A 55,188-nucleotide genomic window follows, 5' to 3' on the forward strand; every position below is an offset into this window, starting at 1 on the left:
ATTTCCCTTTCCATAATTGTATATCGGCTTGTTTGAGTGAATTATGACCATGTGGTTTTGTATTATAACTTTGAGTTCGCTTGGTACTGATTTATTTCTTTCTTTCAATCAAATCAAAGTTGTTAGAATTTGTTTCATTTATAAATGCGGTTAACTGGACGAAACAAATCGTATCACAAATATCTCCAAAATTCAGATATTTGATCCGTGTCCACCTCTATATAGGGCACAACTTAGCTGAGTCTGATGATTTAAGTGCTATGATCCATAATAACAAACATCGACCTAATAAGCTGGTTTTGTAAGTTTTTTTTTTGGTAAGTTACACTTTTATATTTGGTGCCATTGAATTTTTTTTAATCAACCAGTAGGTGAAAAGCAGTAGTAATTGTCAGGTTTCTTAAGCAGTTCATAATCATATCATGTTTCAAACCAAAAACAACGCTTCAACCTTTGATTATTCGTATTCTCATCAAACTTGCAGTATTATTAATCAAACACGTACTGGCATTAGTACATTACGCAAAAAGAGTGTATAGAGATATTACTTTTGGAATAATTTATTTGGCATATCCCATACGCGCATGTGAACGGAGCATGGTGGCTTTATGCTACGTTTCGACCGATGTTTAACATAATATTGCTATTATTTTTTCTCTGTTGGGGATAAATTAATCAGTATTATGCGTACTTTAAGTTAATATTAATATATACGAATTAATATGTATTTAATAAGAAGCGATTATTTATGTGGTTTATCACATCAATTCACCTGTATATAAATCCATTTATTTATTTTCAGTGAGGAGAAAGCCATTTTTATTTTCTCTAAAACGTATCTGTTTCTTTACGTGTCTTATTTTATCCATGTCTGATATTATGATATAATAGTGTAAATGTACGTATCTCAGTACGTACGTATGATGTGTAAAGATACGCCTCTTGTTCAAACTCACTTTTTCTCACCGTATCAGTTTTGTAGTACATGTTAATATATAAAATATATAAAGGATACCTAAAGGTTTTAGCTTTCCTATCGCTTTTGAACATTAAGAATTGTTTGATTAATTATGACAAATCTATATTTTTTGTAAACCAGTAAATCATGAATTGTCTACGTTCTGACAATTTTTTATCTACCTTGACGACCTTCACTTTTTGTTACCTTATTTCAATTAACCAAAATGCATCTATTAGGAATATATTTGTTATCACCGCCGGTGTAACTAATGTACACCTTTTTGGTTAATATCTGTTCATTAGTGGTCGATTGTATATCGGGATTAATATAAAATACTAAATGACGTACTATTTGACTAAAATTGTTGCTGAATAAAGGTGCATTCGATTAAAAAGTTTAGATATGTTGATTCTGTTAGAGGGACATATAAGCAGACAAGTCGCTATCAACTTAATTGTCAAGAGAAAGTGTACATATGCATGTATTATGCGGTACTCACCTCTTAAATATTAGTTAAATCATTTATTTTAAAATCACTTATTTTTGTTTGTTGTTGTTAGGTTTTGGTATATTTTTTGCTTTTGTTTTTGTTTACGAAAATTAAATGGATCTCCAAATACTTTTAATCCTGTTACTAAGTCGACCCTTTATTTAAAAAATCCCATGTCCTTTTTTTTATAACTTTGTTATCATGTTACTAAGCGTCGATCTTGACTGTTATTGATAAAACTAGTAACAACTAAACCATATACATGTTGTACATCTGGACGACGCACGATGAAACAAACTTGGAAATCAAATATTTAGAAGGGACATATATAAGTTACGCAAGTGTCGCTAGATGCAAAGATTGAATGTTCCGTTGCCTAATTACATTAGGATTAAAATATATGAATTATAACAATTGTATGCTTATTTAATTTCCTTATCTTTGTTCTTGTTAACCCACCAAAACACTATTAATTTAATGCAGTAGTATGGGTCGCCACGAAAGGAAGAAGGAAATTTCGTTATATCGCAGTTGACTGAAAAAATCATCGTATTCTACTTTTAATATTGATAAACATTGATAAAACTGAAAAATTCAACAAGTAGTATTCAATTTACCCAATAAAATTTCACGTATACAATTACATGATCACTTAATTAATACAGTGAAGTTAGAAATTCTACTTACATAATACTCCAGGAAATGGATCAAGTCAAACTCATATGGTAAAAAATCCCCTATATATTATCCCCTATATATTAATTGAGGAACATTTGAAAAGATATAACCTCAATTTTGTAATACTGTAATTAAAAAAAATTTATCGCTTATATGTCAATCAATTAGGTAGTTAATTAGTCTTACGTGTCAGTCTCACATTGAAATTGAAAAACATGTTTGTCCAATTCGATTTTTATATCTCACTAGAAACATTTAATACCAACTATATGATATTAACTAAAGCAAGGTGGTTATTTATTATATATTATTTTCTTAAATAAAACCTACGAAATTATCTAATGTGATTATGATATATATAGTAAGTAATTAATGATTTTAAGTAATTAATGATTTTAAATAGGAATTACCTAATGTGATTATGATTTATATACTTTCTATCATTTTTGTTTAATTCTTTACTATTAAAATAAATTACACAATTACATTAATCATATATTAAAAATTTAGTTTTTTTTGTATATGTTGTATTTTGAATTTTTCAAAACGAGTATAAATTACTAAAACTGTTATAAAAGTCTCACATAAACTTTTGTCATCAATGTTTAATTTTTTCTATAATAAGATACAATGATAATAAAATCATATAAATAAATAATTTTATTTTAATAGGTGTTTATGTTAATATATATACACTTCATATCGTTTAAATTTAATTATATATCATATACGATAGATAAGATTGATTGTTTTAATTTATTTATTCTAAAATGATTGCGAATAAACAAGAGCGGTCATTTGATTTATATGTGCAAGCTAATTTATTACATAATAGTAACTAATTTTTTAGTTATTTAATATATAAATATTATTTTATTATTTCATAATATGCAGAAAAATATAAAATAAGTATTTATTCTGCGTAAGGCGCAGATCTTAACCTAAGTATGTATCTCTTTAATAATTTTAAATCTTAAACATTTTCTAAATCTCATGCCAAAATAAAAGAAAGAAATGAGAATAAACTCAAAAATCAATATTTATATCGATAAATAACCAAAATGACACAAAAAGGAAAAAAATATCAAAGATAGATAGGATTGGCACGTGAACGTAAACTTCTCATAACCATAATTAACTTTTAAATTGCTAAATCATGATATAAAACCGAGTTGACATAGTTTCATTGTAACCAAATAGTAGGCATGAGATTCTTCGGCTTAAACGTTAGGTTTTTATGCGATAAATAATTTTTTGACCTAAAATATTTTTAAAAATGAGATCAGTTCATTAGTAAAAAAATTATGTAATTAACGAAAAAAGTTTTGCAAAATTGTTTAAGAGCTAAATATATTAATTCGATCAATAATATAATTTTTTTTCCACACGATATTTCTTAAATAATTTTCATATAAATTTACTCTGCGCTAAGCGCAGGTCTTATCCTAGTTGGACTCAGTAATAGTCATACAAGTATATACTACTACTACTCCATCCATTTTATTTTAATTGTTTCTTTAGATTTGTGTATACATATTATAAAACATTTAATTCTATATATTTCTAAATAAAATCGTCATTATTTATACACCTAACCATATTTTAACCAATATAAAAATAGAATGTTATATAAAATTAATAAATTTTGTATTAAAATTATAAAGTGATATTTATTTTGCAACGAATTTTTTTTTATTTTACAACGATAATTAAATTGAAACGAAATGAAGTACTATTTATTATTGGGTTACCAATTTTCCATGGAATTTAAAGAAAAAATTCAAAAAACATTATAAAGGTCATGACTTAACATTATTATTATTATTTTATAAGATAAAAAATTTATCTGTAAAATGATTAAAGTAAAATTAGCTGTGTTCCAAAAAAAGAAGAAGTAAAACTAGCTACTCGCAAGTAGATCTGTGAGGTCATATACATACTCCTAAAAAAATAGAAGTTACTTTACATTAGTCTCTAAGATAGAATTGTTAGTTAATTAATAATAATATTTGATAACCTTTAAATATTTTTTTAGGTTTTGGATGATGAAAATTGAGTAATAAAGTAAAATCTGAGCTGAACCTTTGACCTAGTATGAATATTCTGACAAACACGTGGTTGGAAATATCGCCGCTTCTCTTTCTCTCTCTAAATCTCTCTCTATCTCTCTCCTGTCCTGTCGCTCTGGAGTTATTTATCTTTATGTTATGTATATAAACTCCAGCTCTGAAGAGTTTGTAACTTGCGAATTGTGAGCTTCATCTTCTTCCCCCTCACTCCAAGAAACAAAAACAAGAACAAAGAAACCTCACCAATCATCGTCTCAAGAACCTAACAGATTCAAAAAAAGATTCAAGAAGAAGTAACAGAAAATTTCAAGATTCCTTAACCGAGCTTTTTCAAGTGCCGACCGTGTATTCGAGGTACTTAATCTTCATGACCACAACCACGTCTTCTCTATCTTGTCCTTCTTCAACTTCTCAGTGGGCTGCTCTGTCTTCTAGATCCGAGAAATTCTGTTTTTCCCCCCCGTTAAACTCTGTTCTTTGGGATCTCTGTTTGCGCTTGGCTCTCTGTTTATAACCTATTCACATGCTTGTCTGTGTCTCTATATATATACAAACATTCTGTGAGTAAAACATAACAGATTCTTGATGTTTCACTTCCAGGTCAGAACCTCTGTTATCGTCAGGATCTCTTGAATGGGTGTATTATTCTCCTGTCCCTTCGCCGAGCAAGAAGACGTGGAGTCTGCTCTAGACTCCATCACAGTCAAGTCCATAACCTTAGGCGAAGACAACGAGTGCAAAACTCCAAAGAGATCTGTCAACTTCAATAACAAAACTCTAGAGCCCACAATCTTGAAAGGATCTGGTGGTAAGATGGTCGTTGAAAAGTCCGTTAGCTTCAAAGGGATGCAGCTGGAGAGAATGATCTCGCTCAACAGGTCTCTCTTCAAAGAAGATCACACCAAAGAGAATGGCTTACATGAGTTGGACAATGGCATCTCAGTTCTTGATCCGAGTAACCCTAAACACGAAGCTGCTATTAAGTTACAGAAAGTTTACAAGAGCTTCCGTACTAGGCGAAAGCTCGCGGACTGCGCAGTGCTTGTGGAGCAAAGCTGGTTAGTGTTTTTGATCTCAAGAGCTTCTTGGGTGTTATTTTGATCTAATGTTGTGTGTTTCTGTTTCCATCACAGGTGGAAGCTTTTGGATTTTGCTGAGCTTAAGAGAAGTTCTATATCATTCTTTGAGATTGAGAAGCACGAAACCGCGGTTTCTAGGTGGTCTAGAGCTAGGACTAAAGCAGCTAAGGTTGGTAAAGGTTTGTCAAAGAATGAAAAGGCACAGAAGCTTGCTTTACAACACTGGCTTGAAGCGGTAAGTTATTATAGAGAGACTAATCACAGTTTTGCTTTTCTTTTAGTACCACTTTTTGGATTGTAACTTAATCTGATCTTGGTTTTATGCAATAGATTGATCCGAGACATCGGTATGGACACAACCTGCACTTTTACTACAACAAGTGGCTTCACTGTCAGAGTAGAGAACCTTTCTTCTACTGGTAGTTACTTCTCACCCACTCCTTTTCCATTTTGGTCAAAAGGTTTTTAGCTGAATCAAGAACACTAAACTTAGATATGTGTGTTTTGATTGGAATGTTGTAGGCTTGATATTGGCGAGGGGAAAGAAGTTAATCTTGTGGAGAAGTGTACTCGATTAAAACTTCACCAACAATGCATCAAGTACCTTGGTCCGGTTAGTATCTATTTATTTTACTTGCTCAACAAGTAACCTTACCGATAAAATTAGAAACTTATTTTTTGTTGTTTTGTGTAGATGGAAAGGAAAGCCTATGAGGTTGTTGTGGAAGAAGGCAAGTTCTTCTACAAGAACAGTGGAGAAATGCTTCAAACTTCTTCAATGGAAGAGGGTGATTCAAAGTGGATTTTCGTGCTCAGCACGTCGAAAGTGTTGTACATTGGGAAGAAGAAGAAGGGTGTGTTTCAACATTCAAGCTTCTTAGCCGGAGGAGCTACTGTTGCTGCAGGGAGATTAGTTGTTGAGAATGGTGTTCTCAAGGCTGTTTGGCCACATAGTGGACATTATCAACCTACTGAAGAGAATTTCTTGGACTTTCTGTCTTTCCTTGGAGAGAACAATGTTGATATCACTGATGTAAAGGTAAGAGAAAGAGATTTGATTTTGATTGTTTAGGTCTTGAGTGTGTGATGTGTTTCTTATATAAGTTTTTTCTTTTGTGTGTTTCAGATGAGTCCTACAGATGAAGATGAGTTCTCTATTTACAATAAGAGAAGCACTCATATGAGAAACCATTCTTTGGAAGAGGATTTGGAGGCTGAGAAGACTGTGATGGCTGATCCAAGAGAGGAAGAATCAACAACGGTGATGGCTGTTGTAGAAACACCAAAGAAGATGGAATCTCTTAGTACATTTGACTTAGAACAAGAATCAAAGCCTTCAGAGGAGAGCTTACCCAGAGGAGGAGGAGAAGAAGAAGCCAAGGAGAGTGAAGTAGTCAAGATTCCAGAAGAATCAATCCTAAAAAGGATAAACTCAAAAAAGGAAACTAGATCTTTCCAACTTGGGAAACAACTATCATGCAAATGGACAACAGGTGCAGGACCAAGGATTGGTTGTGTGAGAGATTACCCATCAGAGCTTCAGCTTCAAGCACTGGAACAAGTCAACCTGTCCCCGAGAAGTGCTTCTGTTTCAAGACTCTACTTCTCCTTTTCCTCTCAAAGGCAAATGCCTCGGATGTCACCGTTATGGCGTGGAATGTCATTACCTGCAGATATCACACAATTATAACTGATGGAAAGTTATTGAGATCTGATCTATTCTTTTTGTGTGAATAGAGAAGATAATGACTTAGAATTCTTTTGTATTCTTTTTTTCTCACCTTATAATGTAACAGAGCAGCATTTCATTCGTTCATTTGGTTTCTTGTTTAACAAGAAATCACAGGTTAAAATAAGTTTTTTTTTTACTAAAAGGTTAAAATAAATTTAGATTCTTTTTCTACGCTTTTTTGGTTTTGACAAAAGCCTGTAATACACACAAGTGATTCAAGTTTCAACATGTTTTTCAAACAGTTCTTCATTTTTTACCTTTCCAGCTTGACTTTCAAGAAAACTCAGTGGAGATTCAACCCTACGCTGCACAAGTTATGCCAGAGAGAGATAATTTTCCTTACATTGACCCTCTCTGCCTCTTTGTTGGTACCATGACCCTCTCTGCCTCTTTGTTGGTACCATCTTTGGGCTTTAAAGGCCCATTAGAATGTTAGATTGAGTGGCATAACAAGAACCATGCCCAGTCCCATGCTTCTCCAGTCTCCACCTACCAAGTGAAAATAAGTTTACTCATCAAAAGTAAACTGTTTTTTTGTTCTTGTTTACGTCACAACTCACAAGATGATATTTGGTTCTTCCTTTTTTTTTTCTAAGGGCTACATGACAACAGATATAATCATTCGTTCCTGAACAAGTGGCAATATGACATTTTTCACACATATTTAAAAAGTTGCTGAAATATATGTAATTTGTTATTAATTACACATATATGACCAATAGTATTTGATATAAATAAAATTATTTATAAAATCAATGCAGTTTGCAATTAATTTTTGACTGAAAATAAGTATAATTTGTATTGAAATTGTAAACTGACACTTTTTTGTGTAACAAGAAAAAAACGTTAGAATGAGACTTATTATGAAACAGAGCGACTCATTTGTTATTATATTAGGGGCTGACTTTGTTATACTACCTCTAATAAATTGAAAAAATATATTAAAATATAAGTAGATCTTACATGTGACGTCCATATATTTGACACTAGATTTTACAATTATCATGAATCACGATTAACAACGTACTAACTAAAACTATTAAACGTATGTATGTATGACTTTTTGGATTCTTAAATATTTTATTCATTACTAAATTTAGTAACTCACCAACCAAGCCAATCCAACAAATCAATACATGACAACTTTTGAAACTTCCTCACTGAGTCATGAATAACACTACTTACATAGTTAATTTTACCACAAGAATCTGCATTTTTGTAAAAAAAAGTGCGAACACAAATATAATCATGGAGTAGACGTATAGTATTTGATAAATACATAATCAAAATAAATCTCGAATATTGTTTTAAAAAAATGACGAGTTATTATCTTTATCTGTCAACATTAATGTTCTGTATACTTGAAAGTTTGTTAAAGTAATTCGCTAGGAGCCTATATTTAACAGAAACATGTCTTTTTCTTAAGCTGGCCATATCCAAATATACTGACTTAATTTTTGAAATATTAGTAATTTAATTTAGTCAAAAAATATTACTACTTTAATACAAACAAATGGAAAATTTTAAAATAAATGTAATAAAGCGGGAAGAGGTAAAACGGCAGAACAAGCATGGTGAGAGCCATATAGGTTCGCTCATTTGTCATTATGTTAAATACTTTCTCCTCTCTTCAACTAATCTTCACAACATAATCTAAATCCTAAACAAGAAACAAATAAAGCTTTCAAACTTCAACCCAAATGGCTCCAACACTCTCTACCGTACAGTTCGCAGATCCAGCTGAAGTAACCGAGTTCGTGGTCAACAAAGGAAACGGCGTAAAGGGTTTATCAGAAACAGGAATCAAAGCTCTTCCCGACCAATACATTCAACCATTCGAAGAACGTCTCATTAACAAGTTCGTCAACGAAACAGACGAGGCCATTCCTGTCATCGACATGTCCAACCCCGAAGAGGACAAAGTCGCTGAAGCTGTCTGTGACGCTGCTGAGAGATGGGGTTTCTTTCAAGTGATCAACCATGGAGTTCCTCTTGAAGTTCTTGACAACGTGAAGGCTGCCACTCACAGGTTCTTTAATCTCCCTGTTGAGGAGAAGAGTAGGTTCACAAGGGAGAATTCATTGTCGACGAATGTAAGGTTTGGAACGAGTTTTAGTCCTCGTGCAGAGAAAGCTCTTGAGTGGAAAGATTATCTCAGTCTCTTCTTTGTCTCTGAAACCGAAGCTGAACAGTACTGGCCTGATGCTTGCAAGTGAGTTCAAAAGTCACTCTTCCTCTGTTTTAGTTACTAATTCATATAGGTATGTGTGTTCAGAACCAGTTCAGGTTTGAATCATGTTTTCTGATTTTCGAACTCAACTTTCTAGATCGATTCGAGTTTTATATATGTTGGATGGGGTTAAGTTAATATACGTCAGGTTCTGATATATTTTATAACTATCTCTAAAACCCATTTTCAATCCAACTTATTTCGAGTTCGGTTAATAATACTTCGGATTAATCTGGTTTTAGATATCATATCAAAATGAACATATATCATATCAAAATGAACATAGAATTTAGTATTTAAGATACTTATTTAGGTTTTGAATATTTATTTTTTTAAATATCATATCAAAATAATTATGTAATTAAGTATTTGAGATACTTAATATTTCTACGATTTTCATGCCTAGTTTGTTTTATTTATTCAGACTTTTAAGTTTTTTGGGGGTTTTTTTTCATTCGATTAATAATATTTCTAAGTACAGGTATATTTTATACCATCTGATATGATTAATTCGAATACTTTTACGACTTGAGTCATATATGAATTCGAGTCTTTCCATTCGGATTCGGTTCAGATCTCGTGGTTCGGGTTCGGGTTTTTGCTTAGACCTAAATTCACATATACAGTTATTGATTTTGATTTGTGTTCAAAATTTTTTTTATTGATTTGATTATAGGAACGAAGCTCTAGAGTACATGAACAAGTCCAAGACAATGGTGAGGAAGCTTTTAGAGTATTTAGGGAAGAATCTCAACGTGAAGGAGCTAGACAAGACCAAAGAATCACTCTTCATGGGTTCAATTCGAATCAACCTCAACTACTATCCCATCTGTCCTAATCCCGACCTAACCGTTGGCGTTGGTCGTCACTCAGACGTCTCTTCCCTCACCATTCTCTTACAAGACCAGATCGGTGGTCTCCACGTGCGTTCTCTATCCTCAGGGAACTGGGTTCACGTGCCACCGGTTCCCGGATCTTTCGTGATCAACATCGGAGACGCCATGCAGATCTTGAGCAATGGTCGTTACAAGAGCGTGGAGCATCGTGTCTTAGCCAACGGTAGCAACAACAGAATCTCCGTTCCTATCTTCGTGAATCCAAAACCAGAGTCTGTGATTGGTCCTCTTCCTGAGGTGGTCGCAAATGGAGAGGAACCCGTTTATAGAGACGTTGTGTACTCTGATTACGTCAGATACTTTTTCAAGAAGGCACACGACGGAAAGAAAACCATCGATTTCGCCAAGATTTGATTACAATCAGACCTAAAAGGAGTTTGATGTCTTGTTTTGTTTCCTGTTTTGTGTTTGTGTAAGCGAATAAAGAAGAAAGAAGACAGACATATGATGTCTTCTTGAAACTTTGTTCAGTATTGTTTTGTATAACGTGTCACAGAAGCAAGAAGTAACCTTTAGAATTAGTGGTTACAAAGACAGATGAGATTGACTTCAATGTTCAGACCACAACACACACATTGTTTGTAGACATGTCTACAGAGGATACATAAAGTTCTGATCTTTTTTTTTTTTGTCTCGTTCGATTATAAATACATTTTTATAAAAACCGTGATGAAAGACCTTTGCCACCTAGTTTAAATGGTAAAGGAGTTCCGCGTACCCAGATCCAAATCTTTGTGGGATTAGTCTTTTAGACTAGAAACTCTTTGGGATCTCCACAGTTATCATAAAGAAACTGTGATAATACAAATGTGATCTCTAACAATAAAAAAATATGATAGGATATCATGTTAATTTCACATTATTCAACTATACTTTCATAATCAATTACAAAAAAGTTAGAAGAAATCAATGAGAAAGATAAATGTGATCTCTAACAATAAAAAATATGATAGGATATCATGTTAATTTCACATTATTCAACTATGCTTTCATAATCAATTACAAAAAAACTTAGAAGAAATCAATGAGAAAGTGATATATTGTGTTTTTGGCACATTATATATATGTCTTATTAATAGTTTTCAAGGTTTTATCGAGTCTTTTTAGTTTTTTTCGAGTCATAACAGGTCTAGAGTTGCATTGGATGGGAAATGGACTAGCTAGAGGAAAAGAAGAGAAAAAAGGTATGATTTGGAGTCTTTCGCGCAGAGTCAACCGGAGCAGCCTGAGTGTCTGCTCCAGCGGCAGAGATAAAAAAAGGAAGTTTTCAAATATTTCGGGATTTGCCCTAGATTTCCTATTTCTTTCCTATAGCCGCATGTGGCTCCTATATATACAGTCTCCTATTTATTACTTTAGACCTACCTTAGTTTTTACGCAAGAAAGACCTAGAGAGCTTGTGATTTGCGATTTGCTACTTGTAAGGGAGACGGCTCCATCTATCTCCTAGAGAAGATTATCTTGAACCCTCTGATTTCTATTATCTAATATATGCAGTATTATTCAGAAATCATACTTCTCTGTTCTTGTGTTATGTTTGAGTAGTCACCGAGTTAGTTTAGGGTTCTAGGGTATTGGATTCGTGAGCTGGAGCATAAATAAGTCATCTTAAGATTGTCTACATTCACATCTGTTCTTATTGCTTGCATTGAACCGATCACTTAGTGCATGAATTAGGGTTAATCAATATAGCTAGCCGTTAATTGATAACTTGATATGATTTGAATGAGCTTTGCATCCCTAGTCAGCTAGAGTAGATATTAGGGTGTATTGTGAACATATCGGACTTGATCTCTAAAGCTTGCTAGCGCATCTCGATCCAAACGAGAGTTTAGTCATCAAGACCGACTTGCAAAGGAATCAATACCACGAGAGTGGGTTGATTCATCCTGAGTTATCCGAGTTTAGACTTGTTATAAACTGAACTTGAATAATTGTTTGGCTTGCGATTTCCATACCTGAAGAAGACACCCTAGACTAGCGCCTTTAAATCAATTCAAAACAACATCATCTTGTTACTTGTTATTTACGTTATTGACTTCATTAAAAAACCCCACTTGTTTTAGCTTAATTCTGATCCCATAAAGATAAAGTGTGAACTGATCCTCTGGAATTGAATCTAAATATATTACAACTACACTGTTAACTTGACAGCAGACAAAGATCCAATTTTAGTGTATGAAAGATAAACAAAACATAATGTGAACGACAAACCAAATCTGTCAAAAACATGACAAGATACCATGTTTGATTAGTTTCACATCATGCAATTATGCTTTCATAATAAATCCTACAAAACCTTAGTGAAAAAAGTTTCAAATCAAAAGCGTTTAGAAAGAAAAAAAAACTAGAACACATTCGAAGATAAATTAGGTAAATGAAACATAATGCAAAGACAAACCAAACATGATATTTCTGACAATTTAAAACATGACAAAATACCATGTTTGATTAATTTCTCGCTATGCGATTATGCTTTCATAATCAATCCTAGGAAAAAAAAACTATATAAATCAAAAGCTTTTAGAAGAAAAAAAAATTGGAAAAATATTCGAAGATCAATTATAAAGGTAAACAAACAAAACATAATATGAATATAAACTAAATATGATATCTTTAACAATTAAAAATACAACATGATACCATGTTTGATTAATTTCACATTATGCAATTATGCTTTCGCAATCAATCATACAAGAACTTAGGTAAAAAGTAAAAAAATTTCAAATCAAAAGCTTTTAGAAGGAAAAATTTGGAACAATTCAAAGATCAATAAGAAAGCAAAATAAACATAATGTGAAAAGAAAACAAGTATGATATCTCTAACAATCAAAAATCGACAGGATATCATATTAGAAAAGTTTCACATTATGAAATTATGCTTCCTTAATTAATCATGCAATTTTTTTTCAAATGTAATAAATCAAAAGATTTTAGAAGGATTTTTTTCTTTTTTTGGAAAATCTGGAGATCAATTCGAAAGCCTAATGAACGTAATGTAAAGACAAAATAAACATGATATCTATAACGGTAAAAAAATATGACATAATATCATGTTCGATTAGTTTTACATTATGAAATTATGCTTCCTTAATGAATCATACAAAAACTTAGGAAAAATGTTTTAGATCAAAAAAATTTAGAAGGAAACAAATTTGGAAAATTTTGGAAATCAATTATAAAATAAGATGAACATAATGTGAAGATAAAACAAAAATGATATCTCTAACGATCAAAAATATGATAGGATATCATATTTGATTAGTTTCACATTATGCAATTATATGCTCCCTTAATCAATCATACAAAAACTTAGAAAAATGTTTTAAATCAAAACCTTTTAGAATGAAAAAAATTGAAAAAATGGTGATCAATCAGAAAGCAAATAATTCTTATGAAATTATGAAAAATATGACATAATATCATGTTCATTGGTTTTACAATATGAAATTATGCTTTCTTAATCAATCATACAAACACTTAGGAAAATGTTTTAAATCAAAAGATTTTAGAAGGAATTGTTTTTTGGAAAATTTAGAGATCAACTAGAAAAAAAAATAAACATAATTTGAAGACAAAACAAGCATGATATCTTTAATGATCAAAAATAGTACATGATATCATGTTTGTTTAGTTTCACATTATGCAATCATACTTCCTTAATCAATCATACAAAAACTTAGGAAAATGTTTTAAATCAAAAGCTTTTAGAAGGAAAACAAATTTGGAAAATTTTGGAAATCAATTAGAAAAAAATGAACATAATGTGAAGATAAAACAAAGATGTTATCTCTAACGATCAAAAATATGATAGGATGTCATATTTGATTAGTTTCACATTATGCAATTATGCATCTTTAATCAATCATACAAAAACTTAAGAAAACGTTTTAAATCAAAACCTTTTAGAATGAAAAAAATTGAAAAAAATTGGCGATCAATTAGAAAACAAAATGAATATAATGTGAATACAAAACAAACATGATATCTCTAACGATCAAAAATATGACATGATATCATGTTCGATTAGTTTCACAGTATGAAATTATAGTTCCTTAATCAATCATACAAAAACTTAGGAACATGTTTTAAATCAAAAGCTTTTAGAAGAATAACAAATTTTGGGAAAAATCGAAGATCAATTAGAAGGCTAAATGAACATAATTTGAAGACAACACAAACATGACATCTCTAATGATTAAAAATATGACAGGATATCATGTTTGATTAGTTTCACATTATACAATTATGCTTCCTTAATCAATCATACAAAAACTTAGGAAAAACGTTTTAAATAAAAACCTTTTAGAATGAAAAAAATTGGAAAAATTGAGCGATCAATTAGAAAGCATAATGAACATAATGTGTAGACAAAACAGATATGATATCTCTAACAATCAAAAATATGTCAGGATATCATGTTCGATTAGTTTCACATTATGCAATTATGTTTCCTTAATCAATCATACAAAAACTTAGAAAAACCGTTTTAAATCAAAACCTTTTAGAATGAAAAAGTTTGGAAAAGTTCAGCGATCAATTAGAAAGAAAGTGAATATAATGGGAAGACAAAACAAACATGATATCTTAAGGATCAAAAATATGACAGGATATCATATATTCGATTGGTTTCACATTATGCAATTATGCTTCTTTGATCAATGATGCAAAAACTTAGAAAAAATGTTTTAAATCAAAATCTTTTAGAATGAATTTTTTTTGGGGAAAAATCGGAGATCAATTAAAAAATAAAATGTACATGATGTGAAAACAAAACCAAACATGATATCTCTAACGCTCTAAATATGACATGATAGCATGTTCGATTAGTTTCACATCATGTTTTGTGTAAGATAATAAAGAAGAAAGAAGAGAGACTTATAATGATGTCTTCTTGAAACTCTGTTCTGTATTGTGTTGTATAACTATCATTAATCAATACAGTTTCTCTTTTATCAGAGAGAGAATTACGTGTTACAGAAGCAAGAACTTAAAACCCTAATTAGTAGCTTTGTCTACTCAGAGTCTTATTTGACAAGAATATGTTCTGTTTAGTTCTTTCTTAATTATCATGAGTCATGATCTTCTTCATGTTTCGGACGTTGTTCTTCATTAACATAATCAAGATGATCAACATCTTGGTTGAATTCAAAGATCTTCTTCTCCCTGAAGTAATTGATCAAGAAGTACCAACCAACTGATCCTACGGTCATTAAACAGCAAATGAGGTACACAATCTTAGTAGCAAACACAATGATCAACATCAGAAACGCTGAAGGTACCAAGCACATAATCACTAATCCTGGTATATTCAGTGGGACACGGTAAGGTCTCTTTAGCTCAGGTAGCTTCTTTCTTAACCAAAGGAAAGACGCAAACTCAAGGTACATCCCTAACGTGTACAAGAAGTTAGCCGAGGAGATGATGTCAGTGAAGTCCATGTAGGACAATCCGAGGGACATGAGAGCTGAGAGTAGAATCCCAACCCAAGGAGTGTTGAACCATTTAGATCTTACCCCAAAGAACTTAGGCAAGAACCCTAGCTCCGCCATACCCTCCAGCTGATAAGCACTACTGCTTAACTGAGCTTCAAAGAGTCCTATACTTGATAAGACAGCGCCAATCTCAATCCAAATCTTCAACCACGTTCCTGCTATCATCTCAGCTGCTTCTGCGTGAAACCCTGTTTCCCATCTGCTCTGGTCCACCGAGACAGCACCCGTAACAGCCAAAAGAGGGATCAAGTAAGCTACACAAGTAAAGATCACAGCGACAAGAAGCGCCAAGGGAAACGTCTTCTGAGGGTTATCAACTTCCCCTGCAAGAGTGCTGACATTGTCCCAGAAGTTCAAGTTCCAGAAGAGCGTGTTGAAGTAGAGATTCCAATCCTTTTGCTTGTCTCCCAAGCTACCCCAGCGGTGAGGTTGGATTTTAGGGATTGCCATTGCCGACATGACGAGGAAAGGCGAGAGAGACACCAAGCCGAGAACAACGGCTGCGTAACCGACAATGGCTAGGCCAGTGTAGTTTAGGAAAGATAATACCACCGTTGATGCGAATATGCAGACGTTTCGTGGCCATCCTGATTCAAGAACAGGGAATAGCTTCTCCAAGTAAGTCACACAGAGGACAGGGAACGAAGCGACGTTGATCACACCACTCAGGTACTTCAACGAGCCCATCATTGAGCCTACGAATGCGCCAAAAGCTCGATGCGCCCATATCACAAACCCTCCGTTGCCTGAGACAATATTCTACCAAAATCAGAAAGTAGCTTCCTTGTACAAGAAGTAACCTTTAGAACTAGTTATTTCAAAGTCAGATGAGATTGACTAAAATGCTCAGACCACAAAGGATCATTAAGTTCAGTTTTTTTTTTTAAATCTCATTTTTGATAGGACCGGCTCAGCATTTCTATCGATCATAGGACAACAAAAATTATTTGAACAAAAATAAATTGAACAAAAAACAAAAAAAAAATCCCTTGAAATTTATTTATTTTTTTGGCATCGAAATTTATATTTATCTAAAGTTTGATAATTATATACAAAAATTATAAATAATTTTCCATAAATTCCGTGATTAAAAAGTAAAATAAATATATTTAATTTTTTTTTTGGATTTTATTCTGTTTAAATTTGTATCATTTTTATAAAAATATATAAAACCTGCGTCCTAACTCCTAACGTAATACATATATATAGTGGACACAGGTTTGGAGTTTGGACCTCGGACAGTTTGTTCCGATCTCAACCGGCCCTGGACTTGATTATACCTGGAAATGCGGTGGAGAGTTCTGCGGTGATTAGGGCTTCAGGGACACTCCATATGAAAGGGAAAATGAGGAAACCAAGAATCGCTAGAAGCGGTCCAGCCGCTTGAACCGCCGGTTCTTCTCCAAACGGCCCACCTGCGACTTCGAAGTAAATAAGGAAAATCAAAGGGACCAAAGTCAGTTTCTTTGCGGTTGATCCGCTTGAATCGGTGGTTGTTACTGGGAGCTCGTGGCTCACTCTTGATGTTTCTGTTGTTTCCATTAATGTTTTTCTATCCCTAATTGGATTCAGATCAAGGACTCTTATATAAAGTTCCAGAATACAAAACTATTTGAGGAACGTGTTCGTGTTGCATGTATCAGACCGAAGCTTAGCTGAATATTTGGAACCATCCAAACTCAATATTGTTTGTTCTTATATCATAAAAAATATTAATCAATTTATTTTTATTATTCTTTTTGGTGATAGATCAATCAATACTCCACGTTTAACGCTGAGATTAAAGAGAAAGGGTTAGAATTGTTTACGGTGAGGTATGACTTATAATAGTAGTTTAGTGGCTTAACCACCCATCTTTCCACCTACTCCGGCTTGGACTAGTGCTCATACAAAAGTTAAAAAAATAACTGAATATTCATTAACATGTGCATAGTATAATCTCTACTACCTACGTTATATATTATGGTGCATAGACGGAAGTGATCTTTGTCTATGGTTTTGAACTTGCAGTTGAACCATTATAATTGAATACCTACAAAGTTCAATCTATTTCCTTTTAATATTTTCTATTAAATTTTGAAGAGAGTAAAAATGTTTTATAATGCCAGTAAAAGATATATGTCACATAGTTTTCCAATAATTGTCTATGGCATACGAATGATTTCATGCTAACCGGAAACCATCACTGCCAAACCGCTTACACTACATCCCATATGAATGAACTAGGATTAAAGCAAACAGAATCAAAGGTTACACAAACAGAATAAATGTCACAAATAGAACAATGTTTCACACAAACAGAATAAATGTCATGCTATGAAATACGACAAATTTCATGCTAACCGGAAACCAACACTGTCAAACCGGTTACACTACATCCAATATGAATTAACAAGGATCAAAACAAACATAATCAAAGGGACTTACACATCCCAAGATAAAACACCTTAGTAAGGTATTTATGCTGCATACCTCTGACTCTCTCTTTAGTCTAGCAATCAATCATCTAAGAAGTAGTATGATCCTGCAAGCTTTTGCTCTCTGTCCTTGGTGGACTCTAACTTGTTGATCCTTGGCCTGAAGTTAGTCGGATCTCGTCTGAATGTGATGTTCAGGTGCTGCAAAAGGAATATCAAGTTAGCTTAAGTTCATAGAGGATTAATCTTATGATAAACATGAATAGTGTTTGATTTACCGATAAGAAAAGGTTCATCCCACTAGCGAGTGACTGTGGAGAATGAGCAGTACACTTGACACCAGGTTGTCCTTCGTACACAATAACTTTATCCGCAAGATAGGTCGCCATCATAAAGTCATGCTCAACAACAAAAGCGGTTTTCTTTGCGTGTAGGATGAACCGCTTTATGACTTTAGAAGCTGTGATCCTCTGCTCTGAGTCTAGATGCGCACTTGGCTCATCAAGCAGATAGATATCCGCAGGCTTCCCTAAACACAAAGTTATAGCAACCCTCTGCCTCTCTCCACCGGAGAGTTTGTTCACCGCTTGATCCAACAGCTCCTCAATCTGAAGCGGTTTCATTACATCCGACATAAACTGAGGATGTGTGTATGCATCGCGTATCCTATCATGTAGGAGCTGTCTCACTGTACACTCCCGCTTGGAATCGTTTCCTTGAGGCTTGTACGACACGTTAAACTCTGGCATGTCTGACTCTACACCGTCTTCACTTGGGAACGCACCTGCCTGGATTAGTAAAATACATTATAAAGGCTACATCCTTCAGAGTCTTACACCACAAGGAACAGAGAAAACTTTACCAGCATCCTGATGAATGTTGTTTTCCCAGTACCGTTCTCCCCAAGCATCACAATAATCTGAGAGTCTGCGAACTCTCCTTCCATTACATCCAGCTTGAAGTCTCCAAGCTTCTTGCTCATGTTAGGGTACTTGTATCTTGCATAGGACTTCACTTCCCCATCACTCTCTTGTGGTGTATCAGAAACCTAGACAAGAACAACATATCAGTTGCAAACTCTCTTGAGAAGAACCTATTAGTAAAGCCTCACCTTAAAGGTCAGAGACTCATCTCTAAAACGCAAGTTTTCAGTGGGGACAAAACCAGCTAAGAACACATTGATTCCTTCTCGGACAGAGAAGGGGAGAGTCACAACACCGTAAGCTGTCGGCTTTCCATACAAACAACAAACAAAGTCCGACAAGTAGTCAAGTACACTGAGGTCATGCTCCACCACAATCACATAGCTGCAAAGAAAACAATCATATTGTATTCAAGAACCAAAGAGAGAATCATTTTCAGAAGAGATGATGATGATGAAACCAAACTTGTCATGTCTGAGGAGGGAGCGTATGACTTCAGCAGCTTTGAGTCTTTGCCTCACATCTAAGAAGTTAGAAGGTTCATCAAATACATATATATCTGCCTTCTTGAGGCAAACAGCAGCAATAGCAAAACGTTGTAGCTCTCCACCAGATACTTGTGTTGCTTCACGGTCCAAGAGGTGGTTCAAGTCCATAGCGTCACAGATCTCTGCCATCATTCCTCTTTCGTCCAGCTTCTCAAGGACCGTCCCAAGCGTACCTTTAGCAACTTTTTTTATAACATCGACATGTTGTGGCTTCATAGCAGTCTGCACACAAAGGAGAGGCATCAAACTCAGCTTAATGGACTGCTTACTTACAAACAAATATTATCTGATATTTATGAAGCCTTAAATATTTTTAGTTTAATCTTTCATAATTTTTTTTGAGAATTTAGATTCATTGTGACTTATGTGTAATAGCTCTTTAAAATTTAGAAATCAAAAGAAATGTTATTCAAAATTTAGAGGTTAAGGCAAATGTTTTATCCGGCTGGGCCAAGAATCTGCCCTGATTGGTGTCTACTCTCTACCATACCTTTAGTTTCTCTTCTACAAGACGGATGAAATAGCTTTGAAGTTCTGATCCACGGAAGTGAGCCAAAATTTCATGCCAGTCTGGTGGATTCTGCACAAGAAGTAGCATTACATGTAACAGTTATATGATATAAGAGACATGTTCTATGCACAAGAAGAGAGGCTATAATATATTTACATTGTATCTGCCAAAGTTTGGTTTGATTTTTCCAGCCAAAACTTGGAGAGCTGTAGATTTACCAATACCATTTGTTCCAACCAAACCTAGGACTTGCCCAGGCCTTGGCACTGGAAGCCTATAAAATCAAGATATACATTTCAGAGAGTCCTAAAGAGAACTGATCGAACAGATTCCACAAGGAAATAAGGCATTAGCTAACCTGTGTAGTTTAAAGCCATTTGAGTTATAGCGGTGGATTGTATCTTTCTCCAAGTCCTTTGGAAGATTGATAATCTGAATAGCTTCAAAAGGGCATTTCTGGGATTTCACACCAGCAAATCTCACTTAGTGTTAGGGTGACACATTCATCGTAATAGTATATATAGACTACGTACATTCACGCAGATACCACATCCTATGCAAAGCTCCTCTGACAAGAAAGCAGTCTTGGAAGCAGGAGTCACCTCGATACAAAGTTTCCCTAGAGATGCACACAACAAATCATTTTATGATCAAACAAGTTTTCGTACTAAAGCCAGGAACGGCATGAAACCTCTACAAAGAGCCTTAGCCCGAGAATGAGAGGAAGAAACGTACCTGTCTTGACTACAGGACAGCTCTTCTTGCACTCTTGGCGGCATTTCTTCGGCTTGCACCGATCGCTATTCACGATAGCAATCCTCGTTAATCGATCCGACATCCTTCAACAATACTATGTACAAGTTTCACAACACACACAAAAGATCAGAGACATAAACTCGTGACGGTAACTTGAAATATTCAATTTGATCCCAAATTTGTAAAAAATATACTATTATATATAGACTCCATATATAGTCCAACTTATCATATTTTTTTTAATTAAATTAATTTAAAAATGTTTGTGATCCCCAAAATATCAGATCCCACAAACAAAAAAAATCTCATAGAATCTTTAGAGAAATAACTTAAATCAAAACAAAAATTACTATGAGAAAAAATGAAGAGATTGCCTCGATCAAACCGATTGAACTAAGGTTTTATAGATACACCAAGGAATCAAGCTAGCGATCGTCGTGGAAAAGACAGGAGGAGTATAAGAAGGGAAACATGATCCAGTTACCAGTATATAGCAGAACGAGGAAATCAAAGAAGCTGAAGACGGAAGAATCAGCTGAGCGGCCACGACAGAATATTAGGGTTTGAAGTTTCATTTTAATTTATATTCTCAAATCTAATCTATTAAAATTTGAGGATCCGTTGACAAATGTCGATAGACGATTTTAAAAATTGGAAACTTGTCTCATCTATTCACTTCTTAACCAATGAGCATGCGGAATGATATCCACGTTGCTTTATTAGAGCTCATAAAACGTAAGACATTAACTGTACTGTCTCATGTTTGCGAACTTGTCCGTATTTAAACCAAAAAGCTCACTTTAAATGGGCCAATTTGGGCTCTGCAGCTAATATGGGCCTCAACAGATGGGTACTTATCTTGGGTTTATTTCCCTTTGTCGGCCAAATTTTATTTAACGCTAAAAAGAAGTTTATAAAAAAGGAGCTTGTCGTTTGGTTTTGATTCGGTGAAAAACTATTACTATTAGATAGAAGTTAAAATATTTATCTAGATTTATGTATTGAGAGATGTCAACGTTTCACAACTTACAGAGTGACACCAACCAAAACTACACCAAACACTTTGATAATGACCACCAAGTCTATACATCTATCATCATCATGACAAGCTGACTATAAAGAAGACTTGGAAGTATGAACCCGACCCTCGTAGACTCGACACATTCTATTGACCAAAATCTTTTCAGGAACCAGTAGCGCACTGCCACGTCATATAGTTGGTAACACAAAGATTCAATTAATTATGGCAAATTGCTCGAAATAATATCATGTTGAGATAAATTAAAATAAAATAAGTAAAATACAAAAACTAATTGGTAATTTTCAATTTACTCATGAAGTAAATATCATAATTTAGAAGGTGTTAACCCAGTCGAATCTTACTCAAATGAAATTTAAATAATATAATTAGTAACTTTACTGATTTATAGATGAATATTCAAAACTAGTCTTAGTTCAAAATTACTTGTTTTTTAAAACTTAAAAAGACAAGAATAGACAAAAACCAAAATTTAACGACTTAATATATTTTTATTCCTTCTTTTTATGATTAGTTCGATAGAGATAAAGTAATAATAAGACTTTTTCTTATCTTTAATTTTTATCCGGCCATCGAATACGACTTGTGGCGCAAAAAAATATTCAAATATTGACCCATGTTTTCTTGTGGCAAATATATTAACATATAGAAACCATTTCATGTACCTTTTTTTTTTTTTGTAACTTCGATTTTCATGTACTTTTATAGTCTATATAATACATATACACACACCATCAACGAGACATAAAACTCATACCACCACAATCCACACAAATGGCAAACCTCATCCTCATCATCACCTCCCATATCCTCCTTCTCGCAGCTATTGTCTCCGCCGGAAAGGGTGAAAACTTTGCAAAAAACATTAACCGGAAACACTTCGGGCTCCGTAAAGAGAAACTCACTTTCTTCCGTGTCTACTGGCACGACATTCAAAGCGGCAGAGACCCTAGCTCGGTCGTGCTCAGACCTCCTCTCTCCAACTCCTCTTTCTTCGGAGCAGTCACTATGATCGATAACCGTTTAACTACGGAGGTCTCGGTTAACTCGACTTTGGTAGGCCAGGCTCAAGGGATGTACGCTGGTGCGGGCCAACACGATGCGTCTGCGCTTATGGTGATGAACTTCGCGTTCAAGACAGGTAAGTATAACGGGAGTACGATCTCGATTCTTGGTCGAAACGCGGTGATGACTAAGGTTAGGGAGATGCCGGTGATTGGAGGAAGTGGACTGTTCCGGTTCGCTAGAGGTTATGTCGAGGCTAGAACTAAGTGGTTGAATGTAAAGACAGGAGATGCTACTGTTGAGTACAGCTGTTACGTCTTGCATTATTGACTTTGTGATGATTACATGTCTCTCTTTTCTAATGTTTATTTAAATTGCTATGTTTGGGTCCGGGTATGTTGTCTTTATGTTGGTTTGAGAGATGCATGATTGTTTTGAGGGTATTTATGTCTATTTCGAGATTATGATATTTTTTGTTCTCGTGATACTTTGATACATAAAAACTTAGATGACATTTTAAAGAAGTTAGTCTTGATATTTATCGGATTTAAAATAATTATAAATGAATGTTTAAAACTTTAAATGATCAATACATCTATTTTACTTAACGATTTGGAAGTAAAAACGGTTTATGCATATTTTAATTATTTAAATTTTGGGAATCAAGACAAATGTTTAATCTCGACCAGACTTTAATTTTGCCATTTTGGGTATTATTTAGGATTTTTAACGTTAAAATCCATCAACTAAATTTGTTTTGGATAAAAAACCTTAAATTAAGTATTTAATGAAAAACCTTTAAACTAACTTTATTTAATGTATTAAACCCTAGCATGTTATAATTATTATTACTATTGGTAAATCTTTAGTTTAGAGGTTTCTACATTAAGTAAACATAATTGAAGGGTTTTACCAATAAAAATAAAATAAAATCAAAATTTTATAATATTATCTATAAATTAGTAACAAATTTTCAAAATTAGCATTTTTAAATAAATTTGTAAATATATGAGTTTGAGGAGTTTTTAACATCAACATTATATATGCATAAATTAAAAATATAAAAGCCCAGAAAATATAATAACAATTATCTAAAGATTTATTATTACATTTTTATTAGATAAGATATAATATTTATTATATTTTCTTGTTTTTTACATTTTTAATCTTTTAGTAATTTTATTACATGTAACTCTTTAGATAATTTTTATTATATTTTCTGGATTTTTACATTTTTCATTTATTATATATAATGTCGATGTTAAAAACACATCAAACTCATATATTTACAAAAAAAAATTAAAAAGCTAATTTTGAAAATTTAAGTTACTAAGTTTTAGATAATCTTATAAGAAATTTAATTTTTTGATTTTTTTTATATTTTTAATGGTAAAACTCCTCAATTATGTTTACTTATAGAAACCCATAAACTAAAGATTTACCGGTAGTAATGGTAATTATGACCTGCTACGATTTAAGTCATTAAATAAAATTAATTTGAGAGTTTTTTCCGTTAAATACTTAATGTGGTAAACTTAATTAAGGGGTTTTAACATTAAAAAACATATTATTTACTATCTCGCACAAGAGTTCGGTATAATTGAGCTTTTCAACTTGACAATGTTAAATTTTCCTAGTCGCTAGCTAGCTACCGGCCTAAAGACAACTCATAACTCTGGTTGGAATTAACTATCCCGACGTTGCGAACTAGCGTACATCAACTGGTTTCATACTTCACAAACTATCCAACAAATCTTAGTTATTGTGATCTTAACGTCTAATCACAAGTGTCTAACAGTCTAGCCGGTTGATGCAGGATTTTTGCGAAGGGTCCAAAATCAAATCAGTGTAGTATAAAAGATTGTCGAATCCACAGAAAACTAGAGATTTATATACCAAGAATACACAAGCTTTCTTAATCTAAGCAAACAAGAAGATAGATGATTTGTAATAAGCTAAGATCCTAGAAATATAAACAAGGTGATCTCAAATCCAATCAAGAAACAAGTACAAGAACTCAATCAAATGCTAAGGATGGATTCATGGGTAAGGATAATTGATATAAGGTGATCAATGTTCAATCTAAAAGTGACAACTTTCAATCAATCTATCAACATTATGCCTAGACACAACATTAAGCAAACTCTTTCTCAAGAGGGAAGTTTATTTGCTAAAATAACTCAAGCATCAAATCTCTTTGGTTGAATATTACTAGAGCAATCATGGAGAACAAGTCTAATAGCAATCCTAGCACCTTTGACATCAAATCTCTTTGGCAAAGCAAGCTAAAAGCCTTAAAGAGTTGGTTCATGCATTTCATCGAACACCTCTCGGGCGTAAAATGCCTAAAGATCTATCTTAGAGAGGCCAACTCTAAAATAGCATTGAGATCACTCAACAAGCAAGGAATAAGAAGGATCTACAATAAAACACCCTAGATCTACACTTAATCACCCTAATCTACCTTAACCCATGAATTCAAAATATGTCTACTCATTAATCTCCATGGAAACCTTAAATCTATGGGAGATTCAAGGCTAATCATGTTTATGAGAAGGAGGAACAAAATATAAGATGAAGAACTTCCTTAGATTAATGAAAAGATTCAAGCTTTATAAAATGAGGCAAAGTGTGTTCTTGAGAGAAAATGAGATAATTCCCAACTTTGGAATACAAGAGTATTTATATGGGGCTTGAAAACCCTTAAAAACACAAAAGAAATGACCAAAATAGCCCTGGAAAAACATAAATTTCGACCAGCCAAATTTCTACCCAGATAGCTCAACCCGGGTGCTTCACCCCGGGTATGAAGCTCGTCCAACTCTTCTCGTCCACACGAGCGGGGTCTCCAACCCGGGTGCTTCACCCCGAGTGTCTTCCGTCGACCTCTCCTCGCCTCACACGAGCAGGGTCTCCACCCCGGGTGGTCCAACCCGGGTGTCTTCTGTCGTCGACCAAAGCCGATCAGCCGAGCGGGTAGGTGAACCCGGGTATACCAACCCTGGTGAGTTGATATGCCTCTAGTGAATCGATCACAACTTCTCCAATATGGCCCCAAATGACTTGAAACCACTTCCATTGGAAAGCTAACTCAATTTTCTGTGTCTCCACAAAATCTTAGCAACAGAAGATTTCTCTAAGGCCTCCATCCATACTTTTCTTTCACCCCCTTTTGGATCACAATGCTCCCAAACATCTCTAATCACTCCATAGCACTCTCCAACACCTAATAAGGACAATGCATGCAATATGGACTCTAAAGATGTCTAATTCCTAATCTATATGATCAAAATGTACACGATATGAAGGTTAAAAACATGTAAATATGCAAGATATCAACTCTCCCACACTAGTCATTTACTTGTCCTCAAGTAAACTTTTCAAGACACAAGGAGGAGAGATACAAAGATGGGAGCTTAGCCAAAAGAAACACTCAATGCACTCAACTTAACATCCTAAAGAAATATAGCAAATAGCATGAACACACTCTCTTATTATACTCTAGCTTCTCTAGGCCTATAAATACTCTTATGTCTCTACACAAGATGCAATGCTTTTCAACCAACATGCTCTCTCCATCAACCCTCACATTGATTCACACACACACACACACACACACACAAGGTGAATTCTCACAGATGGGCACATGATCTCAATCATTTGGCTAGGTGATGAAAGGGTCTAATATGGATGAAGAGGAGGATTCAATGCAATCATTTTATGGTGGCAATCACTCAAGAATCAAGGAGCTTGATCATTATGCAAAATTTATCTAAGATTATGAGCAATTCATGCATACATGGATTCATCCTTATCATTCTACCCTATTCCTAAGTGATTACAAATTCTACACCCTTTTCATTCATCCCATAACCCAAAATGAAAAACACTCACATCACTCACCCAATGAACAACATTCTTTTCTTAAGACTTAGCCACTAAGAACATCTTATTCACTTTTCACATTTCTAAGCTCTAACACTTTTTATTATCCCTTCTCCACTATCTTATTGAATCTTTTTTTTTCTTTTTTTTTTCTTCTTTTTTTTTATAGAGGGAGAAAGTCTCAGACAATACGATCAAGAGCTTTCTTATCTTTCTATTCTAGGTCCCTAGGGGTTTTCTTTCTCATGACAATATTTTGTTCATCAATCTCAACTTTATCACTTTCCAAACCCAAGATATAAACCTTTAAGGAACAAAGACCCCACTCACCATCCTAAAAGCTAGCTCAAATGATGACCCTATGCTAGCAAGAGATGAGAACAAATCCATGTCGCTCCCAATACTCTCAAGATTTTGCACATGTCAAACTATCAAAAGAGGCCTCACTCATGCAAATCAATGTAAGCTTCAAAGAATGGCTAGGGTTCAAGGGTAAAGAAGTGCCATTTGGGTTAACAAAGAGTGGTACAATGGGAAAAGATAACCCAAATGTGTATGAGACCCATGATCAAGTATGCAAATGCCCATATGCAAGAGAGATTAAGTTCATTAAGCCCTAGTTCATTTGGAGTTGGTTTCAAGAACAATGTTTCAAGAAGAGTTTTCAAGGCTCGAAGCTTACAAGCTTTTTCAAAAGATGATTAAGCTACTTGATATGTTTAGCTAGGATGTCAAATTGAGTTCTAGACATGTGTTCTTTACAAGGTTTTTCCAAATGGATGAATGCAATCTAAATGCTTCTAGACTCAATCCTAAAGATGCAAATGGATCAAGTGAAACTACATGAAGATTTTCAAAAAAAATCAAAATTTTCTATGGATTTTCTATGCAAATAAGTATTCACAATGCAATGTATGAGACTCATGGCAAGTAAACAAAACAGAAAATGATGTGAGATAGTAGACTATCCCCCAAACTTACTTCACACAGTCCCTTGTGTGAGAGTAAGCTCAAAGAAGAGATCTAAGGGAAAGAAATAAACATGAATACTAAATATGTACAAGGTTGGGGTGACACTTACTTGGCGTTATTGGCTGAATTGGGTGGTAGAGGACCCTTGGCCTCAGATTTATTTCCCGTGTAGACATGGGCTGAAGCGGAGAAGTGAAAGAAGGTGTCTAGATTCAACTTGAAAAGCCTCAACCATACTTATTAAATAACCTAAAAAGGAAAGATAAAGAATATATACAATGGATAACATGAGATTTCCTCCCAAGTGAGCTTGTTTTAAGTCTCTAGCTTTACTTTGTGTGCTTGCTAATCATAAGTATCAAAAGGTTGAGACAATGCACCTTTGGTTCTTTTCCTACAAGAACAAGGAACCAAGTATGCAAAGGAGCACACTACTGTCCATAGAAAATAGACAGATTTTTCCTCAAAGAGCTTCACTAAAAATGTGACATGAATTATGAAATGCTCCTTGAGGTTCAGATGATCATAAGAATCAAAAGCATTTGGTGGAGACACAAACTCATAGAAGTCAGTTTCTTATGTGTGACACTCACGTTAACTCTCACGGTAGTTTATTACACTTACACCCTTAATGAATTAAAAATATTATTAGTTATTTCCATTTTTTATTATTAGTGATTTCCATTAATAACAATTATCTATGTTTCCTTTTTCTTAATAAAATTGTGATTAACTTTTTAACGTAATTTTCCTTTTTATTAAAACACATAAATAATAAAAAGAAAAATTTATAAAATATAAACATAGACATTTATATAAAAACGAATTTATTTTTTTTATTTTTTATGTTTCGTACAACAAAAATAATAAATTCAATAACTTAAAATTTATACTTATAAATATATATAAAAATAACTTCAAAAAAACTTAAAATATAATAATTACGATATATTTTTCTAAAATATAAAAATATTTTTATTATAAATATATTTTGATCTAATAATTAATAAGAAAATAATTTGGAACAACATAAATTATTATTTAATATCTTATTTTTTCAAAAAATTATTATCTCTTATGATTATTTTAAAACCAAATAAATATTTTTGTAACGTGAGGCTACAACAATATAAATAGTATTTCTTATTTATCAATATATTTTTGATTGAATGATTAGAATTTTCATGACAAAATTTATTAACACTTCAATTTTTTAATTTTATGGAAAACAGCATATAGATAATTATACACAATCTTACAAAATATATTTTTCATCCTAAGAAAAAAGTAACAAGATGAGCTTATTTTAGTTTAATTGTAACCAAAAAAAATTGTGATCAGAAATCGATACAATTCAATATACTAAATTATGAAAAATCAAATCAAACAATTATTAAGATTTAGTGTGTAGTAGTGTTCTGTTGTATGAATTTTCAAAATATTACAAGTTATGTTTATTAATGCAATTCTGATTTAATATATATGTTTCCTATTTTCTAAAACAATATATACCCATTTATACAAAAACACCAATATCTTTACAAATATAAGAAAATGAACTTAACTACATGAAATTAAGAAAATAATAGTCCAATTTTAATATAATTTTTTAAGTTAAAAGAATAGATATAGTTTAACACAAAAAAAATATTTGAAACTATATAAAATATTATATGTGAAATCATATATCCAACTAAGATGGGAACATAATACTACATAACAAACTAACTTTTCAAATAATATTATAGAGATTAAAAATTAACTTAAAAGTTATAAACAAAGAATTTTCTTTTATCAATTGTTTTAATTCAATCATTACGTAAATGTTTGTATCCGTGTATGAGTACAGAAAAATCACCTAGTACACTATTGTCTGCGAAGTGATTTTTCACATTCGAGCTTTTACGTTAAAATTTAGAATGTTTAAATACACTGTTACACTTAATGATTTTTTATATGATTTATTATATACTTAAAACAAATTTATATTAATAATACTAGATTTATATGGTATATCAGATAATTGAATATAAATTAATATAATAAATTGATTTTTCGTATTCGAACTTTGACGTTAAAAGTTAGAGTTGTTAAATACAATTTTACCGTTGATGAATTTTATATTATTTATTATATACTTAAAAATAAATTTCTATTAATAATATTATATTTATATGTTATATTAGATAACTGATTATAAAATAATATAATATAGTATCAAAAAATATATATTTAAAAAGTAAGATAATTCTCTTATATATTGTGTTATTATTTAGAAATAATATTTTCTATCATAAATATTTAAAAATAAATATAAAACAATTTATAGTTAAATACAAATTCGAGCTCTCATAGAGTGGTTGAATACAATGTTAACCTTAATGAATTTTTATATGATTTATTGTATACTTAAATATAAATTTATATTGCTATTATTAGGTTTATATGTTATATTAGATAATTGATTATAAATAAATATGATAAGTTTTTGAAAATAAAAATTATTTGAAAAGTAAGATAATTCTCTTATATATTGTGTTATTATCTGGAAATAATGTTTTCTATTATTAATTTTTTTTAAAAAAAAAGTATAAAACAATTTATTGTTAAATACTAATTCAAGCTTTCATGTTAAAAGTTAGAGTGGTTAAATACAAATGTTACCATTAATGAATTTTTATATGATTTATTAGATTCTTAAAACGAATTTTAATTTATAATACTAGATTTATATGTTATATTAGGTAATTGAATATAAATTAATATAATAAATTGTCAAAAATATTTATAGAAGTAAGGTAATTCTCTTATATATTGTGTTATTATCGGGAAATGATATTTATATTATAAAGTATTAAAAATAAAAATAAATAAAATAATTTATAGTTAAATACTAATCAAACAAAAACATTTGTTTAAAGATATTTTTAAAGTATTTCTGATATGATAGTTTTTTTAAAATGTCAACACAGTAATGAGCATATATATTTTGATGAAAAAATTGTTATATACTCCTATAAATAATTTGATTTTGATTTAAACTTTTAAGAACATAAATAATTAATAATTATGCTGATTTTTGAATTAGTAAAGCGTAAACTAATAAATATTTGATAAAAATTTATGCGGGCAAATATTTGCGGGCAAAATACCTAGTTATAGATATTAGCTATCCTAACTTTTAAAGTAGAGCTCTATTGCAATAAAAAAAATCACTTTGCAAATAATTGTACAGATAGATACTATACTTTAGTTTTCAATTTTATATTGTATCAAAACAGTATTTAGTATATATTAATAATTACAGTATATTAAAGGGCCTTGGTTTTGGTTGACAAAAACAAAAGGGCCTTGGTTTTAAAACTTGCTTGCAAGGTACTGTGGACTTTGGACTTTGCGCCTGGTCCGGAATGTCGATTAAATGGCGCTTACGTAGAATTGATTACGCGAAACGAGGAAGAAAGAGGTAGGTACAGCCAGTGACGGAGGCAGCTAGCTTATCAGAAGATATTATTTTATCATTCGATATCCTCCACAAATGGGGAAGAGAATTAATTAGCCAGCACCATTATTGGAGACGAGTAGCTAAAAAACTGAAATGTATATAAATAGATAGTGTCCCTCCCACACTCTCCAACTTCCTCTCAGCGACTTTTCTTCTTTCTCTGCTGCTGCAACACACGCACATACCTCTGTTTCTTCTTCATAAAAGCCATAGGTACAGCTAGCTTATCACGACGATGAAGGCGATGGAGAGTATAGATGATCTGATCGAGGAGGTCAAAGGACGGCCCGTATGGTGGGCCTTATGTATCTTGTTCCTCACGTACTTCTTAACCCGTATGTTACTCTCGAACCTTTCCTCACACTTTCTAGTTTCTGACAATAGATTATGTAATATTATTTCATTGATATGTCGCCAAGCTGCGAAATTACGCTTACCCTCTTGAATTAGGGTCAGCTGACCCCCCCTGTCCTTTAATTTTCAACAATGTTTTCTAACAATTTCCAGTATTGACCCCAGTCAAAAATTGCTCCTGAGCCCTATGTATTTGAAACCCACTTTACCCTTGACGGAGAATATTTTTATTTGATCAATTCAAACTCAGTCCATATCCATGAGGGATATAGATAACATAAAATAAGCTTGTAATTAAAATATAAATCATGAATATGTGTATATCTATCTATATATATAAAAATATGTTTGTCTTTCTTCTAAGCTATTCACCTGGAAAGTCACTCTCTGACAGGCTGACACGTGTCCGTTTTTTGGGTTTTATTTTTTTGGCTGGGTTTGAGTTTAACTTTGAGCTTATACTATGAACAATTGACAGGACTTTTATTCTTTAATATTATTGAATGTGTAAATTATTTCTTAATACATAGTAGATAAAAAAACACACATTACGATATGGACGTTATATTATCATCAAAACGATCTTTACCCTATGTACTTCATCCTGTGATAATTTATAAAATAGTAACGAATCTATGAGTTCAGCAAATTTGCAATTACCTACGTCAGAATTTTAAGTATATAAACATTCAACAGTAGTGTCTTGAATATTATATTCATATGATTTAAAAGCCTTTACAAATTTTTATTTTTAAACGTACACCAAAAAATTTATGAAAGTAAATATTCATTCAGATTCTCAACCACTTCAAATACCACCAACGCCAAAAAAATTTAATCAAGTGCACGAAAACTATAATATATTTAAAACTACAATAAATACATTAGTTAATGAAAAATCCTTTTTAAAAAATATTATGGATGCATACATAAATATTAAGAGAAATGTATAAAAGGAAATAAAAGTAACAATAACTTGAAGAACAAAATTTATAAGACTCAGAATATTTATGATTTGTGGTCTAAGATATATTCAACTTATTGTCCTAATCAAGGTGGAATAAACATTGAAGAATATTTTTTAAAAAATTATATATACGTAGAAATATTTTTAGTGGTAGGGTATATTTATAATTTCTAATATTTGGCCAAATAAAGAAAAATGAAAAATGCATGTATATAACCATGAAAAAAAACTACTTTAAATAACTTAATCAAAACAATAACCACGTACAACTAACCCGATGAACGTACCAACCTCAAAAGAAAGATGGTATAATAGTTTTTTGCAAAAAAAGATGGTATAAGAGCAAAAATTCCAAGACATGACATACAGTTTTGTATTAACAGCTTACCAACCAATTTAATTTACATAGTTCATTCAATAATAATCAAAGCAAGCAAATATCCCTAATCAAAGCAAATATTGGTAGCTTCATAGTCTATTTAGTATTCAAATACATTAACATGTACAATATTTAACTAATATGTATATTTTTTTATGATACAAATTTATATTAAACATTCATTCTAACTGTTTAAATTGTTTTTAAATTTCAATCCCGCCTGTAGGGCGGACCGGCCCTAGTATCTTATATATAATTTTCTGTCAAAATATTATACACAAGTTACAATGAAATAAAGAAGTTCTTTTGTTTTATATAATGAAAATTTAAATTTTTGTAGTTTTTTTTCTTTGTTCGTGTATCTTTATTATATAAAGCTTGGTTCTTCAAATTTGCTAATTAACATGATCGCGACACATGACAATTATATAATTTAAGATTGTGACATGTGTTAATCTATCTCAAAATATAAAATATATATACTAAGATACTAACAAAAACGAATTTCATTAAAATTAATTATAAATATTATTTAATAGTAATTTTCCTTTTTAAAACTCTAATCAAAAAAATATTTGCAAAATATTATCTCATAATAATTTTCCTTCTAATATTGTGACATGTGTTTAATATATAATGATTAAAAATATATATAATAAGATAATAAAAACTAATTTTGAAAAATTACTTTTAAAAATTATTTAATAATAAAACAATTTAAAAAAAAATATTTAGTAGCAATGTTTTTAGAAATTTTCCTTTTTCAAAATCCTAAAAAAATAGATTTGAAAACAATTTATTTAATATAATTTTCTTTTTCTAAAATTTTAATGAAAATATAATTGACATGATTGTGACACATGTCAGTTATATATTTAAAAATGTGATATGTGTTAAACTAACTCATAATCACATATATATATACTAAAATAATAAAAATGATTTTTCTTATAAAAAAATTATAAATATTATTTAATATTCTTATCTATACTATTATTTATGAAGTGATTTTGCTGATTTGTCACATTCTCCATAATTTTAGCTAATTTTGTTTATTTATCATATTCTTATTAGTTTTTAGATTAAATAATCAGTTTCTTAATTTAGATAATATAAATATTTCAAACTTTCTAATTAATTCATTAATTTGAATAATATAAATATTTCGAAATTTCTAATTGGAATATGATTATAATTATTTTAACTTTCACGAGATTCTTATTAGTTTTTAGCATAAATCATTAATTTATTAATTTAAATAATAAAACTATTTCAAATTTTCAAACTGGAATTACAATTATAATTATTTTACACAAGTTAGGACCAATTCTTATTTTCATATGATGTAAGATATTTTAAAATTCTATAGTTTCATTTTTCTGATTCATTCTAAATTGTCTTGATTATAGTTTTTGACATATATATTTATGAATTTTTGATATTTGTTTTTTTAGTTGAGAATTCTATATTTGTTTTCTTTCTTTGAGTTTGAAAGACTAGGAACAAGTCGGTTTTGTTACATGGAGTTTGAAATTATGAATTAAGTATTCTGGATTACTTTTGTAATTATTTCTCGTGTATGTTTAATTATTATTTAATCTATAAGAAAAATATGCTTTGATATTAAGTTTAGAGAGTTGCATATGCAATCATGTTATGAAATGGCTAAAATATATATTTTTAATTAATAATTAGATTTATCATTATATAATTAACCATAATTTAACTTTAATAATAAAACTATCATTGTCTATTTTTTCTTTTATTAAAAATAAACTAATGAAATATTAAGATAACTCAATGTATATATTGATCAAGTAAACCAAAGAAATATTGTCATTTTCTCAATTCATTTTTAAAAAAAAGTTTCCTTCTAAATTATCATCGAACTTTAATTTTTATTTACTTTTTATTTATTTTGTTTTTGCTTGGATAATGTTTTTTTGGAAATTTAATACGTGTTTCCGATTCAAAAATACAAAGTAGATTAAGAGAGACCAAAAATCACATTCTTAATTTACTTTATTGTGTAGAATATTTGATATGTAATTATTCTCTTATAGTCTCATACTTTTATAGCTTTTTTTGTGTTAGGGAGACGTAGACCGAAATAAAAATCGAAGAAAACTAAAATGATTAAGAATAAGTTAACCTCATGTTAAAAATGATTTTTTCCTATAAAATAATTATAAATATTATTTAATAATCTTATTATTATTATTATCTTATTATATAAAATTGGGTTCTTCAATGTTGCTAATTGACATGATTGTGACACATGTCAGTTATATATTTAAAAGTGTGATTTGTGTTAAACTATCTCATAGTCAAAAATATATATACTAAAATAATAAAAACAAATTTTCTTAAAAATTAATTATAAATATTATTTAATAGTCTTATTATTATTATATTTTATTATAATGTTTGTTTTAAAAGATACTAAAGATAGAGAATTATAAAAGATAATTATTAACTTTTAAGAAAAAAATGTTAAACAAAAACGAATTATAAAATTTTACAAGTACAATAAATTATTTGAAAAAACATGAAGAAAAACTAACTTTAAAATAAATAATATTACTTTTTTGAAAGACTAATTAAAAGAAAATTGTAAAAGTACTCTTTATTATTTTTTTATAAATAACTAACTTTCATTTTTTAACAGATAATTGTATGTTAACAAATTATGACCAAAAATAGCTACAAATATTTCACATCTAATTGACACGATTGTGACACGTGACAATTATATATTTAAGATTGTGACATGTACTAAATTATCTTCTAATTAAAAAAAATATAATTAGATAATAACAAAATAAACTATTTGTAAAAAAATAACCATAATTTTTATTTAATAACAGTTTTCATTTTTAAAAATATTAAGCAAATAATTATATGATAGTGATTTTCCTTTTAATATATCGACATGCGTTAAAATCTCTCATGATTAAATATATATATATATATATATGCTAAGATAATAAAAACAAATCTTTAAAATTATTTAATAGTAAGAATCAATTTCAAAAGTTATTTAATAGTAGTTGTTTCTATAAAATTTCATTTTTAATAGATAATTAACAAGAAAATTGTGAAAATGTTTGTGATATTGAAAAAAAAACGAATTTAGTAACAATCGTGAGAATTGTAAAAGTACTCTTATTATTTTCTTATAAGTAATAATAATACTTTCCTTGATAAACATGATAGAACAATTATTTAATTAATAAGAAAGATTGTAAAAATATTAGTGATATTGAAAAAAGACGAATTTACTATCAATCATGAGAATTGTAAAAGTACTTTTATTATTTTCTTTGAAAAAACTAACTTTTAAATAAATAATATTACTTTTTTAAAAGCCTAAGTAAAAGAAAATTGTAAAAGTATTATTATTATTTTCTTATAAGTAACTAACTTTCCTTTTTAAATAAATAATTGTATCTTAAAAAATTATGACAAAAAATAGCTACAAATATTCACATATATATTTAGGTTTATGCTTCCACAAGTTAATTTTACAAAACACAATAGTATTTACATGAAAAGTATTACATGAGTATTTTCTTTTAATTTTTTGATACAACACAACTTTTTATTATCCTTATTACATCTTATGATGCTAACATAACTTCTAAGTTTGATATTGTTGTCGTACATGAGTATCTGTGAATACGATGAATATGTGTTTGTATGTATAAGAAAAAATATATAAATAACTAAAAAAAAAATTTCGATTAAAAATAAAATATTTGTATAAAAATTTAAAAGAAAAAATAATTATAAAATAATTAATTTCCTTTTTAATAGTCTAAATAAAAAAAATTTAAAAGTAATCTTATTTTCTTATATTTAACTAACTTTAATTTTTAATAATTTTGTGTTAAAAAATATAAACCAAAATTAACTTCAAATATTTCACCCATATGATTGTAACATGTGTCAATTAAAAAAAATTAGATTGTGAATGTGTCAATAAAAACTGTTATTATGTAAGAAACTTATTTTTTTCCTAAAATCCTAAATAAAAGAGATTTTTTTTAAAAAAAAATTATTTTTGAATCTAAACCAATTAATATTTTTTCTCTTTTTAAAAACAAATCATGACCAAAGAGAATTGTAAAATTTTATTTAATTAACAAAAAAAGTGTAAAAATATTAGTGATATTGAAAAAAATAGAATTTTGAAAATGGAAACTTTTTAAAATAGTTAATATAAACTGGAAATAATTATTTGATAGAAATTTTATTTTTCTAAATCCTAGACAAAATATAATTGTAAAAGTTCATGTAATATTAATTTCCTTTTCTAAAATCCTAAAAACCTGTAAAAGAATATTTGATAGTTGTTTTCATTTTCATAAAACAAATCCTAAAAACAAGAAATTTGTATCATATTTTGAATTCCTAACCAAAAGAGAATTGTAAATATTTATTTGATAATATTTTTAAGAGGGTATTTGATGATGAATATAATACTAAAAAATATTTAATTAACAAAAGAAGTGTATAATTAGTATTGATACGAATTGTAAAATAATAATTTTTAAAATTATTTATTAATACCAAAAAAAATTATTTGATAGCAATTTATTTTTTTGAATTTCTAAAGAGAAGATAATTGTAATAGGTTATATCATATATGACAGTAATTTTTCTTTTCTAAAATCTTAAACAAAATTGTAAAAAAATATTTAATATTATTTTTTAATTGTAAATAAAAAAGAAATTTATAAAATAGAATGCTTTCCTTTTAAAAAAAAAATTCCAAACAAAATAAAAGTTTAAAATCTTAACTAATAAAACATTAAATTAGTACATAAGAACATGTGTAATGTTGTCATTGACTCGATTGGTGTATTTGACTTTTTTTTTTTTACTTTTCATTCGATTTCTTATTTCGGAATGTGTTTAGTTTAAATTTTTAGGTATAGTATTTTTTTCAAATACTAAGTACAAAGTTTATAATAATTCATCTATGCACCATGATTATAAAATACAAATATTAACTTGAACTTATGTGTGAAAACGGATTTTAATTATAAAATAAATCACAAACAACATATGCAAAAAACAATCATAAAACTATAATAAAATGATTTATTATTTTATGGTTTTTATTAAATTAAAGATCAGACAAAACTCGTTGCAACGCAACGGGCTCATATCTTGTTTTGAATAGAGTATTAGACTTTTTACATATACTAAATAACTATTAGCTAAGTAAAACTGGTTAATATCATACCTTGTATTTAATATTTGACTAGCGAGAAATAAATTTAAAATTTAATTTCAATAAAAAAATATTTTTCCTTTTATACAGAGCAATTTAAACATTTTCTTAATCTTAAAGTACATATAACACTTTAAATATTAATATACTAGTTTTTATAATTTAAATTTTTATTTAATATTAAAATAATATTGCCCAATGAAAAAAGTTTATGGCTCAGCCACTGGTTGCTCTTTATCTAATGGCGTTGTTGACAACATAATGTTTGTGCTCTCATGCAGATGTAAGTAACTCTATGTGGATGAATTTGCCAATGGCAGTTCTCATTATTTGCGGTCTTCGAATTATTTCGAATCAGAATGAGTCCAGAAGGAATGTTGAGCCACTTACAAGACAGAGCCACTTGAATTATCCAGGCAGGAGGCAGTTGTCCTTGAATGATGCTCGTCTTTCCACTACCCAGCCTCGTCCAAGGTGGAAGAAGAAGAAGATTAACTCTCCTGTAGTGGAAGCTCGTTGATGATTTCGTGAAAAACCGGTGGTATCTAAGAGAGTGAGCACAAGGTATGAGGGATAGTTCAGAACTTCAGACTAAAACTAACTAAGGTTCCTTCCTAGATTAGTTAACTTAACGCAAACCTGTTACTTTTATTTTATTTTTTTCTAACAGGTTCTTCAGAAAATAGTTGCTGGCATATTATCTTTGGTTCTCAGACCACGAGAATCTCGGAGCCCTCTTGTTCAAACGATAGCTAGAGAGCTTTTGACTTGCTCGGTATTTCAACCTCTTGTGAATTATGTATCCCCCGAGTAAGTCATCTTTTACCTCTATCTGTCTTCCATAAAACTTTATTTGGAGTATAATGCAAACTGGCTAGGAGCCAGGAACAGTTTATGATTTCAGAATTCTTAAATAAATAAATAAATAAATCCAATGGAATGTATACGTTAAACTCTGATCTCAGTTTGTCTGAGGTGGAGCTGCTAATTTAAGTTTCCATTTTTCCCCAGGCGTATCAAAAAATGGACGCACCAGCCTCCTTCACGGGAAGAACAGAGTGTTAACCAGGACTCTGGTGATGAAAGTCATCGGATGCCAGATGTCGTGCCTCAAAGGAGAACTGAGGCTCTTCACACAGAGAGTCAGCATTGCCTAAAGAATAAATCTTGGGTAAGCTCTAATTTTTGTGTGACAGACATGTACTTGAACAACATTTTCTGTTTTGTAATTTTATTATGTTCATTTAAGGTCGCTATTTCTCCGATTTTGTTTTATTATCTTACATCTGTGTTGCTGCAGGTTCTTGGAGATAATATTGAGAAGCTGTCCTCAAAATCATTTGCAGTATATTGTATTACGGTGACAGATACTAAAAACAAAACTCGGTTTGTTATGAGAAGGTCGGCAATAAAATCATATCAGTGCATCATTGGACTTTCATTACTCATAGGCACAAGATTGCTGTTATTTGATCGTAAAGTATTTGTTTTCTTCCCTGCAGATACAGTAATTTCGAGCGATTGCATCGCCAACTCGAAGAGAACCGGAACTACAATTTACTATTACCCCCGAAGCCTATATTCTCATCAAGCACCGAAAATGCTTTTGTTCATCGCCACTGTATTCAGCTGGAGAAGTATTTACAAGTATTATATAGTCCCTAAGCACTTTAAAAAAAAAAACATATTTACCATCAACATTTTCTTATAAGGGCAGGATCTCTTGTCTGCAGAATCTCTTGTCTATAGCTAATGTTGATGAACAGCAGAAAGTTTGGGATTTTCTAAGCGAGACCTCAAAAGTGAGGATCTGACTATATGTGCCACCCCTAAAATTTCATTGCTTTCCATTTTCATTTAGATTGATGTTCTAACGATTATCGTTTTTGGTTCTGTAGAATTATTCTCTTGGAGAGTCTTCATCGGTAATGAAAATGTTTATCTGTTGGCTTAGTGAAACAAATTACCAAGAGACATTACACGATGTCGGATCTTTTTGGCATCTTCTAATTTTTGATAGTGGAATACTTATCCTCGGCTTTTTATTTCAGTGGATGAGGCCCAATGTCATTGATGTGATTTTGAACCTAGCTGATAAAGTGTTTCAGTTTAGTACAAGAGGTTTCGTAAGGTGAGACAAAGTACTTTATCTGTTGTAGATCATGTGCTGTTCTTTTTTTTTTTTTTACTAGGTCCCCGTTTATCACATGGCGTTTTCGAATAATCTTGATATGGTGTTATTGTAGGAAGAATACTTTCGCGGGATGGAAGAAAGTAATACTACTTATGAGAGATGCTGTGGATGACTGGTTTCTGAAGAAGATCCATAGGCTGCGGAATGAAGACACAGTAGCTCATGGAATACGTTGGTTTCAAGATGTAAGAATTAAGTTTTTCTCTAATCTTGTGCGGAAGTCAAACTGGATCATTATCCGTTTCTGTCCGCTTCTAGATCCGACATCATGTTTGATCTTGTGCAGAAGGCAGCTGAAACTTCACCTGTTTCTGTCTCTTTGTGTTGCTGATAATCTTATTTGAAATTTATCTCCAGATTTTGTGGCCAAATGGCGTATTCTTTACCAGAGTGGATGACAGTGAAGAGGCATTGGATCAGACTGATCCAAATGGCAGACCAACTTGGTGGCGAGATGGTGGTTAAACCCAGTTCCTTTGAGCAGCAATTGGAGGCTGGAGCTAGTAAATTTAAGAAATTCCTTCTCCGTAAGTTTCTCAGGCTCCCCTCAAATTGACTTATATCGAGTTAGTCTAGCCTCATTGGAAGTGACATTTTGGTGTTTGATCAGAGGACGCCCCAACAACTTTAGTGAATTTTGTAAGGGAAAATCTTTACAGGACATGCCCAAGCGACATCTTGTATTTCACTCAGGTTAGTCTTCATTTACTTTCAGAGTAAAAAGGTTTTCCATTAGGCTGAGGCATGCATCATTTTGGTCTGACTAATACTTGACACATAAATCACCGGATCGCAGTCAAACGTATGCATAAAGCAACTAGTATTTGCAATACTGGAGCTGCTACTTCTAAATGTTTTCCCCGAGCGGCAAGATCTTTTTAGAGACACAAGGAAGAATCCTCCGCATGGTCCATCAGAGTAATAACGAAGGTCGCCTATGACTGGCTTGAACCAGTCGCCTAGCTTTCTCTATGTTCTTTTTTGGGTTCTTTGTAGTACAGCTATTATTCCATGTGTGTAAGAAAAACAAGTGCCAGTATTTCAATTTCTGTGAGTTTTTTTGGTATACAACAAAGACAGAAGGGTTTAAGTATATAAATAACTTGTGTGTGGAAATTGCACAAAAAGAAGCTACACATTTTCGCTGCAGAGATTGCTAGGTCCAGCCGCCAAGTTTTCTTGCAGTAATCTCTGCCTCTCCGGTGATTGTCGCTCCTCGACACCACTGGAGAGGGCTTCCGTTCTCTTTGTCTTTGTTTTGATTTACCTCGTGTGTGTTTTCATGGAGTTTTGAGTTTGGTTCGTATCTATGGTGTGGCTGTTATGGATCTGGCGTGTTATTCAGTCGTGTCAAGGATGTGGTGGTGTGTCATCTTTTTCGCTTTCTACTAGCATCGATTGGAGGTCATCCGTTCAGGTTTTCTCTTCGCTTTGACTCCTTCATGTCTCAATCTGCGGTTTCTTGTGAGTTTTCCTACGGTGTCACTTTGACGAAGCTAGTCTTCGTGGATTTGCTCTATCCGGGTTGTATTTTTCCCTTTTTCATTGTCTCGGCCTCTTGTTGCTTTCGTTTTTTGGGGAGATTGTTTGGTGGTCGGTCTCTTTGAGTTGTTTTGCCTCCTCCAAAGTTTAGGTGTCGGATAAAGTGTTTCTAGTCATGTTATTGGAGACCGACGTTTCTGCGAAGAGTTCTTTTAGTATCATTGATCTGAATGGGTAGAGATTCATCACTTGGAGTTGGACTTTGGATCATGTTGCGCTCTTCTCAAGCTACTACTGTAGATAAAAGCAGAGTTTCAGTTCTCAGGGTTCTAATTCATAGATTTTCATTCATCCCTTAAGTTTAGATTAAGGTTTTGGTCTTCAGCATTCATGAGAAATCGATTTGTAGGAGGAGGCGCTTCACGGCTTCCGGGTTTAAAGAGTGATCATTGAATATCATCTGCCACTATGTGGGAAGCTCTTCCCGAGTCTCTGGTTTTCCAAGCTTTCACTTGGTATTCAAGAATCTTGCGATCGATGAACAATTTTGATCTATGTTAAGTGTTTTTGGTTTCCAGTGAGGTCAATATAATCACTACTGGAATTGCTACTATTAGAGATTGCTATTATCAATCTTATCTAGCAAGTGGTGGTACTCTGTGGCTTTCGTCATCTCTCTGGTCACAAGCTATGAGAAATTCTCAGGCTTAATATACATCTCCCAAGCAGGCTCATGGCGTAAGGAGGTTAGGGCAGACCCTTCTTTTTATCCTCCTTAGGATGATTTTTCTTTTATCATAAGGCATCTACTGATGTTTTTATCGTTATGTACTCTATTCTGTTTTGAACTTGTTTGTTTTTCCATCACAAGTCGGTTGACTTGAACACTTTAATAAAATTACTCAGCGACAAAAAAAAAAAGATTGCTAGGATCATGAAGAATGTGAAAAGACTTAAGTTGAGATCAAACATCCTCATCATCCAAAACATTATCTTCAGCTTATCTTGCATAAGTTGCTGAGAATTCAGAGACCAGAGGATACTTTTGAGAATAGACTTGTTCAGTTTCCAAGACAGACTTCCTTAACTTATAACCCTTGTTCCTTGGCCGACTCAACCTCCCGCTACGTGTAGCATTGACCAGTAAGCTTACCTTTTATAAACTCCACTGGAAACAAACCTATTTATAATTTAAATGCAATTTACTAAAATATAAAAAAATACTTGTTTTATCAAATATCAAAATATTTATTAAATTAAGTATATGTGAATTAATTATTCATATAATAAATATTTATTTTAGGTATTTAATAATATTTAAAATATTTATTCTGGGATAAAATTTGGGTTTGGTATAAGTGTTTTGGGGGATTTTAGATTTTTAGGTTTTTCAGATTTTGGTTTGGATAAAATTTACAACCCGAAATATCTTAAAACAAGACATTTTTAATATTTATGTTGGATTTAGTTCAGTTTAAATTCATTCTTCTTGGATCAGTTTCGGTTTATTTGGTCATCACTACTCTTTGTAAAATAGAGGTACGTCTTCTTCGGGTCCAAAATCAGTGGATCTTCCACTCAATGGAATAAAATGACATTTACCCATATTCGATCGGTTCGAGTTTTTTTTGGACCTGTTCTGATTTAGTTTTCGGGACTGGGTAAAATGTGGAAAGCATAAATAGAAGTGTGAAATAGTGGGAGTAGAAATAATTTATTTCACAAAGAGAGACTTGTACATGTACTTGTAATAAACTGACGTGGGATAAAGAACCTTTTGTCTCTCTTTCATCACCGCAACCGCAACCGCACCGGCGAAACCCTAATCTCCCAAAAAAAAAAAAAAAAACTTGCTCATCGTAAAATCGATCTCAAATCCGACATGAGCCAGACCGTCGTTTCGCTTGGACTATAATGATCGGACTCCGTCTCGATTGCATGGAGTTTGAGCTATGCCGGAGCCTCGCCGTGGAGTCCGCCGTGGCCGTGTTGCCGAAGCTGTAGCTCTGAATCAGCAGTTGCCTACAGACAAGAATAAAGAGAGCAAAAGGGTTACAGAAGCAGCAGCCGTGGAAAGGCCGAGGACGAGGCTAGCGGCGAGGAAGTTGAAAGAGGAGAATCAGGTTGGTGAAGAAGAAGAGGAGAAGGAAGTTATGGCGATTGGTAACGATAGTGGTGGCTCCAACAAGGCGGCTGCACAGGAAGAAGAAGGAAACACTGCTCCTTTCCCTGAAAGGGTAAAAGCTTTCTCCTCATAGTTTTGGTGTAATGAGTTAACGGTTCTGTCTCTTTGTCAGGTTCAAGTTGGAGGATCACCTCTGTACAAGGTTGAGAGAAAGCTGGGAAAGGGTGGTTTTGGTCAAGTGTTTGTGGGACGGCGTATTAGTGGTGGTAATGAGCGTAGTGCTGGAGCTAGCATCTTGGAGGTAATGTAACTCAGTCTGCCTTGCTACTCTGGTGGATACTCTTATTAGCCCAATCATGTTAACATTTGTCTCGCATCTTTGTTTCCCTTGATAGGTTGCTTTGAAGTTTGAGCATCGAACCAGCAAGGGATGCAACTACGGCCCCCCACACGAGTGGCAAGTGTACAAGTGGGTGTTTTCATTCTTAATTCCTTTTTACTCAGATACTTTGTTGAGTTGAAATGTGAAATTGACATTTTCTTTTCTTGTGAGCAGCACTTTGGGTGGTAGTCATGGAGTGCCTAGAGTGCATTTTAAAGGGAGACAAGGAGACTATTATGTTATGGTATTGGATCTCCTCTTTTCTAATTTTCTCCGGTCGGTTTCATTGATGGTATTTCCTTCTTTTTTTTTGGCCTCAGGTTATGGACATACTCGGGCCGAGCTTATGGGATATATGGAATACTTCAGGGCAAGCGTGAGTATCCATTATACATCCTTGTAGAGTTCCTGTCTCTCCATTATTAAAGAACTAATGTAGTTTCCAAAATTTATTTGGTTTCTTCCAAATGCGACATTAAAAATCCAGTCAGACTGCCCTAACGATTCTCTTACCTTTTCTCTTTAACAGAATGTCCTCAGAAATGGTAGCTTGCATTGCTGTTGAATCACTGTCCATCCTTGAAAAGATGCATGCAAAAGGGTTTGTACTTTCACTTTTTCTGGTTTTTGTATTTATCTTTGTTGACAGAGGTTCCTTCTTACATATGTTTTCCACCGTTAAGTTACTATGTTTTGTCTTTGTTAACTATTTTGGTTTTAGTTATGTGCATGGAGATGTTAAGCCAGAAAATTTCTTACTCGGCCAGCCTTCAACTTCTCAAGAGAAGAAGCTGTTTCTTGTTGATTTGGGACTAGGTTGGTTGATTTTCATTCTCTCTGTGATTTTCGTTAGGTGCTTTGTTACATTTCTCATCTTATTAACTTAACTTTTCAGCAACAAAGTGGAGAGAAGGTGGTGGCGGCGGACAACATGTTGAATATGATCAACGTCCTGATATGTTTAGGTAAGAATTTTCCAACTGGTACCCAACTCTGATTCTATAGTTACTCTTTCTCTCTTCTTGAATATTTCTTTCCTTAATTTTGTAGGGGGACAGTTAGATACGCAAGTGCTCATGCTCACTTAGGGAGAACTGCCAGCAGAAGGGACGATCTCGAATCATTGGCATATACACTGATCTTCCTTCACCGAGGTAGATTGCCGTGGCAAGGATATCAGGTACTGCAGACCTATCTTTTTGTTTTGTTGAATGATGTTGTTAGCATACTTTTTTCTCTGCTAATCTTTTATCATGCTCACTTTTCAGGGAGATAACAAGTCATTCCTCGTTTGCAAAAAGAAGATGGCAACATCGCCGGACATGCTTTGTTGTTTCTGTCCCCCTCCTTTCAAGCAATTTCTTGAGATCGTGGTTAATATGAAATTTGACGAGGAACCTAACTACGGGAAGTTAGTATCACTGTTTCAAGAGCTCTTGGGGGAGAATCCGGCAATTAGACCCATAAACACAGAAGGTGCTCAAAAGGTGACGTTTACATCCTTTACATTTTACTTTTCTTGGCTATTAAGTAGTCACTTTGGAGTTGTTGTTTGACGTCTTGTATTTTTTTTGGTGGTAGATCATTTTTCAAGTTGGACAGAAGCGAGGTAGGTTGAGCATTGGGGAAGAAGAAGAAGAAGATGCACCTAGGAAAAAAGTCCGTCTAGGTGTCCCTGCAACGCAATGGATATCAATTTACAATGCCAGGCAACCAATGAAGCAGAGGTAACAAAGTTTATGGTTAACTATAGCATCAGATAACTGTTAATGTCTTTTGATCTGTCCATGCCTCAAGTGGGAAGTCCGTTTGTGTCTACAAGTGTTTTCTTGGTTTAAAACTTTGATTCTTGGCTTTAGTGTGAATACAAGTTTGGACTAACAATCTACTTGCGCAACCAGGTACCATTATAATGTGGCTGATACAAGACTAGCACAGCATATCGAGAGAGGTACAGCAGATGGTTTGTTAATAGGCTGTGTATCATCATGTTCGAATCTATGGGCATTAATAATGGATGCTGGAACTGGCTTCACAAACCAAGTCTACGAACTCTCTCCTGTCTTCTTGCATAAGGTTGGTCCAATGTTTCTCTGTTAATGATTAGTAAGTCTTTGTTCTGTCAAGATGATCTTATGTGAGTATAAACTATGTTCTGTTTCAGGAATGGATTTTGGAACAGTGGGAGAAGAATTACTACATAAGTTCTATTGCTGGTGCAACCAATGGAAGCTCCTTAGTTGTCATGTCAAAAGGTATATACACTTTTCCTGCTTCATGAAAACATATGAATGTTTGCCAATAACTATGGCTAGCTCGTTAGCATGAAAACCATTGATGGCTTATTCGATGTTTGTTTTAAAATTGGGTATCGAAGGCACGGCGTATACACAGCAGTCGTACAAAGTAAGCGATTCATTTCCATTCAAGTGGATAAACAAGAAGTGGAGAGAAGGCTTCCATGTTACCTCTATGGCAACAGCTGGAACCCGATGGGGTGTTGTCATGTCCCGCAACTCTGGCTACAATGAACAGGTTAGACTTCAACAATGCTTCTTCATGTGATGTCTTTCTTCATAAACTCACCAATTTATCTCTCTCTCTCTCCAGGTTGTTGAACTGGATTTTCTGTATCCGAGTGAAGGCATCCACAGGCGTTGGGATGGTGGATTCAGAATCACATCAACAGCAGCAACAACGGATCAAGCTGCTCTAATTCTAAGCATCCCACGGCGTAGACTGGTCGATGAGACACAAGAGACATTGCGTACCTCTCAATTCCCCAGCACACATGTCAAGGTGAGTAGAGTGAAGATTACTTTAAAATTTTGAGATTTTTTTCTCCCTTCCGATGAACAATGCCTGAGATCTTGTGCATTGTTTTACCTTCTGTTGTGCAGGAAAAATGGGGAAAGAATCTCTACCTTGCTTCATTAAGCTATGGCCGAACTGTATCTTAAAAATGTAAGAAGAGAGTAAGAAGCTTCTATTATTATGAAGTAGTGAGGGCATAATCACTTATTTAAGTAGACATTAAACTGCTATTTATTTTTTTTGTATTAAGAGGTTATTTTGTTGCAAGGATTACAACAAAAATACTGTATTCTTCAATGTTCTCTCCATATACGACCTGAAATCTTCAACTTCAGTTCCTTGCTGTTGGTATTATCGGCAGAGAAGAACATAGCCAACTTGCGAGTGATGATCAAGCCGTCTTGGCTGTCACGAACGGTTTTGTGACTGTCACGAATGCTTCTAGGCACTCCCTGCCATGTCATCTTTCTGCCATTGCCACTGATCTCCAAAATGTAGCTGAAGCTTGTTGCTTCCTCTTCATCTCCCATAAACTGCATGTAAGCTATGTACATGGGCGTCTTCTTAAGGTGGAATGCTTCAAAGTATAAGCAGAATTGTCGACCGTAACAATCCAGAAGCTGCAACCGTTTTGTATGGGAAAAATAATTAACAAAGCTGAGCAAAAGGAACACAATGTTTGGTAATCTTAACTCACAGTTAACATCCAAGTAGCATGATGAAGATGTTTAGGATTATGATGGACATATCGATGACTGAAACTTCTCCCATCATGCATTTCAACATGATGATCATTCCTTAGATGCTGAAGCAGCCACCGAATATCTCCTGTGACTGTACACTTGGATCCAGAGTAGGGACAATTATACGGTTTTTCCTTATCATTGTTGACCTCTCCGGTGTAGTCATTGGAACACTGTAATAAGTTGTGTTAGTTACAATGTGTTCTCATTTATCTAATAGATTTGTATACATACCTGGTAGATTGTAGAAGTAATCTGATTTGTACAAACCGGATAATCAAGCAACTCATGGACCTGAGATTCAATCTGAAGGTGATTGATTCGAGGTTCCATTTCGCTAGAATTCATGAAATCAAAAGGCAAGTGATGAAGTGAAAGAGGAGAAATGTGTATGAATGTAGGTTTGTTATGTATGTATGTATGTACAATAACCACATACATACGTTTACGTTGTTTTAAGTTTCAGCTTTCAATGATTGAAGACAACGTGAAGTAAATGGTGAAATATAAGAGTTGGCTCCTGAGATTGCGTGAAAGAGCTTGATTTTAGGGGAGAAAATGATACAGACAAAAACCATATAGTATATGACTTTGTGATTTTAACTACAATTTAGTCAAGGTTCTTGGTAACACGACACCCTGAGTTGTCATACCATGTATCCAATTGGGTCTTGCAAGTTGTAAGTAACCATCAGTTTCATATGCCATGTGGACAAATGACTCTTAACCAAATCAAATTATTGCATTTTATTAAAACAAAAAGGCAATACTGATTGATCATCTTTTAATCAGTCATGGTTAAAAAGCAAAAGACATTGCATGAGAAGTGAGAACAGAACAAATTCCAAATACACAAAAAAATTCTTGTCGTCTGACATTGGTATTTGTGGAAACTTTGGAAATTGTTCTCATTTACTGGTTAAATAAAAGAAAAAGTAATTTTGAAAAAGAGAGAACTTACCATTAATTATAAATATTCATAATACTGTAGTATCAACAAAATGAACACAAAAACAAACTAAATTCACAGACATTTATTTTCTTAATATAAATAAACTAGAGTAACAGAGAATAATTGAACATATTATTACATTAAACTTAATATTAGTAGTGACATTTAAGCAATACTAGTCTTTTCATCGTATCCATGTATACTACTATTGAAAACTTGAAACACACTAGCAGAACTAGGCATGGGCATAAAAACCGAAAACCGAAAACCAAACCGGAACCGAACCGAAAAACCAAATCTGAAACCAAACCAAAGTTCAAAAATAACTGAACGGTTTCTATATTTCTATAACCGAAACTGAACCGAAAACCGAATGGGTACTCGAATATCCGAAATAAAATTTATATACCTAAAAATATTAATTATATTTAGTATTAAAAATAATATTCAAAACTTCCTACTTATATACCAAATTATCCAAAAAAAATCGAAATACTCATATATATTTTTTTATCTAGAGCATTTTAAATTATCCAAATTATCCTAAATAACGAATTACCCGAAGAGTTTTTATCCAAAATATTAAAATTTATCCGAATTACCTTATTTATATCCAAAAAATTCCAGTAAATTGTTTTTACCCCGAATCATCCAAAATTAACCAAAAAAACCGGAACCAAACCGTAACTGAATTAAAATCTGATGTTAGGAGTTTTCAAGGCTCCTAAGACAAATGTTGTAGTATAGTGATTGTCGAACCAGTTCTGAGGGATATCAAAGCACTGAGAATGCAAGTACTCACTTAATCTAAGTGCAACCAATGATTTAGATGAGTTTTAAACTACTACTAATACTAGAAAACAATAACAAAATGATACTTTCTTGACTAAGGGAAAAGAGAACTCATGGGCATAGGGATTAGACCTTGGGTGATCAAGTATCGAACTAAGGATGACAAATGATCAATCAAACTATCAACCTTAAGCCTAGACACAATTCTAAGCAAGCTCTATGTCTAGATAAATGCTCATTTGCTAACATATCTCAAATATCAAATGTCTTTGGTTGAATAATATGAAAGCAATCATTACTAACAAGTCTATTAGCTATCTTAGCACCTTTAACAACAAATGTCTTTGGCAAAGTATACTAAAAGCCTAGGAGAGTTGTCTCAGGCATTTCATCAAACACCTTTCGGGTGGGAAATGCCTATTGATCAACTTTTGAGTGGCCAACTCAGAAGATGCATTAGGAATACTCTACTAGCAAGGAACAAGAATGATCTACACTAAAACATCCTAGAACTAACCTAATCACCCTTAATCTCCTTAACCCATGAATTCAAAAGGTGATTACTCACTAATCTCCATGATTCCTCTTAAACCCATATTGGATTTCAGATTAACCATGTAGAGAAATAGATAAGAAATCAACAAGAACACAAGATGAAAGCAATGAAATCTGAATCAAAAGAGGTTTTTTACTAGTTCTTCTCTAGAAAAGAGATTATCAGCCTCTCATCTTACAAAAAAGTACTTAACTTAGGTTTAGAAAGTGTAAAAACATTAAAACAAATGACCAAAAGGCCCCTGAAATAACATAAAAATCGTCCAAGCAAAACACGCGGAGTGACCTAGCATAGTCGCTCCAGGAGGTCACTCCCGACGTGTTTCTTTATGTCTCGACCCGTCAAAACGCGAGTGACTTGAGCTGGTCGCTCTGGCTGGGAGTGATTGAGCTAGTCGCTCTGGCTAGTCACTCTGGCTGGGAGCGATCTCGGTAGGTCGCTCTGAGAGGTCACTCTGCGATGCTCGACCAGGATGGATATGCCTCTAGTAAATTGATCATAACTCCTTCATTACATCTCCAAATGACTTGAAACCACTTCCATTGGAAAGCTAACTCAATTTTATGTGTCTCCACAAAATCTTAGCAACAGGAGATTTCTCTAAAGGCTCCATCCATGCTCATCTTTCACCTCCCTTTGGATCATAATGCTCCCAAACATCTCAAATCACTCCATGGCACACTCCAACACCTAATAAGGACAATGAATGCAAAATGCAACCTAGACATGGCTAAATCCTAATCTATATGATGAAAATGCTCATGGATGAATGGATAAAACAATGTAAATATGCAAGATATCAACTCCCCCAAACTTGTTCTTTTACTTGTCCACAAGTGAACTTTCTAGAACTCATAGGGAGAGAGGTTTGAAGTTGGGAGCTCATAGCCAAAAGAAACACAACTAGCACACACAATTAGCACACTCTCTTATTACACTCTAGCTTCTCTAGGCCTATCTCAACTCTTTTTGCCCTTACACTCATCATCAATCATCCACATATTCAAATCAACCAACTCTCACATTCGTTAAGCACAAAACATTAGGTGAATTCTTGCAAATGGTCAGTTGGTCCAAATCATTTGGTTGGGTAAGGGAAGGCTTTTATTCAAGTGATTCAAGAGGTTCAAAACATATGATCTTTAAGGTGGTTTACTCTCGAAACAAGTAGACTTGACATTGCACATAATATATCTAAGAAAGGGATCAACTCATGCATACAATGCTCAATCTCCATTGTTCTACCCTTTTCCCAAACATACAATTACACAATCATTCCCAAATGTCAAACCCAACTCACATCTCTCACCGAAAGATCCTAAGAACATTAACTCCTTCTCTTTCAAATCTACAAGGGATTTTTCACAACCTCAAAACATTACTTAGCTCCTAACAACTTTGCTAGCCCCATTTTTCTTTCTTTTTCTTTTCTTTTCATATTTTATTTCTTTTTTTTTTTTTTAGATGGGGGCCAAGACTTTTCATAACTTGAGCTAGAGGTTTTTCTACTTATCCCAATAAGACAATTCACTTAAACACAAAGAGTCATTTCTTTTCCTTTTTCATTGCTCCCAAATCATAATCACAACTCTCACCCCCCCCCCCCACCTATAGCTAGACAATAGAGTGCCCAATCTAGCAAGAATGAAGATCAAGCATTGTCGTTCCCGATACTCTCAACATTATGCACATGTAAGACTTTCCGAAGAAGGCCTCACTCATCAAACAATGAAAGCTTAAAAGAAGGGAAAGGTTTTGGGAGTGGTATACCACTAGAGTTTGTCAAAATAAGATTGGCATAAAGGATGTGACAACTCAAGTGTGTATAGCCATGACTCAGTACACAAGGGACCATGAGCAAGAAGCATTAAGTTCGTTCAGTTCAAATAAGGTTGTAGTTGGCTTCAAAGACTGAGTTTCAGCAATCAACAAGTTTCAGGAAGAGTCTTCAAGGCTCGAAGCATACAAGTGTTTTTGAGAGGAGCATAAGCTATTCAGGTGCAAAGTAATGTTCTTTACAAGGCATTTCAAATCATTGCTCTCAATGCAAGTAAATGCAACCTATATGCTCTAGACTCTCCTAGAAATGCCAATGATGCAAACTAAATGAATTTTTATTTTTTATGCAAATATATATGTATAATGCAATGCATGAGACTCAAAATCATCAAAGCAAACGTGATCAAATATTTGGTACCTCCCCCAAACTTAAATGACACAGTCTCTGTGTTGTCAAGGAGAGAGAGATACCCAAAAAGAGAAAACTAATATGCAAAAACGAAATGGTATATACAAGGGAAAGTAGTGGGTTACCTTCTATGGAGAATGAGTAGAGGGAGATGCTCCCTCCTCGTCGTCCTCAGGTGGTAACTCTTCAAGGTGCTCATCAGTAAGAGTGCTCATCTCTTCAATGTAGAAGGCTTGCCCGAACACAGTTGGTTTCTTCATTTTCTCCTTAATGTCAAAGTGGAGAACGTGCCCTTTACCCAAATGGAGATCAATCGTGCCCTCTTTCACCATAACAATTGCTCCTGCTGTAGCTAAGAATGGCCTTCCAAGAATCAATGGGTCCTGAGCCTCCTCACCCATCTCAAGCACCACAAAATATGTAGGTATCTCATACCTTCCAATCTTCACAGGTAGGTCCTCTAAGATGCCCACAGGGTACTTCACTGAACGATCAGCTAACACCAGAGAGAGTTTACACTTCTTGTACTGAGTGAATCCAAGCTTCTTTGCAACAGACAAAGGCATCACGCTGACACTAGCTCCCAAATCGCAGAGACATTTTTCAAATACTATAGGTCCAAGAGCACAAGGTAGTGTAAAGCATCCTGGATCCTCTAACTTCTCTGGAACATCAAGCCTTTGGATGATGGCACTGCACTCATGGGTAAGAATCATCATGCTTTCCATCTCCTTCTTCTTTGCAGCTACAACATCTTTCAGGAACTTGTTGTATTGAGGAATCAACATGAAAGCATCGATGATGGGCATTGCAACCTGAGCTTCACTCATTTGCTTCTCAAACAAAGCCTTGTACTTCTCTAGCAGCTGCCTCTTGAATCTACCAGGGAATGGTAGTTTGGGTTCATAGGGAGGAGGAACAAAAGAATTCTCACTTGCTGGAGCAAGAACTTCACCATCCTTCACTGTTTTCTTCTCTTCCCCAACCTTTCCTTTACCCTTGGCTTCCACAATCTTCTCCAAGATTTCATCATTGATTTTCTCATCAACAATCACCACTTCATCATCTAAGTTGATGGCCACCTCCTCACCTAGTTTCTCAGCATCCCTGGTGAGGGTTGTAGGAGGTAACTGCTTACCACTCCTAAGGGTGATAGCTTTGGCCTCCTTGGGGTTTTGGTCAGATTTTCCAGGTAGAGATCCTTGCTGGCGAGTCTGGTGAGTGTTCATGGAAGCAAACTGATTCTCTAAATTCTTGACTGTAGAAGCAAGATGTGAGAACTTGTTGTTGAGCTCATTGTAGCTCCCATCAATCTTGGAATGAAGGTTTTTCAACTCATAACCAACATGCTTCTCACTTCTAGTCTGAGACTCCAAGATTTGTTTCAGCAGGGTGTCAGTGCTGCTCTCTTGAGGAGCAGAGGAACCAGATGAGGGGTTTTGCTGAGGTTGATAGCTGCCTTGCTGGTTGTTTTGAGGCGGATAACCACTCTGTTGGTTGTTGGGATAGGATTTCTGTTGGTAGTTGTTGTACTGAAAGTTGGGCTCTTTCTTGTACCAGCTACCATTGTTGTTGATGAAACACAACTCTTCTTGCCCTTCCAAACCCTTAACTTCATGGACAACATGTGTTGCTTCTTGGTTTGGGTTACCAACAAAGTGCAGCTGCTCTTGTGTGGTTTTATCAGCAAGGAGGATGTCTATCTTATCCTGGAGAGCTTTGATCTCTTTCCTCGTCTGCTTATCATCACCCCTACTGCCCCTGTCGTGATCTGCACTGTAGACTGCATCACTCTTCACCATGTTGTCAACCAGCTCTTCTGCATCATCTTCAGTTCTTCCTAAGAAGAACCCATTGCTAGATGTATCCAATCTGGCTCTGTACTTAGGAAGGGCACCTCTGTAGAAGGTACTGAGCAAGCTCTCCTTAGAGAAACCATGATGTGGGCATTTTGGTTTGATAGCCTTTGAATCTCTCCCAGGCTTCACTGAATCCTTCCAAGTTCTTCCGTTGGAAACTGGAGATCTCATTTCTCAGCTTAGCAGTTCTTGAGGATGAGAAGAATTTCTCCAAGAATGCTCTCTTGCACTCATCCCAAGTAGTGATAGAGTCGCTGGGTAGAGACTTCTCCCACTGACGTGCCTTATCCCCCAAAGAGAAAGGGAATAACTTCAGCTTTAAGGCATCCTCTGACACACCATTGGTTTTTGACAACCCACAGTAGCTGTCGAACCTGTCCAAGTGATCGAATGGGTCCTCTAAAGCCAAGCCATGATATTTGTTGTTCTCGATCACATTGAGGAGTCCGGACTTGACCTCAAAGTTGTTGGCTGACACAGCCGGTGCTCGGATTCCCAGTCTGTGACCATGAATGTTGGGCCGGTCATAAGTACCAATGGGTCGAGCTGCCCGCGGTTGGTGTTCTGCCCCTTGCGGTGGATCTGCCATATCAATATCCAATCTCTGCAAGTGAGCTTGTTGTTCTAGCTCTAGCACACTCCCTCTCTAAAGCTCTGATGTCTGCTACTATTGGAACTAGGTTTGATGGACCTCTGCTCCTCAAGTTCATACACCTGAAAGTGAAAGGTAGGTGAAGAAGAAGAATCAGTAACAAAACAAAATTAAAATGACTTAGTCTCAAGTAAGTGACTAAATCTCAATGTTCAAATCTACTCAGAATTTGGCAACGGCGCCAATTTGATGTTAGGAGTTTTCAAGGCTCCTAAGACAAATGTTGTAGTATAGTGATTGTCGAACCAGTTTTGAGGGATATCAAAGCACTGAGAATGCAAGTACTCACTTAATCTAAGTGCAACCAATGATTTAGATG

General features: G+C 33.1%; 7 protein-coding genes, 1 non-coding gene and 1 pseudogene across 9 annotated transcripts; 6 read left to right on the forward strand and 3 right to left on the reverse strand.

Annotated features, from left to right (window-relative positions):
• The first annotated feature begins 3,523 nt into the window (after positions 1-3,523).
• On the forward strand, positions 3,524-7,159 carry LOC106385783 (IQ domain-containing protein IQM2). The gene is made up of 7 exons (XM_013825685.3): positions 3,524-4,552; positions 4,799-5,256; positions 5,332-5,512; positions 5,608-5,696; positions 5,800-5,890; positions 5,972-6,316; positions 6,404-7,159. Exons 2-7 carry the CDS (start codon positions 4,832-4,834, stop codon positions 6,965-6,967), a joined length of 1,695 nt encoding a protein of 564 aa, XP_013681139.1. The 5' UTR covers positions 3,524-4,552; positions 4,799-4,831; the 3' UTR covers positions 6,968-7,159.
• A 1,052-nt stretch (positions 7,160-8,211) lies between these two features.
• On the forward strand, positions 8,212-10,594 carry LOC106387021 (feruloyl CoA ortho-hydroxylase 1). Its single transcript, XM_013826846.2, has 2 exons — positions 8,212-9,221; positions 9,916-10,594. Exons 1-2 carry the CDS (start codon positions 8,710-8,712, stop codon positions 10,487-10,489), a joined length of 1,086 nt encoding a protein of 361 aa, XP_013682300.1. The 5' UTR covers positions 8,212-8,709; the 3' UTR covers positions 10,490-10,594.
• Positions 10,595-13,721: 3,127 nt separating this feature from the next.
• LOC106387755 (probable polyamine transporter At3g13620) lies at positions 13,722-17,274 on the reverse strand. The gene is made up of 2 exons (XM_013827667.3): positions 16,911-17,274; positions 13,722-16,376 (listed from the first exon to the last, which is right to left on the reverse strand). Exons 1-2 carry the CDS (start codon positions 17,170-17,172, stop codon positions 15,205-15,207), a joined length of 1,434 nt encoding a protein of 477 aa, XP_013683121.1. The 5' UTR covers positions 17,173-17,274; the 3' UTR covers positions 13,722-15,204.
• Positions 17,275-17,862: 588 nt separating this feature from the next.
• LOC106385784 (ABC transporter E family member 1) lies at positions 17,863-21,415 on the reverse strand. Its single transcript, XM_013825686.3, has 11 exons — positions 21,270-21,415; positions 20,765-20,879; positions 20,563-20,648; positions 20,388-20,485; positions 20,186-20,303; positions 20,009-20,098; positions 19,436-19,740; positions 19,159-19,354; positions 18,910-19,095; positions 18,326-18,835; positions 17,863-18,248 (listed from the first exon to the last, which is right to left on the reverse strand). Exons 2-11 carry the CDS (start codon positions 20,865-20,867, stop codon positions 18,129-18,131), a joined length of 1,812 nt encoding a protein of 603 aa, XP_013681140.1. The 5' UTR covers positions 20,868-20,879; positions 21,270-21,415; the 3' UTR covers positions 17,863-18,128.
• A 1,092-nt stretch (positions 21,416-22,507) lies between these two features.
• Positions 22,508-23,353, forward strand: LOC106385785 (dirigent protein 7-like). The gene has a single exon (XM_048753025.1). The coding sequence runs from the start codon at positions 22,599-22,601 to the stop codon at positions 23,157-23,159; it is 561 nt and encodes a 186-aa protein (XP_048608982.1). The 5' UTR covers positions 22,508-22,598; the 3' UTR covers positions 23,160-23,353.
• Positions 23,354-31,108: 7,755 nt separating this feature from the next.
• On the forward strand, positions 31,109-41,454 carry LOC106389148 (annotated as a pseudogene).
• A 2,066-nt stretch (positions 41,455-43,520) lies between these two features.
• On the forward strand, positions 43,521-47,461 carry LOC106389149 (casein kinase 1-like protein HD16). Of its 2 annotated transcripts, XM_048753023.1 has the most exons (17): positions 43,521-43,813; positions 43,877-44,043; positions 44,104-44,232; positions 44,327-44,400; positions 44,488-44,557; positions 44,634-44,689; positions 44,843-44,914; positions 45,035-45,129; positions 45,209-45,278; positions 45,364-45,493; positions 45,582-45,800; positions 45,895-46,040; positions 46,215-46,389; positions 46,478-46,568; positions 46,691-46,848; positions 46,924-47,112; positions 47,214-47,461. In XM_048753023.1, exons 1-17 carry the CDS (start codon positions 43,759-43,761, stop codon positions 47,271-47,273), a joined length of 1,956 nt encoding a protein of 651 aa, XP_048608980.1. In that variant the 5' UTR covers positions 43,521-43,758; the 3' UTR covers positions 47,274-47,461. The 2 variants fall into 2 exon arrangements, with proteins under 2 accessions (XP_048608980.1, XP_013684794.1); XM_013829340.3 differs by having other exon boundaries at positions 43,521-44,043.
• LOC106389150 (probable inactive E3 ubiquitin-protein ligase SINAT6) lies at positions 47,335-48,689 on the reverse strand. The gene is made up of 3 exons (XM_013829341.3): positions 48,105-48,689; positions 47,825-48,043; positions 47,335-47,747 (listed from the first exon to the last, which is right to left on the reverse strand). Exons 1-3 carry the CDS (start codon positions 48,309-48,311, stop codon positions 47,421-47,423), a joined length of 753 nt encoding a protein of 250 aa, XP_013684795.2. The 5' UTR covers positions 48,312-48,689; the 3' UTR covers positions 47,335-47,420.
• A 5,601-nt stretch (positions 48,690-54,290) lies between these two features.
• On the forward strand, positions 54,291-54,398 carry LOC125584739. The gene has a single exon (XR_007321648.1). It is a non-coding gene; the product is annotated as a small nucleolar RNA R71 (small nucleolar RNA).
• Positions 54,399-55,188: the final 790 nt, after the last annotated feature.

This window comes from Brassica napus, chromosome C3 (genome assembly GCF_020379485.1).
Source record: "Brassica napus cultivar Da-Ae chromosome C3, Da-Ae, whole genome shotgun sequence".
NCBI classification, from domain to species: domain Eukaryota; kingdom Viridiplantae; phylum Streptophyta; class Magnoliopsida; order Brassicales; family Brassicaceae; genus Brassica; species Brassica napus.

Excerpts from the sequence above, each read along its gene's own strand:
- LOC106387021 (XM_013826846.2), top strand. The coding sequence starts at position 8,710 with ATGGCTCCAACACTCTCTACCGTACAGTTCGCAGATCCAGCTGAAGTA. Across the intron at positions 9,222-9,915 it reads TACTGGCCTGATGCTTGCAA|GAACGAAGCTCTAGAGTACA; the intron begins GTGAGTTCAAAA and ends ATTTGATTATAG.
- LOC106389149 (XM_013829340.3), top strand. The coding sequence starts at position 43,759 with ATGCCGGAGCCTCGCCGTGGAGTCCGCCGTGGCCGTGTTGCCGAAGCT. Across the intron at positions 44,044-44,103 it reads CTGCTCCTTTCCCTGAAAGG|GTTCAAGTTGGAGGATCACC; the intron begins GTAAAAGCTTTC and ends TCTCTTTGTCAG. Across the intron at positions 44,401-44,487 it reads CACGAGTGGCAAGTGTACAA|CACTTTGGGTGGTAGTCATG; the intron begins GTGGGTGTTTTC and ends TCTTGTGAGCAG.
- LOC106385783 (XM_013825685.3), top strand. The coding sequence starts at position 4,832 with ATGGGTGTATTATTCTCCTGTCCCTTCGCCGAGCAAGAAGACGTGGAG. Across the intron at positions 5,513-5,607 it reads TACAACACTGGCTTGAAGCG|ATTGATCCGAGACATCGGTA; the intron begins GTAAGTTATTAT and ends TTTATGCAATAG. Across the intron at positions 6,317-6,403 it reads TTGATATCACTGATGTAAAG|ATGAGTCCTACAGATGAAGA; the intron begins GTAAGAGAAAGA and ends TGTGTGTTTCAG.
- LOC106387755 (XM_013827667.3), bottom strand. The coding sequence starts at position 17,172 with ATGGAAACAACAGAAACATCAAGAGTGAGCCACGAGCTCCCAGTAACA. Across the intron at positions 16,377-16,910 it reads ACTCTCCACCGCATTTCCAG|GCAACGGAGGGTTTGTGATA; the intron begins GTATAATCAAGT and ends ATATTGTCTCAG.
- LOC106385785 (XM_048753025.1), top strand. The coding sequence starts at position 22,599 with ATGGCAAACCTCATCCTCATCATCACCTCCCATATCCTCCTTCTCGCA.
- LOC106389150 (XM_013829341.3), bottom strand. The coding sequence starts at position 48,311 with ATGTATGTGGTTATTGTACATACATACATACATAACAAACCTACATTC. Across the intron at positions 48,044-48,104 it reads TTACTTCTACAATCTACCAG|TGTTCCAATGACTACACCGG; the intron begins GTATGTATACAA and ends AACTTATTACAG. Across the intron at positions 47,748-47,824 it reads ATGCTACTTGGATGTTAACT|CTTCTGGATTGTTACGGTCG; the intron begins GTGAGTTAAGAT and ends AAACGGTTGCAG.
- LOC106385784 (XM_013825686.3), bottom strand. The coding sequence starts at position 20,867 with ATGTCGGATCGATTAACGAGGATTGCTATCGTGAATAGCGATCGGTGC. Across the intron at positions 19,741-20,008 it reads TTGTAGAAGAGAAACTAAAG|ACTGCTATGAAGCCACAACA; the intron begins GTATGGTAGAGA and ends CTTTGTGTGCAG. Across the intron at positions 18,249-18,325 it reads GGATGAACCTTTTCTTATCG|CACCTGAACATCACATTCAG; the intron begins GTAAATCAAACA and ends TTCCTTTTGCAG.